The sequence below is a fragment of the Tasmannia lanceolata genome, unplaced genomic scaffold, assembly GCF_043159265.1.
Source record: "Tasmannia lanceolata isolate RefF3 unplaced genomic scaffold, GAP_Taslan_0.1 ptg000008l, whole genome shotgun sequence".
Lineage (NCBI taxonomy): Eukaryota > Viridiplantae > Streptophyta > Magnoliopsida > Canellales > Winteraceae > Tasmannia > Tasmannia lanceolata.
This window is the reverse complement of record NW_027518685.1, coordinates 50,299,354-50,371,442: the sequence shown is the minus strand read 5'-3', so window position 1 is coordinate 50,371,442 and position 72,089 is coordinate 50,299,354. Positions and strand designations below refer to the sequence as shown.

The window sequence follows — 72,089 nt, the reverse complement described above, 5'->3', positions numbered from 1 at the left end:
AGTACCGGATCTCCTTCCTTAAGAGCTCTTTCGTTCATCCGATGGTTATAGTACCGAGCGACCCTTTGCTGGTATGCGACGACTCTGATTCGAGCCTTGTCCCTGGTCTCTTCAACGAGGTCCAAGCTGCTTCGCATGAGTTCGTTGTTCATATGTTCAATATAGCATTCGACCCTTGAGGAAGGGATGGCAATCTCAATTGGAATAATTGCGCTTCGACACCGAATGCTAGGTTGAATGGGGATTCACCCGTTGCGGTGCATGGAGTAGTTCGGTAGGCCCATAGGACATTCGGTAACTCTGATGCCCAAGTGTTTTTGGCTTCTTCAACTCTCTTTTTAAAACTTTGAAGGAGAATTCGGTTGGTTACCTCGACTTGTCCATTTGCTTGTGGATGTCCGACCGAAGTAAATCTTTGTTCGATCATGAGTCTTTCACAAAAATCCTTGAATTGTTCACTAGCGAACTGTGGTCCATTGTCGGTGACCAACACCATTGGTATTCCATATCTGCATATGATGTCATTTTAGAAAAAGGTTTTATTCGCCTTAGAGGTGGCCTTTTTTACTACTTTGGCCTCTACCCATTTGGTGACATAGTCAATTGCGACATATAACATTGTATGTCCGCTGACCGATGGTGGAAAGGGACCTAATAGATCCATTCCCCACATCACAAAGGGAATTGGGCTGGAGATAGGGGAGTATTGGGTTGCTGGTTGATGAGATACCGATGGAAACTTTTGGCACTGTTCGCAAACATAGTTCTGGGCATCTTCCTGAATGGTTGGCCAAAAGAATCCTCGGCAAAGGATCTTATGAGCCAGCACCTTGCCCCCCAGTGATCTCCACATATGCCTTCATGTACCTCAGCCATTGCTCGATCGGTGTCTGTGGGTCGGAGACACTTTAGTAGTGGCCAAGAAAATGATCATTTATAGAGCACTTCACCTTTCAGGATGTAAAGGGTGGATTTGGTAGTAATTCTCCTTTCGGTCCTCTGCCAAGGTACCATCTTTGAGATACTATATTATGGGGTCCATCCAGCTAGGTTCATGATCAATATGAGTAACTTCTTCTCTCTCTATGCTGGGATGGGAGAAAACCTCAGTATACACGTTCCCCCAGCTAGTGGTTTGCGAAGAGGCCATTATGGATAGGGCATCGGCTCTTGCACTAAGGATTCTAGGAATTTGCACAATCTCAAATTCTTTGAAAAGGGAGATTTTCCCTCTCACCTTTTCTAGGTATTTAAACATCCTTCAATCGTTTTCCTCATAGAGTCCATTAATATGTCCAACCACGAGTTGTGAATCACTATGGGCTTTTAGTCGGTCGGCTTCCAATTCAAGGGCTAATGTCATTCCAGCCAGGAGTGCCTCATACTCGGCCTCGTTGTTGGAAGCATCGAAGTCGAGTTTCAGAGCATATTCCACTAGAAATTTATCGGGTCCGGACAAGACTAATCCTGCTCCTCTTCCACCTGCATTGGCTGATCCAATGACAAACATCCATGGATATTGTTTTTCTTGTTCATCTTTTATCTCTTCCTGCCCCCCAAGTCTTCGGTCGGAGCCGTGCATTTTACCACAAAGTTGGCAAGTACTTGCGACTTAAATGCGGGGCGAGGTCGCACTTGTATGTGTGGGACCCGATCCCGTGATAGGGGAGCACGACCCGCCTCCCTCTCTTGGTCTCTCGTACCCACGCGAATGGCGTGTGCTTTTGATGATTGATTTAATTCATCTTTTCCGTGAACTTGGGATCACTAAAGTAACCCGAATTTCACGCAAAAGAGAATGACAGAGTCGCCACCTAGATAAGAGATCTAGGATCCATAAGTGACTAGAAATCTAGATTCGTTACCTGATTACGAGAATGGAAAGTATGGAAAGTTACCACTACATGCACCATTCTTGTCCGATAATCCGGTCTTCAATTCCAGAAGTTAACTCTCTTGAATTTCTTTTAAATTGCTCATTTAACTCTATATTAATGTTCGAACTATGTGACATGCATCCTAAAATCTAATTTCAATTTAATCTCTAATGTGTATCTTGATTTTCTTAATTTGTTTGGATTCAATCTAAGTGAATGTTCTCCTAAAATTCTAATCTATGGAAAATCCTATATATTTTAATTAATTCAATTAAAAAAACTAACCTACAAAACCCCACCATTTGTGGTGGGCCGACTCGTGCTCGGTATGCCATTCAAAGCATCCAAAGCTACCTACGTATCCAAGCCTCACTGGAATCAGAGTCGATCGTAGTTCAATGCCTAAGACATCTAGGACACCAATCTAAATTAGACTGACTATTTCAACAGTTTAAGAGAATTCATTTAATTCAAGTTGAGTAGCTTTTATTATCCTAGGATTTCATCTAAGATGTTATATGGTCCTATCTAAGTGCAAGACGTTCCCTAAACTAATCAGGTGAACCTACATCCTAGGTTAACTAGGCTTGTCCTATAGAAAAATGGGTTAACTAATGTAACTAGATCTATGGCACGGTTGCTATCCATAGCAAACGGCTGTGATGAGGCTGGACTCTTAACTCTAGAACACCCTACAACTTAGAACACAACGTGACGTAAATGTTTCTAAGGGCCCTAAAGGTTCATACGATGGGAGACCGCAATCCAACGGTTCCAAAAGCATGGATCAAATGAACTTAATTTGTTAAGTTGATGATTTTTTAGTTTTAAAAGGGTTCTTAATATCTAAAATTTAAGGGAAACCTAAGGCTCTAAGGGCTGAGATATTCTTATGCATAGGTTGCTTTCATGGAAGGGAATCGTGCTTTCCATTCTAATACAATTTAGCATATAAATTATAACACCTTATTGCCTGGCATGTTCTCAGGATTTTCGTGGACAGAAGACCTCGGAGCCAACAACGTGCTATAGTTTAGATGCCTAAACTATACAAGATGGATGCAATTAATGAACGATTATGAACTCAACCTTTGCACTTAGAATAACCTAACACTCTAAATTCCTGAGGAAACTATTAACATCTATGGCTTCTGTTTAAATGGTTTGAGAATTACATTCTTACTAAAAAGTTTAGATGTTTTGAAAACTCTCATGGTTTTTGAATTAATTTCAATTTTCTTAAGGATTTTAAAGGTTTCAGTCCAGATTGTAGATTTTCAAAGAAACTTATAGCAATTCTGATCCAATTAAACTTAAATGTTTACAGTAGGTTTCTCTTGCCCAGATACGATTACTATAAAAGTTTCATGAATTTTAAAGGTGATTTACTATCAATTTTCTAATTTCGAAGATATTTGTCCAGATTATAGATTTACATACTAACTTATAGCAAATCTAATCTAAATGATCTCCAATTTTTATAGTAGTTTCATCTAGACCAATGAAGATTACTGTAAACTTTTCAAGAATTTTTGAGGTGATTTACTATCAATATTTGATCTCACAAAATCAGACTATTTCAAAAGAAAAATCACAAACACATGATTGCTAACATCCTAAAATGATGGAAAATCACATATAATATAAAATAAATTATAAGATTTTCTATCAAAATTTCAGAATCTAAAAATTAAAATTCCTTTATAAAATCGATTTTAAAAGGAAAACAAGATCAATATGCTTTCTTAGAATCAAAACCCGTTAATTATGAATAAATCAAAAACTATATCAAAACTTTGTAAAAACTTTTAAAACTTTTTCTCTAATGTTCTAATAACCTATGTTAATGGTTTGTGAAGGAAAATTTTGAAAATTATTTAATTTGATATAAAAAAGAATTATGGTAAGCAAAACAGAGCATCAATTAGAAAACAGTAATAGAATATTTTTTCAAAGTTCTCTTTTATGAAAAATTCAATTTATCATTAAACTTAAACTCTGAAAATTTTATTAATTTTCAAAATCATTTGATATTCATTAAAAATAGGCCAAATTTAAAATAATTTAAATTCGGACTAAATAAACTCGAAAAAATATGAAATTTTATGGGTGATCATTCATCGAGAAATAACTCTTTTCGGGGTTATTTTTCAAAAAATAGAACGAAGGATGAAACGATCAAACCGTAGCTGAAAATTAAGTTTCCAGTGGTTTTTTATTTATATTAAACTCAAAAATATCATTTTTTTAAAAAACCCATGTTTTCAAACACTTGCTTTGACAACCCGATTCAAATCCATATTGAATCAAGAATGAAAGAAAATCATTATTAAATGGAGGAAAATTAATTTTCCAATAAAATTCAGAATTTTGAAAACTTATTATTTATTTTATAACATATTAAAATTTCCTTGTAGAATTCACTGATTTAAACCATATACAAAAATAAAAACCCTAGCATGCTTTTCTACTTTTGATATTACAAAGATGAAGGAACCTACCGTTGATCGCGAATCCTTGCCTCTAGGGCTAGTATTCCGAGATATTCTCTTTGTCCTGCCCTTATAATCGCAAAAGAACCCCGAAGAATGATTGTATAACCTCCAATATGTTGAATCTATAAGAAGAACATGAAGAGATATTAGTGCTCTTTGGAGAAGATGAAGTTTAAAACACAAAAAACCAAGATGGAGGAATTATTGGACATTTTTTTCAGAGGGACAGCAGGTTGGATGAATTTCAAGAGGAGAAAAGCCTTGGGTGGGTTTGCTCTTATAGGTACAAGGCTAGGTTTGAGTGAATTTGGAAGTTTTCAATGTGAGCTCTCTCCTTTTGGCTTGTTTCCAATTTGTGCTTTGACTTTCTCATTCTTTGATTTTCATATTGAACTTTTTTCTAAACCTTGTTTCTTGCAAGCTAAGCAATGCTAAATTACACAATGGAGATCGTTCAAGATCAATCTAGAAGCCTCCTCACATAAGAAACTAGCTTTTATGAATGATTTTCGTCCAAAGAGGGCTACCCAATGTATGAGCTCGTTTTTTACCTATTTAGAGGCTGATTCAGGAAAAGTTGTAAACTAGAAAGTTATAAATCTTTTCGAGACATTCCAAACGAGTATAATTGTAAAATTTTTGGACAAGAAGGTAAAACATTATGGCCATTTGACTAACCTGACCATACTAGCCCTTTCTAATTATAACTCTTCCTTTCTTTATTATTTTTTTCAAAACAAATAAGATGTCACCAACCACCTCATCCCATGTTGAACGTTTTTGCATGTGGCCTCCCCATGTGGGGCACTCACTTATGTGGCCGACCCACATGGGTGGGTCCACATGGACCCCCACCTTGTGGGCTTTTGCCCATTGGGCCTTATGACATGTATTTTGGGTTTTTTCAATGAAAAATTTAATAAAATCCTTTAAACTCAAAATTTTAATTGATGAACCCAACCCATATGACATTTATGGTACACCTTTGACATATGGTCGAACCATCCCCTTTAGAAAATATATTTTTTCGAACCAAAATGCCCCTGTTTGATCATTACGTACCCAAAGGCGACTAAAATGACCTCAGATTGGATTGCCCTCAAAGGGAAAAGTTAAAAATAGAAAGTCTTCATGGTCAAACCTAAAAAATAAAAAGTTTTTAAGTTTGCTTCTTTTGGTGGGCGATATCAAACAGGATCACTTGGAATCCCCTGAAAATGCTCAAAACGCCCTCGACAAACGAAATTTCAAATCAAGTGAAACCCCTGAGAAATTCCAAATTTAGCAGATTTTTCAAAATTCACGAAATGACTCATGACTCCTTAGATTCACTCTGAAACACATTGGAAATGACAAAATTACTCCCGAGGTGCAAAAATTGATAAAAAAATATATAGGGAAAACCCTGAGAAATTTAAAAAATAGCAGGTTTCTTAAAATTCACGAAACGACTCGAGATTTCTCAAACACGGTCCAGGGATCAAATGAATCATACTGGAAAAGTCTGAAATACTCCTGAAGTGCAAAAAATAGGAGAAACACTGAGCAATCTAAATTTAGCAGGTCTCCCAAAGTTTATGAAATGACTTCTCAGCCATACTCTTGAGATGATCTTGGATTTATTGGAAATGACCAAATTATCCCTAAGATGATAAAAATGAGAAAAATCCTGAGAGATTCCAAAAATAGCAGGTTTTCTCAAATACTTGGAATCAACTAGGACTCCTCAGTCATACCTTCGAGATAATCTCAGACACATCAGAAATGACTAACATGCCCCCAAGATACACAAAATGGGAAAAACCCTAAGAGATTCTAAAAATAGCAGGTTTTTTCACTTGATTGGAAACTCAAATTCTTATTTTCCAAATATCAACGGAACCCCCTAGAAACCTTCAGGATTGCGAATCAACTTTAAAACACCTAAAATGCAAGAACGCTTGACCTAACGTGGAAGACCGACTTAAAACTGAATGAAACTACTAAATCATTTGCTTTTCAAAGTGCAGCAAAATGGGGGTGTCTACAGTATGTCAAATTCGCCAGTTCTACCGCCCAATTGATTAATCGTCTCGAAGTGTCGGATTTCTGAAGGATTTTGCGCAATGGTTGGCCGGTGAGGACAACTACGGTGTGGGCTTGAAAGTATGGACGCAATTTTCTAGCGGCAACAACTACCGCAAATGCAAACTTTTCGATGTTCTGATACCTTGTTTCAGCGTCGTGTAGTACTCGGGTGACATAATATATGGGGTGTTCCGTCCTTCGCTCTTTCTTGACAAGTACGGCACTAATAGCTAGAGAGCTTACTGCTAGATAGGGGTATAACTCGTCATTCGGTAGTGGTTTCATCAACACTGGAGGAGAGTTGGGGTAATGCTTGAGTTTGTCGAACGCTTCCTGGCATTCGTTCATCCATTGAAAATCTTTCATGTTTCTCAGTATCTTGAAGAATGGAAGGCACACCTCGACGGATTTGGACATGAATCGGCTCAAAGCCGCTATCCTTCCCACGAGTCGTTGTACTTCGTTCACAATTTTTTGTGGTGTCATATTGAGGATGGCTTGTATTTTCTCAGGATTAGCTTCTATGACTTGTTGACTAACCATGAATCCGAGGAACTTCCCAGAAGTTACGCCAAAGGCGCACTTTGAGGGGTTGAGCTTCATTTGATATTTTCGTAATAGCGCGAAAGCTTGCTGAAGGTAGATAACATGGTTCGTAGTTTTCAAGCTTTTAACAAGCATATCGTCAACATATACTTCCATGTTTCAACCGATTTGTGGGGCAAAATTTTATCCACCAACTGTTGATACGTGGCTCCTGCATTCTTAAAGCCAAAAGGCATGACCTTATAACAAAATAGTCCTTGTTTTGTGACAAAGGATATTTTGGGGATATCGGGGGAGTACAGACATATCTAGTTATATCAAGAGAAAGCATCCATAAAGCTGAGCATCTCGTGGCCAGATGTAGCGTCTATCAGCATATTGATTCGGGGGGATGGAGTAGTTGTCTTTTGGACAGGCTTTGTTTAGGTCAGTAAAATCCACGCATATCTGTCACTTCCCGCTCGCCTTTCTGACCGTTACTACATTGGCGAGCCAGTCTGGATAATGTATTTCCCGGATGAACCCGGCTTGTAGGAGTTATCGACCTCCTCTTTTATAGCTTTCTGTCGCTCAGGAGCGAAATTCTGTTTCTTTTGTTTAACGGGTCTATGAGAGGGGTCGACACTGAGCCGATGGACAGCAATGTTCGTCGAGATACCTAACATATCTAAAGCAGACCAATCAAAAACATTTGCATTAGTTTTCAAAAAATTGACCAGGTTAGTTCGGATCTTACCAGTGAGGAGTAAGCCGATCTGGATCGTTCTTTCATCATCTTCCCAGAACAACGGTATCTGGGTCAGCTCTTCTACCGGTTCTCCGCGTGTCTGGTAATAATCCGATCGTGGGTCGGTACTGACTATTTGAAGGGATTCCTTCGCCTTTTTCACTATTTTAGTATAATCAGCATAACAGTTCCTGGCTCTTTCTTGATCTCCTTTCACTTCTCCAACTCCTACTTTTGTCGGGAATTTGATTTTGAGATGAGGTGTGGAGACGACCGCTTCAAGCTTGTTCAGAGCCGGACGCCCTATGATGGCATTATAGGTGGAGGGGACTTTAACAACCAGGAAAGTCTGCATGATGGTTTTCTGGCAGAGTTCTGTACCGAACGTAACAGGGAGGTCTATCCTTCCCTCAATACGAATCGATCCGCCGGAGAATCCGTAGATCGACTATTCTACTGGTGTGAGTCTGTCCAATCCTACGTGCATCTCTTTAAAAGCGTTGTAATGTAAAATATTGACAGAGCTACCAGTGTTTATCATTACCTTACTTACATTAAAATTGGCGATAATGAGGTGGACTACGATCGCATCATCATGAGGGAGGTGGCCATCATCGTAGTCTTTTTTCGGAAAAGACTATTTGTTCCCCGTTATCAGTAGAATCTTATCGCATCTTCTTTGCTGGAGCCTCCACCGCATGAATTTGGGAGGCATAACCCTTCTATCCATAAATTGTTGGTCCTCTTGAGGCCAGTCCTCCAGCGATTACATCGATGTTCCCTGCAATCCTGAGTGGAGCGTCGGTCCTTATGTCCTGGAGTTGTCTAACTTCGGAAATCTATCTGGTTTGGTCAGTCCCGACGGTCGATTGGGTCTAATTAGAAGGACCAGGCGTCTTTGGAACCTCAGATTTATGGGAACGTCCATTATTCTTGGGGTTCAACAAGTATTTATCAACACGCCCTAGCCTCACCAACCTTTGGATTTCACTCTTCAGATTATAGCAATCATATGTTGTGTGACCATGGTCGTCGTGAAAATGGCAATCTTTGCTAGTATTGTGCTTTCAACTGGTACCTTTCATCTTTGGTGGCCATTAGAGATCTTCCTTTCCTCAGATTTCATAAAGGATGTTTGCTACAGATGTATTTAAAGGAGTGTAGTTGTATCTTTCGAACTGTTGCGAGGGAGCTCGGTTGCCAGATTGTGACTGTTGATTATCGGATCGAGGAGGTTTAGCTTGACCATTATTCCAATGAGCCTCCTCCTTCCGCTTCTCCGGAGCTTTGGCGAGTTCTAATTCTCTTTCCATGGCGAAAGATTCTTCGTTGTTGACGTATTTATCTGCTACTGCCATTAGTTCCTGGAGATCGCAAGGAGGGTCGATATTCAGGGCTACCTTGAGATCTCTGTCGTGGACAGCCGATTTCGTCGCTGCTCTAACCATCTCATGGTTGGGGTCTTTGATCTGTGATAATTCAGCCCTAAACCGACTTATAAAAGATCGTAAGGTTTCCTCCTTTCCTTGACGGAGAGTGAGAAGCACGTCGGCAGGTTTTTTCTGTGGCCGACTATTGGCGAAGTAGGTTACAAATTTCCTACCTAGCTCTCGAAAAGAGGATATGGAGTTAGGTTTAAGGCGGCCGTACCAACTATTTGCTCCCCTTTTTAAGTATGACGAAAAAGCGTGACACATGACTGTGTAGTTAGCGCCTTTGAATTCCATCGCCCTCCGATAGGCTTGCAGGTATTCCAATGGATCTGACGTACCATCGTAGAGTTCAAGCCTCGGTAAATCAAAATTTGGTATTAATTAGGCCTGTGCTATGGCTTCGACAAATGATGATTGTATTTCATTCTCCCATTTCAGTCAGGAGATCTGGTACATAAGGTTTATTAACATGGCACTGCATCTCTCTGACTTGTCGCTGAAGTTCGGCAAGGAGTCTCGAATCAGGCGCATTAATTCCGTCTCTCAAATTGTGATGCGGGTTGTCTTGCCCTTGGTTTGGGTTTCCTGCACGGTGCCCTTTGGGGGACGTTGTTGTTCTTGGTCGGAATAGGCCCAAAAGTCAATTCCAGTGCTCGTCGATCGTTCGCCTCCCCGTTCCCATGATTCGACCTCAGACTAATAATCGAAGCAGAAGATCGATGATTTACTGGCCTTCGACTGCGAGGGTTTTTGCCCTTAGGTGATTCGTCTTGTTCTTCCTCTAAAGGCAAATTTCTCACTTCCGCGATTAGTGGAGGAACATTGACGTTTTGAACTATCGGTGGGGGGCGGTAGACGTCTCAATATTTCCTGAAGGGCGACCGAAATGTTCCCAACTTGCGATGCAAGTTAGTTGAACATGGTCATAGTGACTGGAGTAGTGTCGTCATTATTAGGCGTTTCCTCCGGAACTTGATTCTCGGGGATTGTAGCCTGTGTTTGACTCCTGGTCATTACTCCTTCGCCTTGTGGGTTAGCTGCGACGGATTTCAAAGTTTTTGATCTCGAATTCGTCATGGTGGTCCCACGGATGACGCCAATCTGATGATGTCGAAATCCTCTCTACACGATCTAGTAGTGATAGAGTTATTCCTGTAAGCAACTTGTACTCACAGAAAGATGTTAGTAATACCAGAATTATGATACTTCAATATTTAAGCTAGAAATCGAAATCACAGGTGAATTGAAGGGAAGGAGATGGGCTTCAGAAGCATTACCAACGACGAAGATGGGGAGATGATTTGACTGAACCTGGTCTTCCTAAGCTGCCTATGTACCCCTTTATTGAGGATCAAGTCCAACGTAGTTCCATTATGAAGTAAGGGTCCCTTTCTATAGAGAAAGGAGTCCTCAATGATTAGAATCCTGCTGTTTTAGGAGTCTTGCCTAATTGGTCGACTTCCCTGGGAGATAAGTTTATATCTATTTTTAATAGATATCTCACTTCCCTTAAGAAGCAAGTTACCATTCAATGAACTTCCTATAGGTATAAAGTCACCGCCTTAGAATACATTGCCTCTATAGGATGGAATAAGGTCCGTGACAATTCTTGTTAAAGCCAATGAGTCGGTTTCACCAAATAGTCAGAAATGCCACGTGTCGTTCATCCATGGTAAGTGCCGATTTTACCCCCAACAGTGGCTACATATAATATTGTAAATTTTATGTACTTTTAATAACATTTTCTTAAGAAAATACTCTCTTATCTTATATCACTAGATTTTTCTACTAAGTATTAGAAATAAGAGATCATAAATTACCAACATAGGAACAATATTGATTCCTGGTCTGATCAATGGATGCAAGACATTATAAATTTATGTATAATTAATTATGAGAGCTATTGTAAGCCCAAGGGTACATCCCTCTCTTGTTTTGATGATCAACAAACCCAAATTGATGGTAGTTTGCTAATGGTTGTTCAAGTGTTGTGATTAAGACAAGGTTCATTCATGTCAACACTTGAAGCAAGAGAAACAAGGGCTAGTCTTGGAGAAAGTCAAGTCTTGGTCGTCTCCCTTCAAGCTGTATGGTGTATTAAAGAATCAAAGGATCCACAAGTGCAAGAACATGTTTGAAGACTATCTTAAGACAAGGAGAAGATCGTGCAAGCGCCAAACAAGATTGAAGATCAAGAAGACCCAAGGTTGTAGTTAGTAGAATGCAAGGGAGTCCTCTTGGCATTTTGTGTTTGCATGTTTTATTGTTTTCAAATCATCTTTAAAACCATTTTTCTAGGTGCATAAATGTATTTGAAAACACATGTTTAAAGCCCAAAAACCATGGCCCAAAAGCCCCTGGATTTTAAAGTTAAAAATAGATTTTCACCCAGGGCCGGTCAACCGGGGCATCCCGGGCGACCGCGAGATGCTTACTGGAATTCAAAGACATCTCGAAACTTATCGGGCCGGTCGGCCGGGACAATTCAGTCGACCGCGGATGTATTTCTGGAAATTCAGAAAACATCCAGATGGGTATCAGAGGTCGACCGTCAACCCCTCGGTCGACCGCGAAAAGTTTATTAGGCAAAATAAATTTTAGAAACAGTAAGCCCATGGCGGGCGACCGCGAAGGTCCGGTCAACCGAGTAACGCTTTTTCAAGCCAAAATATTTATAAACAGTAAGCTATCGGCGGGCGACTGCGACTACCTCAGTCGACCTCAGAGATAAAGATTTTTAAAATAAAAAAGATCGCCCGATAAGGGTGGATGACCACGGTGGCTCGGTCGACCGCAGCGGACTCGACAAAGAGACGTTGGGGTGTACAGTGGGTAGGTGCAACCACCCAATTTTATTACAGTTTTGCCCTTGTTCTCTCCCAAATGAACTAGGGCTATTTAAACCCCATCAAAGACTTTCTCTAAACACCTTTTGAATATTTGAATATCAAACCTAGAGCTTTCTCTTGAAAAATCAAAAGGATTCTTCTTCAAATCTCTTGAGCATTTAAACTTGCATTTACTTCATGTCAAGAGGTTCTCCCTAAGCTTTTAGTTTTAATCATTGGGCGTCTTGTGAGCTTTGAGAGTTGTATACGCCTATAAGAGGCTTGAGTGTTCTTCATTTTTCCTTTTTCTTCCCTTCATGTGTATGTGAGATTGCAAAGAGGAGTTTCTTGCTTCAAGGCCGAAGTGCAACGAAGAAGAACATCTTTGGAGGTGGATTTGTAATACAAGAGTATGTCCCCTTGTGGAGGTGGTGAATGTGTATACGCTGTGTGAGATGGCGTCAAGGAGTCTCACCATAGTGGAGAAAATCCCAAGGAAATGCGAAGTACTTTGGTAGTGGAGTAGGTCAAGTTGTGACCGAACCACTATAAATCATCTTGTGGTCTCCTTACTCTTCCTCCTCTCTCTTGTGGTGTTGGTAATCTCTTTCCCTTTTATTTTTAATATAACTTGAACAAGGGTTAGAACTAATTAGACCAAACTCATTTGCCCTAGCTTTTCAAATAGAAAAATTTGAAAATACCAATTCAACCCCCTCTTGGTTGTTTCCCTTCGGGATTTCACTTGGTATCAGAGCTAAAGGTTCTTAATAGAGATTTTATATCCTAAAATCTATAAGAGAAAGATCAATGGCAACTGATCCTCTTCCATCTACATCCAATCCCCTTCCTCCTCTGGTAGCTCCCTCGGGGTTTATTGAGGGTCATGCCTCAAATAGATCTCCGTATTTTACTGGACTAAACTACGGGTATTGAAAAATTAGAATGGCCTTTTATTTAAAATTCGTAGATTTTGAAATTTGGGAGTTAGTCCAAGATGGGTACATTGAACCCACAACGGATAAGAAGGAATGAAGTCCCGCCGACATGAGAAGGGTTACATTGGATGCCAAGGGAGTAACACTACTATTTTGTGCTCTTTCTCCTGAAGAATTCAATAGAGTCTCGACCTGTAAGACGACGAGGGAAATTTGGACCTCACTTGAGACAACCCGTGAAGGGACAACTCAAGTGAAGAAATCTAAAGTAAATATGTTTATTAGTGACTTTGAAACCTTTGAGATGCATGAAGGAGAATCTATCTCCTACATGTTCACAATGTTTACTAATATTGTAAATGAGTTGAATGCTTTAGGAAAAACCTATACAAATTATGAACGGGTCCAAAGGCTCTTGAGATGCTTTCCTGACTCATGGGATCCAATGATCACGGTAGTAGAGCAATCAAAAGACTTGGATACCCTTGAACTAAATGACCTCATGGGTAACCTCATCACTCATGAGATGAAGATGAATAAGAGGGAAAGTAAAAGAAAAGGAAAGAAGGGAGAATCTAGGAAGAAGGATGTGGCTTTCAAAGCCAGGGTGAAAAGCGAAGAAGATGACAGTTAGAGAGAGCTAAGTATGGAAAACCTAACTTGGAAAATGGCTCTCCTCTCCAAACGGATCTCGAGGTTTGGGAAGTTCAATCGAAAAAATAGGAGCTCAAGAAGAAGCACCTCCCCAAAGAGAGATAAGGATAGAAGAAGAAGAGATAATGATGATGATCATATTCGATGTTTCGATTGTGGTAAAGAAGGACACATTCGTACTCACTGTCCATTATTCAAGAAGGAAGATAGAAGAAAATTAAGAGATGACAAGAAGAAGAAAAGTTTTAGTGCTAATTGGGATGGGCTGAGCGATACATCAGATAGCAAATCAAGTGGAGACGAGAAATCCAACTTTGTGTGCTACATGGCAAGTGATTCCTCCAAACTCAATGGGTGCTTGAGCTCAAGAGCCACAACGGATAGATGGTACCTGGACAGTGGATGCTCAAGGCACATGATCGAATACCCCACCAAATTCTCAAGCATTGTCATGGGAAATCAAGGACATGTCACATTTGGAGACAATGGCAAAGGAAAAATCATTGGGGAATGTACTATTAAATTCAAAGATCATAATATAAAAAATATTTTTCTTATTGAAGGCCTACATCAAGATTTGTTAAGTATTAGCCAACTATGCGATGTTAATTGTGAAGTTTTGTTTAAAAATAACAAGTGCATAGTTAAGAAAGAAAATGAAAGTAAAATTAAATTTGCAGCGGCTAGAGACGGAAGCCTATATTCATTGGTCCTAGAAGAGCTAAATGACCAAGACATGAAATGTCTTTCCTCTGCGGAAGACAATTCATGGATTGGCATAAAAAGCTAGGACATGCGAATATGGATTTAATGTCGAGGCTTGCCTCAAAAGAAATTGTGAAAGGTTTACCCAAGTTGAAATATGAGAATGATATTGTATGTAGAGGTTGTCAACTTGGTAAACAACACAAGGATTCATTTAATCACAAGCATATCATATCTACTTCTAGACCATTACAATTATTACAGATGGATTTGTTTGGTCCTATGAAAATATGTAGTCTTAATGGTAGAAGATATGTATTTGTGATTATTGATAATTTCTCTCGATTTACGTGGGTTTGTTTTCTTGCATCCAAAGATGAAACGTTTGAAAAAATTTATACTTTATGTAATAGATTACAAGTTGAAAAAGGTTGCAAGATTTCAAAAATTAGGAGTGATCATGGAACCGAATTTGAAAACATTCACTTTAGTTCATATTGCAAAGAATATGGAATTGATCACAATTTTTCAACACCTAGAACCCCACAACAGAATGGTGTAGTGGAGAGAAAAAATAGGGTTCTTCAGGAGATGGCTAAGTCTATGCTTCATGACAAAAATGTGCCTAGAATTTTTTGGGCAGAAGCCGTTAACGTGGCTTGCTATGTCATTAATAGAGTCATGATTATGCCTCACACTCACAAAACACCTTATGAGCTTTGGAATGATAGAAAGCCTAATATTAAATATTTTAAGGTGTTTGGATGTAAGTGCTATATCTTGAATATAAAAGATAACCTTCATAAATTTGATGCCAAATCCGATGAAGGTATTTTTCTTGGATACTCTACTAGAAGCAAATCATATAAAGTATTCAATAGAAGAACACTATGTGTTGAAGAAGTCATTCATGTGAAATTTGATGAACTTAGTGAAGAAATAAAAAGATCACATGATGATAAAGATTATGAGGTTACTCCCCGAAACACAAACCTAAACGAAATTGAAAATGAAGTGCCTGTTGATAATATTAGCGAAACCCTAGAGACACTAGACCTAGAAAGTCCTCCTAAAGAGGTTGATGATCAAGGAAAGGGAAAACAGATTCTATCCAGTCACCCAAGTACCCAAATCATCGGTGATACCTCTCAAGGAGTCAAAACAAGGTCTCAGTATAGAAATGTGTGTGAGTTTGCTGCATTCTTGTCACATATAGAGCCTAAAAGTATAGATGAGGCGGAGAAAGATGAGTTTTGGATTATTGCCATGCAAGAGGAGCTAAATCAATTCGAAAGAAATAAAGTTTGGAAATTAGTTCCTAGACCTAGAGACCATTCTGTGATCGGCACTAGATGGGTCTATAGAAATAAGCTAGATGAACAAGAGGAGATTCAAAGGAACAAAGCTCGATTGGTAGCTCAAGGTTACAATCAAGAAAAAGGAATCGACTATGATGAAACATTTGCACCCGTAGCCCGGTTATGCTTTTTGCATTTGCTTGTCATAAAGGATTCATGCTATATCAAATAGATGTCAAGAGTGCATTCCTAAATGGATACATAATGGAGGAAGTTTATGTTGAACAACCTCCCGGATTTAAAGATTTCAAATTTCCTACCATGTCTATAAATTGGACAAAGCCTTGCATGGTTTAAAGCAAGCTCCTAAAGCCTAGGAGCCTAGTATGATAGGCTTAGTTCATTTCTACTAGACAAGGGTTTTGATATGGGTAAGGTGGATAACACCATTTTCATCAAACGTCAATAAAGTGACATACTCATTGTACAAGTATATGTTGATGATACTATCTTTGGATCAACAAATGAGAGTATGTGTAAAGAGTTTGCTCAATGTATGTAAGATGAATTTGAAATTAGCATGATCGGAGAACATAAATATTTCCTAGGTCTACAAATTCATCAATTAAGAAATGGCATATTCATTAATCAAGAAAAATATACAAGTGAATTGCTTAAAAAGTTTGAGATGGATAGCTCTCCAACAAAGCCTACTCCTATGAGTACATCCACCAAACTAAGCAAAGATGATCTTGGCCCATCTATTGATCAAAAGAAATATAGGGGTATGATAGGGAGTCTAATACATTTGACTGCCCGACCGGACATTATGTTTAGTGTTTGTCTATGTGCTAGATTTCAGTCAGACCCTAAGGAATCCCATTTGCAAGGTGTCAAGAGAATATTCAAATATCTCAAGGGGACTCTTAGCCTAGGTTTATGGTATGAAAATTCCAATGATTTAAACCTAGTAGGATATTCGGATGCTGACTTTGCTGGATGTAGAGTGGATCGAAAAAGTATAAGCGGCACTTGTCAGTTCCTAGGTAGATCCCTTGTTTCTTGGTTTAGTAAGAAGCAAAATTCGGTCGCCTTATCCACTACAGAGGCCGAATATATTGCTGTAGGAGCTTGTTGTGCACAAGTCCTTTGGATGAAGAACACCTTGGAAGACTATTATCTCATCTTTAAATGTGTTCCAATCTATTGTGATAACACTAGTGCTATCAATCTAACCAAGAACCCTATTCAACACTCTAGAACAAAGCATATAGAGATAAGACATCATTTTCTTAGAGATAATTCACAGAAAGGTGACATATCAATTGAATACATTCACACTGATGCTCAACTTGCTGACATATTCACTAAACCCCTAAGTGAAGAGAGATTTTGTAATCTTAGGAGTGGTTTGAATATGTGGTCACTTCAACAGGTAAAAGAATTTTGAACTGGCATGCATATACATATACTCTATATATTTGAATGATTGTGTATTATGGAAAGCATGGTCATGATGTCAACTTAACCTTAAAAGCTACTCAATTTGTACTCTTAGTTCTCTTACCCGAAAGATGGAGAGTGTACACTCACATTCTAATTAAGACATCTAATCATTAGGCCTCATGCCTCATCAAGACTATGATCATGTCTATTTGTTCTCTTAATACTATATGTATCTAGGCATGTATTCTAAAAAAAAGGGGAGGGGGGGAGAAACCGGCTTTTATAAACCAAAATAAATAAATATATATATATATACACACACACAAAAAAAGGGGGATTTTCTGTGTTTTTATCATTCCCCATTCTTTTTTATGTGACGAACGGGAGAGAAGAATGGCAAATTGCTTATGTATGCATGTGTGTTCTCACACTTTTATGTTCCATGCATATGCTTTCCTTAGCCACCATGTTAGCTCTACATATGCTTATCTTGTGCTCATTGTCATTTGTTCAAAATGGATTCATAAATCTTTTAATCTTCACATTTATGATAAGCATATATTGAGGAGGAGGCAAAATTTGTATAAATGTGTTATCAAGGGGGAGCCTCCAACCCCATAATCAATTTAGGCTTGTCATCATAAAAAAGGGGAAGAATGTAAGCCTAAGGGTACATCCCTATCTTGTTTTGATGATCAACAAACCCAAATTGATGGTAGTTTGTTAATGGTTGTTCAAGTGTTGTGATTAAGACAGGGTTCATTCATGTCAACACTTGAAGCAAGAAAAACAAGGCTATTCTTGGAGAAAGTCAAGTCTTAGTGGTTTCCCTTCAAGCCATATGGTATCTTGAAGAATCAAGGGATCCACAAGTGCAAGAACATGTTTGAAGACTATCTCAAGACAAGGAGAAGATCGTGCAAGCGCAAAACAAGATTGAAGATCAAGAAGACCCAAGGTTGTAGTTAGTAGAATGCATGAGAGTCCTCTTGGCAATTTGTGTTTGCATGTTTTAATGCTTTCAAATCATCTTTAAAACCATTTTTCTAGGTGCATAAATGTATTTGAAAACACATGTTTAAAGCCCAAAGACCATGGCCCAAAAGCTCCTGGGTTTTGAAGTTAAAAATAGATTTTCACTCAGGGCCGGTCGACCGGGGCATCCCAGGCGACCGCGAGATGCTTACTGGAATTCAAAGACATCTCAAAACTTATCGGGCCGGTTGACCGAATTGATGCATTTCTGGAAATTCAAAAAACATCCAGATGGGTATCAGAGGTCGACCGTCAACCCCTCGGTCGACCGCAAAAAGTTTATTAGGCAAAATAAATTTTAGAAACAGTAAGCCCATGGCGGGCGACCGCGAAGGTCCGGTTGACCGCGTAACCCTTTTTCAAGCCAAAATATTTCTAAGCAGTACGCTATCGGCTGGCGACTGCGACTACCTCGGTCGACCGCAGAGAAAAAGATTTTTAAAATAAAAAAGGCCGCCCGATAAGGGCTCGGTAAACCGCAGCGGACTTGCAAAATAGACGTTGGGGTGTACAGTGGGTAGGTGCAACCACCCAGTTTTATTACAGTTTTGCCCTTGTTCTCTCCCAAATGAACTAGGGCTATTTAAACCCCATCAAATACTTTCTCTAAACACCTTTTGAATATTTGAATATCAAACCCAAAAGGATTCTTCTTCAAATCTCTTGAGCATTTAAACTTGCATTTACTTCTTGTCAAGAGGTTCTCCTTAAGCATTTAGTTTTAATCATTGGGAGTCTTGTGAGCTTTGAGAGTTGTATACGCCTATAAAAGGCTTGAGTGTTCTTCATTTTCCCTTATTCTTCCCTTCATATGTATGTGAGATTGTAAAGAGGAGTTTCTTGCTTCAAGACCGAGTGCAACGAAGAAGAACATCTTTGGAGGTGGATTTGTAATACAATGATGTGTTCCCTTGTGTAGGTGGTGAATGTGTATACGCTTTGTGAGACGGCGTCAAGGAGTCTCACCATAGTGGAGAAAATCCCAAGGAAATGCGAAGTACTTGGGTAGTGGAGTAGGTCAAGTTATGACCGAACCACTATAAATCATCGTGTGGTCTCCTTACTCTTCCTCCTCTCTCTTGTGGTGTTGGTAATCTCTTTCCCTTTTATTTTTAATATAATTTGAACAAGGGTTAGAACTAATTAGGCCAAACTCACTTGCCCTAGCTTTTCAAATAGAAAATTTTGAAAACACCAATTCACCCCCCTCTTGGTTGTTGCCCTTCGGGATTTCAGCTATATATCTGTAGGATCGTGGAGCTTCCAACTATCTCAAAACCAATTGGTGATGGGAAAGGCACAACCATTATCTTTATTGAGTAGAACCATCGCGGTGTTGGGGACACATAGGCCTAGGACCATGCGGCCAACCTCCAATATGGGTCCTACCGCCCAAGCCCAAGCCTAGGACCACGTAGCCAAACTCCAATCTAGGTCCCGATGGGCATTGTTGGCACACAAGCCTAGAGCACGCAGCCAACCTCCAATCTGGGTCTAGCGCCCAAGCAAACAACCCCCCTCTCCTCATCAATGACCCTGGGGATACTCAAACTCGCGACCTGCTATTATACTAGATCTTAGCACTATCAACAATCCCAAAACCAATTGGCGATGGGGAAAGGCACAACATTATCTTTATTGAGTAGCACCATCACGGTGTTGGGGGGCACAAAGGCCTAGGACCACGTGGCCAACCTCCGGTCTGGATCCTAGCGCCCAAGCCCAAGCATAGGATCACGCGGCCAAACTCTGATCTGGGATCCCAAGGGGCATTGTTGGCACACATGTCTAGACCATGTGGCGAACCTCTGATCCTCCAAGGCCCTGTTTGGATTGCAAGAATTTTCTGGAAAAATTTAGAAAGGAAAAACTTTTCCAAAGCTTCCTGTTTTTCAATTAATTGGTTTCACAAGAAAAAAGATAACTTGAACCAACCCTGTTATAACTTTTATATAGATGGGCCTTTAATTTATGAAGACATCCCTCTAAGCATAGTATAGCCATATTGTTTCCCTCTAAATACTGAAAGTGAATTTTTTTTTTCACAATACAAACAAATGAAAGATTTTAGATCATCAGCCAAATTCTCCACAAGTGCTCTTTTTCCCGTAGTTGTGATTGATAGTAACTAAAACGAGGGAGGTGCAATCGGGAGCTTCTAGAGGTCACTTACTCACTTGTATATGGGGCATTCGCCGCATTCCCCATCCGGGAAGTGCATCTGTGATCTTCTCTGATTTAATTTTTAATGAATTAAAAAAACACAAGGGGGTGTAAATATCAACTGCCATCAATTTAGATGGAATACTTTTTCTTCTACTCCAGCATTATTGAACTTATAAAACAGAGTAGTTCGGAAAATGGAATGTGGACAAACATACCATGTGAGCAGTTGACAGGAAATTAAACCCCCTCCAGAGCAAGCCACATAAATCCAAGACTACTATTCACCTCTGTCTACGATATAAAAACTACACTACATTTTTGTGTCTAACACAGACAAACCAGAAAAAGAAGAGGATGTCGACATCACCTCTTCCATATCCGAAAACCACCTCCTCCCCTTCCTCAATAATCATTCAACTTCCCACCTCAAAGCAACCTCTCTGTTTTTTCTCAACAAATCCCTCCAATTCTCAACCTTCCTCTCATCTCCTTTCCCGTTCCTCTTTTCCCTTGAAAATATGACCCAAGTTTTCCGTTCCAAGTCCTGTGGATTCGATTATCCCCCAAGTAATGATGAAGAAAAAAATGATTATGATGATGAGCATTTTGCCAGTTCAATTTCTTCTCCTTTCCTCGTTTCTTCGAGTTTTGAGGATGAAAGGAGAGAGGGGAGTGGTAGAGAGAATCAGCAGTACCCAATCTTGGAGAATGTGGTGGCCGCGTTGAGGAAATCTTTGATTACTTGCAGTGTTGAGAGGGAGGATATTTGCTCAATGGATATCAGTTGGCCGACCGACGTTCGACATATCGCTCATGTTACATTCGATCGATTCCATGGATTTCTTGGTTTGCCTGTGGAATTCGAGCCCGAAGTTCCTAGGAAGGCCCCCAGTGCTAGGTTAGTATCTTGCTATTCTTCTTCTTCTTTTTTTTGTTTGAATTTTCAATTCTGCCTCTATTGGAAAGGAAAAATAATTCTAAAATCTCCTACATTTTTTAGAAATTGAAAATGTAAGTTGAATCAACCATATTCCATATTTACTCAGACAGCCCTGTTTGGATTGCAAGAAAAACGTTTCTAATGGAGAGTTTTTTCTTTGGAAATTTTCTTTCTTTCTATAAATTAGAGGAAAAATAAGAAATGATATGATTAAGGTTAAGTTGAGGGATATGGTCATAAATTGAAGGTCCCTCTATACAAAAATTGAAAGAATTGGTTCAAGTTATCTTTTATCACGTGTGAAAAAAATTAAGTAATTTTTGAAATATTTTTCCTTTCCAAACTTTTCCGGAAAATTCCTGCAATTCAAACAGGGGAGCATCAATTTATGATAATATCCCTCTAAATTAACCATAATCGTATTATTTCCCTCTAAATCTCGAAAAGAAAAAAAAATCCGAAGAAAACTTTTTCCATCATAAATGTTTTTTTTGTAATCCAAACAGTTAGTATTTACAATTTCTTGGTCCTCTTATCACTGTAAAAATTAGCTGTGTAGTAGAGAATTTTGCAGATTTTTTAGATCCTTTAGCTCTCGATATTGGCAGAGGACAGAAAGGGAAGGAACTATTGTTTTTCTTGAGTAATCTAAGCTGATAATCAAGTTTTTTCTTCAAATGACTATTACTTAAGTTGATATGTGAAGCAAATCCAGATACACCCACCCCTAAGACTTTCAGTAAAATGATGATTCAAAAGACAAAAAAAAAGACTTTAAGTGAAATTCTAGATTCCATACAGATCTTTCTGATATCTGAGAGTTTCATCATCATGTCACTTAGCTATGTAGGATGCAAAACCCTCATTAACATACTTGATGAAGGCTCTGGAATTGAGTGAAACACCCTTCTGTTAGAGTAAGCTAGTTGAAGTCGTTTAGGGATTCCTCATGAATCACCTTGCGCTCTCTCTACATTAATCAAACTTCCCATTTCTTAGCACCTTGAACCTCCGTAGACATAAACCTGGACAACTAGATGCATTAATATTTATATACTTTACATCTGATCCCTCATAAGATATATTTTTATATTTCTATATACATACATTAATGTAGCAATTTCCATAAGCGTCTTTCACTCAACACCATCGGTTAAAGATGTATTATATTGTTGTGGACAAGTTGCAACTTTAAGGCATCTACATGAGCATGATTTGAACTTCAGATCAAATCACAGTCAGACCTTGTATTCTGCCATTAAGTCCAGCACTTTAGAATGCACCACCCCCAGAATCATAGCATTTAGTCTCCAGTCCCACTATACAAACTCATATCCCCCTTACATGCACTGTGCGAAAAAATGTCATGAGGAGGCATGCCTTAAGATACTTGAATTTTCAAAGGCATCACACCAAGAAGTGATGAAGGAAACAATTTATTTTCAACCAGAGAAGATGAAAAGAACTTTTAAATCAGTAATGAGACAGCAATCCAGTACCCAAGTATGCCTCCAAATGTCACTTGACTATGTCAAGTTGTGCGCCAAAGCTTCCATGTCAAAAAATGGCAGTCCTCCAGTCCGAATATGTATGTGATTCCTTACTCTGGGGGCTGTTTCGAAGTTGAATGTAGTCATTGCAACAAGGCTCTTCTTGCTGAGTTAACACATGTTTATAATCCCTTGAGAGTTGTTAAGGGCATGAAATTGAATTTCTTGAAGATTTGGGCACATCGTGAAATCCATCTAATCATACTTTTAAATTTCGGCCGAAATCTGAAATTTCAGCCGAAATATTTCGGTTTTGGTTTGGAACAAAACCGAAAGTACATTGAATTGGATTTTTACATCATCTCCAGGGAATTTCCGAAATTTCGCTAGAACCGAAATTTCATTTTTCATGCTTATTTACAAAATCCTACCGAAATGTTAAAGGTTTCCACCAAAATTTAAGGATTTCCACCGAAATGGTCGAAATTTCCACCGAAATTTTATACATTTTGGAGGAAATTAAAAAAAATAAAAAAACAGAAATTTTTGTCATAGTTTTACATTATTTCGGCCGAAATTTCCACCGAAACCAAAATATTTCGATTTCGGTGATGGCCGAAACTAGCACCAAAACCGACACTAAAAACCTTGCATCTAATTTGATCTTAACTTGCATTACAGCTCTTTGATGATGCACTTGATCAGTGTTAATGAAAGTGATATGGTTCCCTTGGAGGATTAGGGACCGTGTGTAAAGGAATTGAACAGATATTTTTAGCTTTGACTACGATGAGTATCAAACTTCTTCCATTCTTAAAATCCAAAAGCTCCTTCATATCTTCCATAGGTGTGCAAAAAGTTTAGGAACAAATGTAACTTTATCAAGATATTGAAGAATATAGGATCTATCAGGAGAAATAGAAGTGAGACTGAATTAGTAGTTGTGACAAGCGATTTCCCACCATTACAAGCAAGAAATTGTTGGACTCCATTATATGCATGAAGATAATGAAGAGTTCGATGCAGTCTACTTATATGGTTGGTGGCACCATACTTGGTATACCATAATTGAGTTAATGAAATGGGCAGGTCTTGCCTAAAGGCTAGTTGCTGAAAGTGCAATGAAGATAGCGCTAGGTAGACCAAAAGACATCGTATCTTGAATCAGCTGGGTTTGGTTGATATGTCTTTTGTCCTACTTATGCAGGAGGTGTAACTCTGCATGACTAAGATGGAGAGAGGGTTAGGTTTCCCAATTAGTCTAGGTCTAGGAGTAGGCTAGGTGTCTGTTTCCTAGTTAGACAAAGGGGGGGGGGAGAGAGAGAGAGAGAGAGATCTACCTTTATAATCTGAAACGAAAAAGGCATAAGGTATTGAATACCTTATGAAAAGTGTGTGGTGAGAAGAACAACAAAACTATAGAAGGGGGTAGAGAGAAAGATTCATCTTGAGTTTTCTCATGTGGTGAGAAATTGGGAGAGGTTCTTTTGGTTTTCTCTTTTATGTCTATATTCTCGGTTGAGATGAAAGGAAAGGGTTGCGGTTTCCTGGTTTGGGCTAATCCCTTGTAATCCTAGCATTATTTTTTCTCATGGTGGAATATTGTGTTGTCCCATGTTAACGTAGGCATCTTGGCTGAATCTTGAATATCTTGTGCTTTTGTGTGTCTCTGCACTTTCTATTTCTTTGGCACGATCGGATTTAATTTTTCCCATCAGATTTCTCAACAAGTGGTATCATAGTCACGGTTGGAGTGATCGTCGGTCGTCGGTTGAGCCAAGGTTGGAGCCATCATGGGTGTCGTGGTTGGATCACGCTTACAGTGACCATCGAAGGCAGAAAGTTTGTTTGATAGATTCTTGTTCGAGATGGAGCTCCATAACTAGGTATTTATTATCTTGACATTTTCTAATTTTGGGAGGTTATTGTATGAGTCTATGATTGATTAGATTGATCGGTGTGTGGAAAAAGGTGTCCCTACTTGTCTTTTCCAGTTTTTCTATCTTGTGTGGAACGACAGAATTTAAACAGTGTGGTTTAGAGTTAAGGGTTGATTTAAAATGGCTGTAAAATCGAGTTCTACCCTGTTCAACATTGATAGGTTTGATGGAAAGGGTAGTTTCACTCTATGGTAGATGAGAAGCCGGAGAAGATGACGAATGCAGAATGGGAAGACATTGATTCAAAGGAAGTCATCACAATTCGATTGTTGTCTAGCTGAAACATCATGTTTAAGGTCATGGAAGGAGAATCAGCGTCTAAATTATAAGTGTAGTTAGATAAGCTTTACATGGTGAAAAGTTTGGCCAACAGTTTGTATTTGAAGTGGCAGTTGTATGGGCTGAAGATGCAAGAAGGCGAAAATCTTTTCGAGGATACAACTGTGTTCAATAGACCTATGGATAAGCTCTACAAGGTTGATAAAAAATTGAAGGAAGAAGACAAGGCCCCATATGCTTTTACCTTGCTTTCGAATTCGTTCGACAACCTGGTTATGACTCTATTGTATGGCAAAGTTACATTGAAGTTAGAGGTCACAACGTCGTTCTTATCTAATGAGATGCAATAGAAACCTGCTTTTGATGGGAATCAAGAGCATGGACTGGTTTTTCGTGGTGAAAATCAGAAAGGAATGTCGTTTGACAGGGGATCTATAAAAGGTAGGTTAAGATCCAGTGTCAGCGGAAAGGGTACTGAGTCCTGTAGCTCTTTTTCTGAAAATTAGTGGAACAGATCGTTGTGAAATCTTTCTAGAACTTGAAGATCTATGTGTGGTGAAGTCTCAGATGAGTATTAGAGAGGAGATTCGATGGAAGTTATCCAAGCAACTGAGCCTAAACAGCTGGCTGATGTGCCTTGACAGCAAGTTCAGAATAGTGAATTTTTGCTATCATGTGCTCCCAGATTTGCAATAGAAGTTTTAGACCTGATTGAATTGATTAGATCTGATCTTAATTCAATCTCTCCATGATATTATTGGTTTAGACCTCAGCAGAAATGAATGTGTTTGATGATGAAAAAACAAACAGACACAGGAAATTCAAGAACTTGAAATAAAACTAAAACAGAATTTCAGCTTAGGGGTGATTACATCCAAAAGAAGATACAAGAAGGAAATGGAAAGAGACTTACTCCAAGCTCTTCCAAATTCTCTTCTATTGAAGGAGTAAAATCTTCTCCCTTGAGCCAAAGGCTCTACAAGAACTCCAAACTCACTCTCAAAAGAATTCTACGCAAAAATGGAAAATTACAGCACTACATTGTCGATTTATAGGCACGAGAAGAAGTCGCTAGAAAGGGTGAGCTGTTGCTGGATGTGGGCCAGTTGTAAGTGGCTGAGGTGGCAAGGGAATTAGTGAGGAGACAGTTGTCTTCTTTGGCCATTTGGCCACCCACTTGCATGCCTGTGTGGCAGTCCATCTGCAACCCCTTCTCTTGTAGTTTCTTTCCTCTCTCTTACCCAACTGCCACTCAAATTCAAATACATCCATACAATACACATGTACAAACCTCAACACACAAATGAAAGAAAGAAAACTATATCCACCCTATGTTAAATGATGCCCATACTCCTTGGTCAGGACCGGCCCCACATCACCAAGGGCCTCATAGTTGATCATCATCATTACTTGATTCATAAGCTGAATTGAGTAAAATAGTCAAATTATAAGACTAGGTTTCTTTTGGCCATTTGACCATATGCTGTATAATTATATATCATTATGAACAGTAATTTTGAATCAATGAAGCATTGAATTGAGTTTAGACATCCTTCTCTTCTTGTCTTCACTACACATCTTTATTGGTGATCATCTTTGTGAGGTTTCTTTTACAGTATATTATTTTATTCATTGAAAGTTCTACATTACACTAATGGTTTTATGGGGTTGGACTCGGTTTGAGTTTCTCACATTGGATCAGGTTTTGCTTGATCATTTGTGAATTGGGCGTGGACAGATGTTAGACTAGGTTTGGGTTTCTTGCATTGGTTGAGGTTTTGTTTTGTTGAAGGAGAAGAGAAGAGTAGAGAGTAAAGAGAAAGAGTGAGTTGGGGTATTCTGCCCCTCACTTATGTATTTATCTAAAAGAGAAGAGTACATGTGATGTAGGACCGGGAAGAGAAATAGAAGAACGGGGATAAAATGAGAAGAAGAATAGAATAGGAGGAGAAGAATAGAAGAAGAGTAGGGCAAGAAGAAGACGAAATTAGGGGAGAAGAGAAGAAGAGTAGGGCAAGAAGAAGACGAAATTAGGGGAGAAGAGAAGAAGAGGGAAAGAATAGAAGGAGAATAGGGGAAGATGAGAAGAGAAGAAGAATAGAAGAGAAGACGAATAGGGGAAAAAGAGAATAAAAGAAGAAATCTGGGAGAGAAGAAGACAGGAAATTAGAGGAAGGAGAAGAAACCTGTAGAGGGGAGAAGCCAATCAATCTTTATTCAATAATCATCAAAGTTAACAATGAAGCTGCAAAGAAGCCCATAAATAGGCAGTTAACAACCTAAAAGATAGAAACCTACTAAAATAAGAATTCCTAAAATTAACATGGAAAATACAATCCTAGAAACTAATAACATGGAAATAAAAATACTAGAACCTAAATAATGCGGAAATAAATCCTAATATCTGCATCATTCTCCCCCGCTTGAAAAGAACTCACCCTCGAGTTCTAATCTGCATGGATCAAATAAGTAGACGACCCACTTAAGTAACATGAGTCGCAATCCTCCGAACTCTGGAATGCTGGACAACGCTCGTAATGACTGGGAAAGTGGTATGGAATACGGGCGTAGTAATACAGAAGAAATCATCCATGCAGAATCATAAAGACGCGAACCTCTCTTGACAATCAAATAAGCTGGGAAGATGGCAACGTACTCCTCATCGATCGGTGGGATCGGCATAACATCTATGGGCAATACGAATTCATGACCAGCCTCAATAAGGTGGTCATCCACTGGTATCACTTCTAGCGCAATGGAATCAACAACAAAGTCATCTGCTAGAATCGTATTTGGCATAGTGATATTTGGCTGAATCTTGAATATCTTGAAAGCTCTCAAGCCTCTAAGAGAATCACGGTTAGATAGACTAAGAATGAGAGACTCGCCAAATGAACAATATGACCCCTCAGGTCAAAGGACATGTAAAGGGTCCTGTCTGGTAGAATAGCTCAACTATCTCCTGTTGTAAGCCCAAGGGTTCCCATGGGTTCAATCATTCACCTTACCTTCTTGTTTTGATACTAGCAAATACAAATTGATTAGCATTGTCAGACTAATGGGTTGCTTTGGGATGTTGTGCTCTACACAGGAATTTGATATGTTATATCGCCATTACACAACTCAACACAACACATAGCTTGTGGATCCACACTCACATTGATCAAGAGCTTGCACCTACAATTGAGACATCCTCATTTGAAGATATTCAAGTCATGAAGCTCATCATGAAGATCCTACAAGTGTCAAGAAGAAGCTTGGAGATGAACATGCCTTGATGACTCCTCATGCACCTCTCAACATGATTTGAAGATTGGAGTAAGTCACAAGAGCCAAGACAAAGTTCAAGATGTTCACTCTCAAGATGAAGAAGTCTGAGGAAGTGTAAAAGAGCCAAAACATTCCAAGAAGACTCAATGGTATACACTATTAGAATGTATTTGGAGTCCTCTTGATTTTATGTTTAAATGCACTCTCAAAAGGTTTTCAAAATGGTTTTTATATTTAACATTTTTACATTTTTGAAAACTATCAACACACCTAGAAATGTGTTTGAAAACCTTGGACTTAAGCCCAAAGACCATAGCCCAAAAGCCCATAGTTTTTAAACTTAAAAATGAAATTTTACTCAGGGCCGGTCGACCGGGCTATGCCGGGCGACTGCGGGGATGCTAACTTGAATTCCAGGGCATCTCGAAATTTATCGGGCAGGTCGACCGGGGTAAGCCGGGCGACCGCGGATATGTTTCTGTTTTAGACAGAAACAATCCAGTATGGTGCGGGCGGTCGACCTCCATGGGTCCTGTCGACCTCGATAGTGTTTTTGAGCTGAATTTTTATTCAAACAGATTGCCCTCGCCATAGAGCCGGTCGACCGCGTCGGTATGAATTTTGAATTTCAAAAGAAGAGCCCAATAAGGGCGGGCGACCGCCGTGCCTCGGTCGACCGCTGCGGCTTGGAAATAGATCCGTTGGGGTTTTCGCAGGTTGGCTTTTTTTACCCTGTAATTTACAGTTTTACCACAAAACGGTCATATTTCCTTGTGGGCTATATACACACTATCTAAACCTTTCTAAACAACCTTTTTGGAAAAATCAAATCCTATCTTCCTGAATCTAAACTTTTATATGAAAGGTTAAACCTCTTTGAACTTGTATTTTTACATTATGTTAAGAGGATCTCCATAGGCTTTACATTTGTATCTATTCCTTGGAGTGTTTTTGAGCTTTGATTGTTTGTATTTGCCTTTAAGAGGCTTGAGAGCTTTCATTTCTTTCTTTCTTCCAATTTTTGTAAAGATGGTTTCTACGCTTCAATCCTATAGAAGAAGAAGCTTGTTTGAGGAGAGGGTTTCACGCTTCTGCCCTTGAGAAAGAAGAAGCTTGTGAGAGGGGTTTTACGCTTTGGCCCTTGAGAAAAGAAAAGCTTGGTTGTAAAGGGTTCTACGCTTCGGCCCACGAAAGGAGAAGCTTGATCATTGTAATTGGCTCATTGATCCGGCCATTTGAAGGAGGGTCGAGATAGTGGAACTCGTGCGTGGACGTGAAGTAGGTCTTGTGATAGACCGAACCACTATAAATCTCGTGTACATTGTCTCATTCTCTCTTCTCTCCTTTGTGCAAGATTGTGGTAATATCTTTTACTTGTCCATTCATTAATCAACAAGGGCTAGTCGTACTTTAAATTTCTAGGGCTTAAATAAATTGCAAATTGTAGAGATTTTTAATTAGACCCAATTCACCCCCCTCTTGGTTTGCCTGTTGGGATTTCATTTGGTATCAGAGCGAAGGCTCTTATATAGATTTTTTATCCAAAAATCTACAAGAGAAAGATTCGTGGCAACCATCTCTTTGTCGTTAAGTCCGTCCGGGTACGCCGAAGGTCAATCTTCAAATAGACCCCCATACTTTAATGGACTAAACTATGGATATTGGAAAATTAGAATATCTTTTTATCTTAAATCCATAGATTTTGATATGTGGGAACTAATTGTAGAAGGATATGTTGAACCTACCACGGAGAGGAAGAATTGGAGTGCTGCAGACAAGAAGAGGGCTTCATTGGATGCCAAGGGAGTGACACTATTGTTTTGTGCACTATCTCCCGAGGAATTCAATAGAGTCTCTAATTGTAAGACGGCAAGAGAAATTTGGACCACACTTAAGACAACCGATGAAGGGACAACTCAAGTTAAGAAATCAAAAGTTAATATGTTAATTAGTGACTTTGAATTTTTTGTAATGTATGAAAATGAGTCTATTTCCGATATGTCTACTCGTTTCACTAACATTTTTAATGAGTTGAGTGGATTAGGAAAGACTTATACAAATTACGAGTTGGTCCAAAGGCTTCTTCGATGCTTCCCGGACAATTGGGATCCAATCATTACGGTTATCGAGCAATCTAAAGATTTGGATACCCTTAGACTTGATGACCTCATGGGAAACCTCATTACCCATGAGATGAAGATGAAGATGAAGAAGAGAGAAGGAAAAAGACAAGGCAAAATGGAAGAAACAAGGAAGAGAGAGTAGCCTTCAAGGCAAAGGTTGATAGTGAGGAAGACGAGAGTGACAAAGAGTCAAATCTTGAGGATTTGGCTAAAGCACTGGATCTCCTCACCAAGAAGATGAACAAGCTTGGGAGATTGAACTGAAAGAATAGATATGGTAGAAGAAGCAACTCCCCAAGAAGACAAGAAGATGATGATTCCGTCCAATGCTATGAATGTGGGAAAGCCGGACACTTTCGCCCGGAGTGCCCGTATCTTAAAAAGGACGAGACTAGAAGAAAAAGGAAAGAGGACAAGAAAAAGAAGAGCTTTAGCGCAAATTGGGATGGCTTGAGTGACTCATCCAAAAGCAACTCAAGTGAGGATGAGAAGTCCAACTTTGTATGCTACATGGCAATCGATCCGTCCCGACTCAATGTAAGTCAAATTTTAGATTCCTTCCTTGAAAGTGATAGTGATAATGGTAGTGAAAATGATAGTGATATAGGAAAACCTACCATAGAAGAATTAATTGAAGTTTGTGAAGAAGCTAAAGAAGCTTTACTTCTTGTAGTTTCCAAAAGCCAAAAATTCAAAAAGTCTCTTGAAAAGGTAACAAAGGATTTTGGGAACTTGAAAAATGAACTTGATTCGAAAATCTCCTAAAATGATAAATTAATTATGGAAAACCATTTATTGAGTGGAAAATGTGAATCTTATTTGCAAATTTAATCATTTGAAGGAAGAAAATGAAAAGCTTTGCAATGATATTGACAAGTTGTGTTTGGAGAATAAGAACCTAAAATGTGATTATGGTAATCTTACTCTCAAACATTCTTGTGGCAAGAACAAAATTAATGATATCTTAGAAAGTAAAATTTCTTTTGGAAAGAGTGGTCTCGGTTACCAAAATTCCCAAAAGAAAGTTGCTTACAAAAATAAGTTTGTCGAGTCCAAAGCTTCATATGCTAGCTATTCTCATGTTTATACTCATGTTAGTACAAGCATCTTCATCCCTACATGTCACTATTGTGGTGTACGTGGACATTTCAACTATGCATGTAGATTTAGAAGATTATCTCACCACGTTTGGGTGAGAAAAGACAAGTCTTGTGAAACTAACATAGATGGACCCAAAAATGTTTGGGTACCTAAAACTAAGACTTGATCATTTATCTTGTAGGGTGTGCTTAAATGAAATATCTTTTTGAAAATAATTCTTAAATGCATGTGTATGCTAAATTATTTCATAATCTCAATTTTTAGAAATCATGCAATTTTGTAGCCCAAGGGTTCTTCTTTACCTATTCTCATTGCTATCCCTTGAGGACTATGTTTGGACATCTCTTAGACGCATCCATTGTATGAGTCATTAACTAAGGAGGAGTTTTAAAGGTATATATGTCCCATTTTGGTTTTATCATGTGGCACCTCATGTGTTCAACATCTACCCTTGATAAGTTTCAAATGTTGAGCCTTAACTTGCAATTTCATTGAAACTCATTCATAGGAACCTAATTCAGTTGATTAATTCTTTATCCTATATATCTTTATGCTTATCATGTATTTTTGAAGATATACACATCTATTTCCATGATGAGTTTGTCCAAGATAAGCTATAATTGTCATATCTCTAGCTATCTTGTTTGTCATGCCATACAACATAGGTTTCACCTAGGGTCAATGACAAATTCATAAGGGGAGAGCTAAATGGTTATATATTTACACTTATATGGACCAATGTGCTATGCTCATATGGTTTATTACCCCAATTCTTATGCTTAACTTGCGAATCATTCGATAAAAAAAAAAAAAAAAAAACTGCTTATCATGCATTATCTTTTTTTTTATTATTTCTTTTTTATACGCATTCTAAGAGCTTAAATGTATTATCATGTACAAGGCACATAGCTTAGCAAAGCTATTATTCATCTTGACACCCCACTTGCACTTTCACTTATTTATCCCTACCATTTTGCTGTTGCCAAAAAGGGGGGAGAATTTTCGGAATTGATTAGGTAGTCCAATTGTATATGCACCATATGTTTTACAGTCATTAATTATATTTGTGTATATAGTAAGGGGGAGCTATGCTCTATTGTGTATATCATATCATGCTTATACATCTATTGGTTGATATCTCCTTCCTCCCTAATAAATTTGTTTGCCATCATAAAAAAAGGGGAGAATGTAAGCCTAAGGGTTCCCATGGGTTCAATCATTCACCTTACCTTCTTGTTTTGATGCTAGCAAACACAAATTGATTAGTATTGTCAGATTAATGTGTTGTTTCGAGATGTTGTGCTCTACACAGGAATTTGATATGTTATATCGCCATTACACAACTCAACACAACACATGGCTTGTGGATCCACACTCACATTGATCAAGAGCTTGCACCTACAATTGAGACATCCTCATTTGAAGATGTTCAAGTCATGAAGCTCATCATGAAGATCCTACAAGTTCCCAACAAGTGTCAAGAAGAAGCTTGGAGATGAACATGCCTTGATGACTCATTCACCTCTCAACATGATTTGAAGATTGGAGGAAGTCACAAGAGCCAAGACAAAGTTCAAGATGTTCACTCTCAAGATGAAGAAGTCTGAGGAAGTGCAAAGGAGCCAAGACATTCCAAGAAGACTCAATGGTATACACTATTATAATGTATTTGGAGTCCTCTTGATTTTATGTTTAAATGCACTCTCCAAAGGTTTTCAAAATGGTTTTCATGCTTAACATTTTACATCCTTGAAAACCATCAACACACACCTAGAAATGTGTTTGAAAACCTTGGACTTAAGCCCAAAAGCCCCTGGTTTTTAAAGTTGAAAATGGAATTTTACTCAGAGCCGGTCGACCGAGCTATGCCAGGCGAGCGCGGGATGCTAACTGAAATTCCTAGGCATTTCGAAATTTATCAGGACGGTCGACCGGGGTAATCGGGGCGACCGCGGATACGTTTCTGTTTTTGACAGAAACAATCCAGTATGGTGTGGGCAGTCGACCATCATGGGTCCGGTCGACCTCGATAGTGTTTTTGAGCCGAATTTTTATTCAAACAGATTGCCCTTGCCGGGCGCCCGACATAGGGCCGGTCTACCGCGCCGGTATGAATTTTAAATTCCAAAAGAAGAGCCCGATAAGGGTGCCTCGGTCGACCGCTATGGCTTGGAAGTAGATCTGTTGGGGCTTTCGCAGGTTGACTTTTTCAACCCTATAATTTACAGTTTTACCCCCAAACGGTCATATTTCCTTGTGGGCTATATATATACTATCTAAACCTTTCTAAACAACCTTTTTGGAAAGATCAAATCCTATCTTCTTTAACCTAAACTTTTATATGAAAGGTTAAACTTCTTTGAACTTGTATTTTTACATTATATCAAGAGGATCTCCATAGGCTTTACATTCTTATCTATTCCTTGGAGTGTTTGTGACCTTTGATTGTTTGTACTTGCCTTTAAGAGGCTTGAGAGCTTTCATTTCTTTCTTTTTTCCAATTTTTGTAAATAAGGTTTCTATGATTCAACCCTATAGAAGAAGAAGCTTGTTTGAGGAGAGGGTTTCATGCTTCGGCCCTTGAGAAAGGAGAAGCTTATGAGAGGGGTTTTACGCTTTTGCCCTTGAGAAAAGAAAAAGTTTAGTGGTAAAGGGTTCTACGCTTCGGCCCACGAAAGGAGAAGCTTGATCATTGTAATTGGCTCATTGATCCGGCCATTTGAAGGAGGATCGAGATAGTGGAACTCGTGCATGGACGTGAAGAGTGGAGTAGGTGTTGTGATAGACCGAACCACTATAAATCTCGTGACATTGTCTCATTCTCTTCTCTCCATTGTGTAAGATTGCGGTAATATCTTTTACTTGTTCATTCATTAATCAACAAGGGCTAGTCGCACTTTAAATTTCTCGGGCTTAAACAAATTGCAAATTGTAGAGATTTTTAATTGGACCCAATTCACCCCCCCTCTTGGTTTGCCTATTGGGATTTCACTTGTCCACAAGCTATTCTAATGTTATCCCATTCACTACGTAATCTCATTGTCATACCCATTCTATCTTGCTTAGGGTCCACTACCCGAGTGATTGAGATAAGTCACTCCACATCTCGTGCATGTTAGCAAGATTGATGCTAGTTGTATACAGAAAGAAATGTCCAACCTCAACCCCAACTAGGAACTATTATGCTACGTTTGGTTGTTGGAATTCTTTTAATTCTTGAGACTTTTGTGGAATTTCCACAAGAAACCCACGTTTGGTTGGTGTGCCCAAAATAATCCAAGGAACCAAAATAACGCCGCACGAAACCCCAGGAAGGAAAAAAAAACTCCCAGGGACCAAAAATAAGCTTGTGGAAGATTTTTTTTCTTCCCAACAGTTGAAACAACCAAACAAAGCATTTTTTTCCCACCATAGTCCGGTCAACCAAACATGAGATTTTTATTTTACCGGGATACTTCCAGGGAGGTTTTTTTTCCCACAATCTCCCATAAAGTTTTTTGTTCCACAAAAATCCCAAGAACCAAAAAAATTCTGACAACCAAACGGAGGTCTACAAAGAACCAGAATCCCATATCTCCTTGCTCCCTAGGATCTGTGAATCCATGAGCATGGGTTTCCTACTTTGCTACCTAAGGACAAATACGTGCCAATAACAAGTAGCATGTCCCACATATTTAATTTATAGTTACCCATTAATAGTCATGAAAAGAAACTTCTATTGATTAACATGTGAAATATATTGAGTTTTAGGGCACCTACTCTAACACCAGGACCACGGCTGCCACCAAAATCGGGGGCACCACCGCGAGTGCTACGCCCTCGACCACGGCAAAAGCTACCACCACCGCAGATAGAACGATCACCAGGCTCATAAGCAGCAAGGGCAGATCCATCACTAGAGACGGTTTAAGTAGAATCACCGGCAAGGCACTGCTGGGCGCGAAGTTTACCTCCATGAGAGTGGGTCATAGAGCTGGAGCCGAAGATCTTCTGACGGAGATGTAGAAATCCAAGGTCCAAGCCCTCGAGAACGTGAGCAACTCGAAGTTGGTTGAGCTGTCGGGCAGCCGCAGCCAAATCAGTCGTAAGGGACATAAACATGTCGAGCTGTTGATAGAGGGAGACAAACTGACTGTAATATGCAGAGAGATCTGTCACCACATCGGAGGTGCATCCACTCTGAATTGGTGGCACAAATGCGGGCGAGGTTGTCAACCCCAGAATAGAGGATAGCTGTGTGGTCCCAGATATGTCACCATCTTACAGTTGAGATAATTGGACCCGTCTAACTTAACTGTAGTCATTGGGGGAAATGAAGTCTCCACAAATGGAGCATAAGAAGACAAAGAGGGGACCGAAGGTGGAGGAGTAGGAGGGGCCTCATGAGAGGAACCGAGAGAGGGATCCTCAATAAAGGGAGGATCCATGAAGACAAATGGAGAAGGCTACACTCTACCACAACAATGGCAAGGTAAGGGATAAAAAAAGGAGAAGAACACTACACAAGTCCAAGGAGAAGGCCGCGGCCCCGATGGAGATGAAGAGAGCAAGTAGACATGATAGGGCTTGCCGGATGTGGTGGGAGAGGGGCGTCAGGGAGATTGGGGTTGGGGCAAGAGTAGAGGAGGGGGTTTTTGGTGGAAATAGGGTGAGGGTGGTATGAAGGGGAGAGAAGCAAGGAGGATCTTCAATTGTGGTCCCTAGGGAATTACAACCGCAGGGCTCTAATACCATGTTGAAGGAGAAGAGAAGAGGAGAGTAAAGAGAGAGTGCGTTGAGGTATTCTCCTCCTCACTTATGTATTTATATAAAAGAGAAGAGTACATGGACTGAAGTGCTCTTAGGCACATATACACCTTCTAACATGTTTCATCAATTGTGAATTGGGTGTTGGTGGATGCAACTTCAACGTAACTCGGGTTTGTTAGGTTGGGGTCTTTAGCACTTAGTTTGGATTTGTTTAGACCCCAACTGGACCCATTCCTACCCTTACAAAATCTGCATGCATTGACCTCAAACTATTGCAATGACCTTCCACTGCGGTTCGTCATTGACAAACTTATCAGCATACAATGGTGCACATCTATAATGAGCTCCTAGATGTGCTAGTTTCGTTCAAAACTTCTTGGATAGACGTTCATCCACATCTGAATTTATATGTGATATTTGGACCTTCATTTCACTCTGTTTGGTTACAAAGATGTTATGTAAATCCAAGGGTGGTCCCAAATTGGCAACTAATGAGGAGGTGAAATTTAGGTTGCTAACAAGTTTTAACCTTTTTAAAACTCAAACCCAAATTTAGAAGATTAAGAGATCAAGATGAAATTCAAGCACACAAGTTAAATCTAAAGGTGCAATGCAAAATAAAGAGCTAGAGTTCAAGAGAGAGTGCACCCGAGATTTAAAGTGGTTCGGTCCTCAAACGCGAGGCCTACTCCACTCCACCAACCAAACCCGTTGATGGCTTCACTATGTGATCTTCTTAACTTCGGCGAAGATCAATGCCGATTACAAAATTCCAACCGCCTTTAACCTTGGTGGCGATCTTCACCACGGAGAGTGGGCTACTCTTCTCCGAACACTCGCCCAATACAAAGTTCTTGATAAGAAAGAAAGAATAAAAAAATCCCTCACAAGGGTTTACAAGAAGTAGAAGATGTACAAATTTAGCCTATGATCCAAATCCTAATCTCAGAAGATGAGAGGCACAAATAAGCTTTGATTCACTCTTTGAATGTTCAAGTAAAGTTTAAGAGTGTTAGGATTGATATTTGGTATGTTAGGAATACCCATATTTATAAGAAAACCAAAATATGACCGTTCAGTGGCATTGTTGTAATTCCTGAAAAATTCCCAACGGCTAAAAATCCGACCGTTATAGTGTTCTTGGAGTTCCGAGAATACAAACAGAAGTTGGAAAATGTCTACTGGACCATTTCTCGGAACTCCGAGGAATCTCTCGGAGTTCCGAGCTCGGAGCTCCGAGAATTCTCTCGGAGTTCCGAGAAGCCTATATTGAGCAGATTTTCACTTCTTGTTTTTAGGCTTCCAACTTTACACCAACTTGGGATTGTTATGAGGGTTCCAAAGTGTTGAAACACCACAAGTACAATCACTTATACATTTAGGGTGTGTGAGATTAACTTAATTATGCCTCTTAAGATCTAAAAACTAAGATTAGATCTTATACATTCTAATATGACTTTGATCTTCGATGGATTCTTCAAGTCTTCAATTGTCTTGGATCTCCGATGTCTTTGGCCTTCATAAGCGGTTCAATACGAGCTTCTTTGGCCTCAATCCAAGCAATCTTGTCTTAGCACCAATGTGATCTAAAACTTAGACAATCAAACACATTAGTGATCATAAATCACTTGTGTATTGGAATCATTAAAATAAGATGGGAATGCCAAGGTGGAAACCATTGGGCTTACATGTTACGTATTGGCCACCTAGAAATTTCAAAGCAGATTCCATATTGTTTATCATATATCATAGCCAGATACGGATATGTGGCTCAAATATGTGGGGCGGAGGCATTTTTTTAAAATCTAGAACAAGATGTTTGTACGGGTATCATATCTATGTGATACAACATAAGACATTCTGTATGTAAAAAAAATAAAATTCAATTAGTATATTCATTGTTGCATCTCCAAGACTCACATTGTCAAAGTTTAAAATTGCAATATTCTATACTAACAATCAATATTCATGCTATCTAAAAAAAAAAACAATCAATGTACATGAAAGTCAATTTGACAAGTCATATTTTTGAAGCATGTTGATTGATTTGGTAAATATAAGTATCCATCATAGTTCATCACCTGTATGAAAATGTATGACTGATTATTTCATGATTTTGGAAGAATAACATGATTTCCCATTAGCCATTCAAAAAAAAAAAAAACATTATTTCCTGTTTCCGCTACCCTCTTCTGCTCTAATTGGTACTTGTTTTTCAGGTTAGTTGACTGTTCTTTTAGGGGCCGTTTGGATACGCGGATTTTAGAATCTTGGATTTCCTCAAAATCGTAGGTGGGATACGAGAGAAGGAGACCAGCCAACGTTTTCTGATTTCTCGCCCTTCTTTCCGTTAGCAAGTGAGTAGGAGATCATCCCATGTTTTCAGGTTTTAGAAATCTCAGGATGGGGGAGAGATTTCTAAAACCTAGATTTATTACTTAAAATCCAAGATCCTAAAGAGAAGCGAAACGGACCGTCTCCTCCTCTTTTCTCCCATCTACGAATTTGAGGAAATCCAAGATTCTAAAATTCGCGTATCCAAACGGCCCCTTATTGTTATCTGACTGCTCAGTTGAATCCTCTCCTGTTATTTATTATTCAATTTTATGGTTTCATTGTTTTCTTCTATATTTCCTTGGTTGCATTGCATTTTTTGACTTGACATAGTAGTATTCCATTTGGATTTTCATCCTTTTGTCTTGCATGCTTGGAAAAAAAGATGTGATGACCCTGATTCCAGCTCTTTTGTGACAATTTTGAAGAGTTTAACAATGTCAGTTAACATTTTATGCAGTGCTAGTGTATTTGGGGTCTCTGCAAAGTCTATGCAATGTTCGTATGATCATAGGGGGAACAGTGTGCCAACAATTCTGCTCTTGATGCAAAGGCGCTTGTATTCACAAGGAGGCCTTCAAGTATGTTTCTGTTTGTTCTGCGCCGATAATAACTATCTTCCTCATCTTTAAAAAGGAATAACAAAAGAAGTTTACTGTCATAAGTATTCTGCAGATCTTTATGTTGTTTTTATAATCATACATGTTGTGTTTGAAGGCAGAAGGGATCTTTAGAATTAATGCAGAAAATGGCCAAGAGGAGTATGTCAGAGACCAGCTTAATAAGGGAATCTTACCACATGGAATTGATTTGCATTGTCTGGCCGGTTTGATTAAGGTAGCAATTCAAATCTTATATTCTAGTCACTGTGCTGATCTAGGTTTTCAACTTGTCTACTTTTCATCATAGTTGCTCTAATGTCTTCTTTAATTCTGCGTATATTCTTTATGAACACTTGTTATTAATTCTTTAGAATGATAAGAGAAGTTTCCTCTAATATCAATTGATGTTATGTAATGCATTTTCCCAATGACAAGAAAATGCACTATGCACACTGTTATCACTCAATTAAATTCACTTTTCTGGTCAGAATAAACTTCCATTCTTTATATGCAAAACGTGTCATAATAAACCTGCACTTTTCTGGTCAGAATAAACTTTCATTCTTTACGTGCAAAATGTGTTATAAATTATAATAAACCTCATAAACTGCATATTTATTGAAATAATCTATGCTGTATAGACAATCCTTCAAATGTTTGGCTTTATACAATTGTTAATGGCTTGGTATTATGGTGTTGCCAAACAGCTGACATGTTTATAATTAATGCTTATATCAGTAGAAGCTTTAATGCATCTGTTCAGGTGGTAGTATTAGGTTCAGGTTTTCCTTATGCTGGCTTTTAAGGCATAAATTGTCGTGGCAAAGATTTTGGTGACTAAAGTCTCAATGCTGGCTGTTGCAACATATAGAATCCTGCATAGATCAATGATCGTAGGTTATGCTGATTGGTTTACCATATTGCCAAAAGTCTTGGAACACAAAAGGAAGCTTACCTTAATGAACTTCCCAATCGTCACAAATTGCTGATTTGTTAGAAAATTGGGAAAAGGATTTAGTAGCTGACTATTATGTTGGATATGCAAGCGAGCTATGGAGCTGGGCTCCTTTCCTCTGAATATGGCACATATTACCTTAGTTTGGGAAGGATATATCTTGTTGATCCATTCCATGAACTATCCAGGTTTCTTGTCATGTCAGCCACTGTACGTTGGACCTCTAGAAGTGTCCAAGTATCATACGTGTGTTCACATCAGTTAACTAACCATGACAGCTGCAGAGCTTTAACTTCCCCGATTGGTAAAAATCTGGTTCTGTATCATTCAAAAACAAAACAATCTGGTTCTCCAATCCTAAAACCCTTTTCCAGGGATTGGATTTTGTTCCCAAAATGCCTTTTATCATTAGGGTTTATGGCCTGTTCATCTATGCAATTGTTTATTGCTGCATTCGCTCTCACCAGGGGTACGAACAATCCATTGCTACTGCTTAACTGCCAAAACATATATATTAACTAGCTTTAATGCATAAAACTTTTGTTGGAGGATAGCTGATAATTTTAGAAAAAAAATACAGTCAACAAATAGAAGAATAAGAATTGAGAAGGGTTTGGTCCTTCAAAGAATATCTTAAGAAGGAAAGACTGAAATATTTTGAAAAATTTAGTTTCTTTCTATAAAACCCCTCGCCCTGAATGTTGAGGTATAAATGATTAAATAACGCCAACAGCTAAAACTTTTGGAGTAATTGGTTGTTTTAACATGGTATCGGAGCTATTGCCTCATGGCAGGTCCTATTTTCAAAACACAACTCATTGATATTAAAAATCCACGTGTAAGGCCAACCCAAAAGAGGGGCCACAGGTGAGGGGGAGTCTTCATAGTATTAATGAATAAATAACGCCACCTCTTGCAGCTTAAGATTTTGAAGTAATTTGGTTGTTTCACACTGAATGTATCTTTTAATTTTGTCACATTCCCATCCACTAGTACTGTGGACCTGGTAAAAGTTCCTCTCCAAAATTAATAAACTATATTCCTTTCTGCATTAATTATTATTAAGAGGCATTAATAAAATCTATTACTTTCTACAAAAAATATATATTTTCTTTCTACACAACCTCCTTACCATGAATATATCATACAACCGTGCTTGACGGGCCACCAACACTGACCTGCTAAATATCCCACTTTTATCCGTAGGGGCGTGCTCTTTGGCTTAAACTCATGGGTGTGCTCCCCATTGACGCGAGTTCGAAGTCCCCCTCGCTTACACGATGCGCGTGGTTGACGAGTGATTGTGCGCATCCGTAGGGAATAATCCTGCCCCAAAAATTGGGGTGGGGACACCCAATGGCATCAAAACAAATATCCCACTTTTAAACTTCTCTATTCAGTTGCTTTCCTTGATTGTTACAATTCCATTATGCTGTTGTAGGCTTGGTTCAGAGAACTTCCAACAGGGGTACTGGACTCCCTAACACCAGATCAGATAATGCACTGCAACACAGAAGAAGAGTGTTCTCAACTTGTGAAGACTTTACCTCCGGAAGCAGCCGCATTGCTTGACTGGGCCGTCAATCTCATGGCAGATGTTGTGCAACACGAACATCATAACAAGATGAACGCACGTAACATTGCCATGGTCTTCGCACCCAACATGACTCAGGTTACTGAATGTTTATTGGCCAAATCGCATTGGATATTTTCTTAGGGTAAAGACTCCAAATAATTACTTGTATTTTTTTACCGTTTTACAGATGGTAGATCCTTTAACGGCACTGATCTATGCGGTGCATGTGATGAATTTTCTCAAGACATTGATCGTAAACACACTGAGAGAAAGGGAAGAGTCAGCTGCGGAGGCAATGTTGTGCTCTTCCTGCTCAGAATCTCCAAGTGACAAGGGTAATCTCTCAGCAAAGACGATGGAGCAAACCAGTAGTGGGTTAAATGAAGAAATAACAGATGCTTGTGTCGGTGAAGAGGCAGCCTTAAGCAAGTTCATACTGGGAACGAAAAACAGATCAAAAAGTGATGGCGAGGAAAGTTTTTCAAGCTTCCAAACAAGGTGCGAGGGTAAAGAGGAATGCAAACTTATTTCTGGGGACAGTCCACTGACCAGGCGTGATACGGACGGTTGAAAATGGGCGTAGAGGTGCGCATGGCGGCATGGATGTTGAAAATTTATTGGATAGGCAGAGTTTGAGAGGAGTGAGGAAGCTTTGCAACCACCCTGTGTTTCAGTGGATGTTGAAAGTTTGTTGGATAGGTTGAGTTTGAGAAAAGGAGTGATGAAGATTTGAAGCCACCCCTGTGTTTCAGCTGAGTAATCCAGTTAAGAAATCTTGAGATATTGGAATTGCTAATTCTATGGGAGGAGGAGAAGCTTGGGCATGAGATGTCAGGTAGAACACAGGTTTGTCTTACTCTGGTTGTTGAGGTCTTTGTTGGTAGGAGAAGATCGTTGTTGTGTCATTTAGATATCTGTGTTTGGCTACTTGATTTTAGAAATGTGGTAGGAATTATTGGCATAAATTTATAAAAAAGCGCTAACCCAAAGCTGAAGTGGACAAAAGTCAGCTTGACTTTTGTATGATTTTTTTTTTTTTTTGCTTGTAAGGATTAGTCTAATACGCCACTTACAAGGTGGATATACTCGTAAACAAGAGAAGAATAAGGGAATTAGGAGACGATTTTTAATTGCTGTTTTTTCAATAGAAAGTTATAATAGATTTTGTATTCTCCTAGATCCCTCACGTTACTTTTCCAATTGGAAAGAGTCCGGGCCAATCACTTTCTAAATAAAGAGATTTTATATGGTGGCCGATCTTTACATGTAAAGGTCGGAGAGAGAAAACCCCTCCCTTGATTTTTATCCATCCAAAGCCCCATTTTTTTACTTTTCCATGGGTCACAAATCAAGGTGGCAGGTTCTCTCTCTCTCTCTCTGCCCTTTTTGCTAACACTGTCGGCCACCATATAATTTCTCCTAAATAAAGTAACTAAAAGATAAATATAGATAACTACTAACATAAAATAAGATGTCTACTAAGATATGTTCGTATCATTTTCCTCGAGGTCTAAGATCTGGAAATCGTTGTTCCATGTCACGCCAATATTCCCATGTGGCGTCTTTCGAATAAGTGTTCGACCATTGAACAAGGACTTGAGTCACTGCACGATTTCCTTGCTTGACTATCTTCGGATCTAAGATTGCCATTGGCTCCAACCGGACTTACCCTCAATGTCCACTTGTGGAAGTTAAACTTGATTCACAGTCGAATGCCTCAACATCCTTTCCAAGAGCGAGACAAGAAAGACTGAATGAATTCGCAACGTATCCTTTCGACATCTCCATGTACACACCCGCATTTTGCCAAGCCTAGGGTATCACCTCATTCTGAAAGTATTTTCCCCATTGCCTGAGCCTATTTTCACCCTACGGTGTCCCAGGGCGTTCCAGAAATCTTTGAAAGAAGTCATAGAAGTTCGTGAATATTTTTCGAAAGTTGTTATTGTGGGAAGCTTCTAGGATTTCCCTCATTTCTAGGACTCTTGGTATCACAAGGGTAGTTTTGTCATTTCCATAAAAATACTTCTGAAATATTTTTTCGAGATTTTCTTTTTTGAATCTTCTTAAAATAATTAAATTTAAAGGTTAGATTCAAAGAAATTAAATTTCTAGTTGTTTTTACACTTTTTGTTGAATTTACGCATTATGTATCATTTTCGGATAAATAATTCATAAAAGTTCGAAAATTACTGCAAATTAAGTGATGGCATTCTTTATGGCTTTTATACATTATGTTGTTACTGGAAACAAATTTTTTATAAATTTTTTATTTGGTTTGATATTTTTTTCTCATTTTACCTTAAAAAGGGTTTCTTTTGGATTTTCAACATTTTATTATGAAAATTCCGAAATTCCAATTTTATTTTCATAACATGGTCATTATAGAGAACACTCAGAAAATGCTTTCACAAAAAAATCCCTCACATTTATTAGAGTTGCTTTATGAATTTGAGTTAAAAATCGCATTTTTAACTCATTTTCTCCAAACTTTATGAAAGAACCCTGGTTTCTTTAGATCTGTCCACAAATCTAATCATGGATCTTGATTACACATATCAGATCTAGAATATTGCCAAAATTTGAGATCTGATCTCCAAGAAATAATCATAAAAGACGATACAATCTAACATGTGCGGAATGATTTTACGCTAAAAACCTAATAAAAATCCATCTACCTCTGATTTTTGCTCCTCGGATCTACTGTAATCTTTAGAAAACTGGATGATGGTTGAGGCCAATTCCGGTAGAACTGCTCTATCCAAGTGCCGCAGAGAAGTTTTGATGGAAGCTATGTGAAGATCCAACTTGCAAGGCACAAATGAGGTTTTTTTTTCTTGATTTTTCTCCAAAAATGGAAGAGAAAAGTGGACGAATTTTCTAGGGTGGAAGGGCTGGAGAAAAGTTTTTCTCTCCTCCCCCTCTTGTTCAATGCTTATAAGTTTTGTAGCTAGTTTCGAAAGATCACAACAACTTTTCTCTCATCCAATTATAAACTTCCTTTTTTTTTCTTTTTTCTTCTCTCATTCCTATCTTCTTTTAATTGTTGCCATCCTTCCTCTCCTTTGCCAATTACAAAGCAAAGCTAACCACCACCAAATCTCTCATTTTCACCGTTTCTCTATTTTTTTATTTAATTTGAAAAAGAAACCATTTTTCTCTCTCACCTCCCAATGAAGTGGGCGCCCAACATAGTGGGGCCATATGAGTGGTCGGCCACTTCATGGCCAAGCCACACATGTGACTCCCACATGCGTGGTTTGCATGCATTGGTTTAATTTTTCTTCAAAAAAAAAAAAAGCGCTTCTGGGAATGGTTCTTTTGGATTTTTTTAATGTAATACCATTCGTAACCAATTTTAACCATTTTTAGCACCATTTTTGTGGAGCAACATGGAGTATGGTCATAACAAGTGGGTCCTCTTTTCCTTGCCGAATTTGCAATGACCCCACTTTGGAAATCGATTTCCAGTGGGTGGGTCCGTTTGTGACCAAAAAGTCCAATTGTTATCAAAATGCCCTTCTGTTATGATTAAAATACTCTCCTTTTCACTTCAAACCATAACTCGAGCCCACTTTGTTTGTCTTGAAGTTCTCTTCAGCATAATGTAGACCCGCCAGATTGACACGACTTCATCTTACTTGTTGATATTCTCCACTTTTCTCGATTTGGTCAAAATCATTGGAGATGATGTGAAATGACCAAATTACCTGTTAGCCCAAGGGTTCAACAAGTACTCCCATTGATATGTTTTGATGATTAACAAACTCAATTTAATATAAAAGGTTTTATGTACTAATGATTTTCATTAGCTAAGTTATAATGCTTGTAGTTTTAGCACCCTCAAGATTGCACAACAAATGGCAAATCATTCAAGCTCAAAGTGATATCAAAGACATGAAGAAGGCATCACCATCACAAAGGCAATTCAAAGACAAGAGAAGATCAACATAAAGGCAAGTCAAAGGTATTCAAAGACAAGGTTAAATTCAAGCCCAACAAGAATAGAAATCAACTCAAAAGCTCAAGCTTGGGTCAAGCATCAATGGAGTTGAGTGAAGACATGTCAAAGCATTTACAAGGTGCCAACAAGATTGAAGACCAAGCAGAATTAGAGCTTGGAGTTGAACATGCCATGGTGACACCACATGTTCACCCAAGCTGAAGAAGTCCAAGAAAGTGCAAATGAGCTAAGACATTCCAAGAAGACTCAAGGTTCTTATTTTTAGAATGTATTTGGAGTCCTCTTGATTTTATGTTTAAATGCACTTTCGAAAGATTTTCAAATAATTTTTATACTTTACTTTTTACATCTTTGAAAACCATACACACCCAAAAATGTGTTTGAAAACCTTGGACTGAAAGCCCAAAGACCATAGCCCAAAAGCCCCTGATCTTTAAAGTTAACATAAAATTTTTACCAGGACCGGTCGACCGGGCTAGGCCGGGCTACCGCGGGATGGAACCTGGAAATCCAGGCCATCTCGAATTTTAACGGGCCGGTCGACTGGGTTAAGCCGGGCGACCGCTGATGTGTGTCTGTTTCAAAACAGAACAATCCTACATGGTTTGGGCGGGCGACCGCCATGGGTCGGTCGACCCAGATTGGTTTTATGAGCTAAATTTTTGAGCAAACAGTTAGCCCTCGTCGAGCGACCGCCATTTGGGCAGTCGACCGCGACGGTAAGAAATTTGAAAATAAAATAGGGCGCCCGATTGGGGCGGACGACCACCGTAGCCCGGTTGACCGCCGCAGCCGAGCAAACTAGCCGTTGGGGCGTTTTCTGCTTGACTTCTTCAAGCCATTTATTTACAGTTTTACCCCAAATGGTCATATTTTCAAATACTCTATATATACATGATTAAAACCTATCTCCACAAGCTTTTGAACATTAGAGAAAGATCAAATCCCATTTCTCTTTGAGCTTCAACTTTTTATTTCAAAAGCTAAAAACCTCCTTGATCTTTTATTTCTACATGTTATCAAGAAGCACTCCATAGGGCTTTTATTTGTTTATTTCTTGGAGTGAATGTAAGCTTACAAAGTTGTAACTACCTATTAAGAGGCAAGAGAGTTTTTATATAGATTGACACGACTTCATCTTACTTGTTGATATTCTCCACTTTTCTCGATTTGGTCAAAATCATTGGAGATGATGTGAAATGACCAAATTACCTGTTAGCCCAAGGGTTCAACAAGTACTCCCATTGATATGTTTTGATGATTAACAAACTCAATTTAATATAAAAAGGTTTTATGTACTAATGATTTTCATTAGCTAAGTTATAATGCTTGTAGTTTTAGCACCCTCAAGATTGCACAACAAATGGCAAATCATTCAAGCTCAAAGTGATATCAAAGACATGAAGAAGGCATCACCATCACAAAGGCAATTCAAAGACAAGAGAAGATCAACATAAATGCAAGTCAAAGGTATTCAAAGACAAGGTTAAATTCAAGCCCAACAAGAATAGAAATCAACTCAAAAGCTCAAGCTTGGGTCAAGCATCAATGGAGTTGAGTGAAGACATGTCAAAGCATTTACAAGGTACCAACAAGATTGAAGACCAAGCAGAATTAGAGCTTGGAGTTGAACATGCCATGGTGACACCACATGTACCTCAACATGCATTGAAGAATGGAGGACAAGTCACAAGAGCCAAGACAAGGATAAGATGTTCACCCAAGCTGAAGAAGTCCAAGAAAGTGCAAATGAGCTAAGACATTCCAAGAAGACTCAAGGTTCTTATTTTTAGAATGTATTTGGAGTCCTCTTGATTTTATGTTTAAATGCACTTTCGAAAGATTTTCAAATAATTTTTATACTTTACTTTTTACATCTTTGAAAACCATACACACCCAAAAATGTGTTTGAAAACCTTGGACTGAAAGCTCAAAGACCATAGCCCAAAAGCCCCTGATCTTTAAACTTAACATAAAATTTTTACCAGGACCGGTCGACCGGGCTAGGCCGGGCTACCGCGGGATGGAACCTGGAAATCCAGGCCATCTCGAATTTTAACGGGCCGGTCGACTGGGTTAAGCCGGGCGACCGCTGATGTGTGTCTGTTTCAAAACAGAACAATCCTACATGGTTTGGGCGGGCGACCGCCGTGGGTCGGTCGACCCAGATTGGTTTTATGAGCTAAATTTTTGAGCAAACAGTTAGCCCTCGTCGAGCGACCGCCATTTGGGCAGTCGACCGCGACGGTAAGAAATTTGAAAATAAAATAGGGCGCCCGATTGGGGCGGACGACCACCGTAGCCCGGTTGACCGCCGCAGCCGAGCAAACTAGCCGTTGGGGCGTTTTCTGCTTGACTTCTTCAAGCCATTTATTTACAGTTTTACCCCAAATGGTCATATTTTCAAATACTCTATATATACATGATTAAAACCTATCTCCACAAGCTTTTGAACATTAGAGAAAGATCAAATCCCATTTCTCTTTGAGCTTCAACTTTTTATTTCAAAAGCTAAAAACCTCCTTGATCTTTTATTTCTACATGTTATCAAGAAGCACTCCATAGGGCTTTTATTTGTTTATTTCTTGGAGTGAATGTAAGCTTACAAAGTTGTAACTACCTATTAAGAGGCAAGAGAGTTTTTATATAGATTGACACGACTTCATCTTACTTGTTGATATTCTCCACTTTTCTCGATTTGGTCAAAATCATTGGAGATGATGTGAAATGACCAAATTACCTGTTAGCCCAAGGGTTCAACAAGTACTCCCATTGATATGTTTTGATGATTAACAAACTCAATTTAATATAAAAAGGTTTTATGTACTAATGATTTTCATTAGCTAAGTTATAATGCTTGTAGTTTTAGCACCCTCAAGATTGCACAACAAATGGCAAATCATTCAAGCTCAAAGTGATATCAAAGACATGAAGAAGGCATCACCATCACAAAGGCAATTCAAAGACAAGAGAAGATCAACATAAAGGCAAGTCAAAGGTATTCAAAGACAAGGTTAAATTCAAGCCCAACAAGAATAGAAATCAACTCAAAAGCTCAAGCTTGGGTCAAGCATCAATGGAGTTGAGTGAAGACATGTCAAAGCATTTACAAGGTGCCAACAAGATTGAAGACCAAGCAGAATTAGAGCTTGGAGTTGAACATGCCATGGTGACACCACATGTTCACCCAAGCTGAAGAAGTCCAAGAAAGTGCAAATGAGCTAAGACATTCCAAGAAGACTCAAGGTTCTTATTTTTAGAATGTATTTGGAGTCCTCTTGATTTTATGTTTAAATGCACTTTCGAAAGATTTTCAAATAATTTTTATACTTTACTTTTTACATCTTTGAAAACCATACACACCCAAAAATGTGTTTGAAAACCTTGGACTGAAAGCCCAAAGACCATAGCCCAAAAGCCCATGATCTTTAAAGTTAACATAAAATTTTTACCAGGACCGGTCGACCGGGCTAGGCCGGGCTACCGCGGGATGGAACTTGGAAATCCAGGCCATCTCGAATTTTAACGGGCCGGTCGACTGGGTTAAGCCGGGCGACCGCTGATGTGTGTCTGTTTCAAAACAGAACAATCCTACATGGTTTGGGCGGGCGACCGCCATGGGTCGGTCGACCCAGATTGGTTTTATGAGCTAAATTTTTGAGCAAACAGTTAGCCCTCGTCGAGCGACCGCCATTTGGGCAGTCGACCGCGACGGTAAGAAATTTGAAAATAAAATAGGGCGCCCGATTGGGGCGGACGACCACCGTAGCCCGGTTGACCGCCGCAGCCGAGCAAACTAGCCGTTGGGGCGTTTTCTGCTTGACTTCTTCAAGCCATTTATTTACAGTTTTACCCCAAATGGTCATATTTTCAAATACTCTATATATACATGATTAAAACCTATCTCCACAAGCTTTTGAACATTAGAGAAAGATCAAATCCCATTTCTCTTTGAGCTTCAACTTTTTATTTCAAAAGCTAAAAACCTCCTTGATCTTTTATTTCTACATGTTATCAAGAAGCACTCCATAGGGCTTTTATTTGTTTATTTCTTGGAGTGAATGTAAGCTTACAAAGTTGTAACTACCTATTAAGAGGCAAGAGAGTTTTTATATAGATTGACACGACTTCATCTTACTTGTTGATATTCTCCACTTTTCTCGATTTGGTCAAAATCATTGGAGATGATGTGAAATGACCAAATTACCTGTTAGCCCAAGGGTTCAACAAGTACTCCCATTGATATGTTTTGATGATTAACAAACTCAATTTAATATAAAAAGGTTTTATGTACTAATGATTTTCATTAGCTAAGTTATAATGCTTGTAGTTTTAGCACCCTCAAGATTGCACAACAAATGGCAAATCATTCAAGCTCAAAGTGATATCAAAGACATGAAGAAGGCATCACCATCACAAAGGCAATTCAAAGACAAGAGAAGATCAACATAAATGCAAGTCAAAGGTATTCAAAGACAAGGTTAAATTCAAGCCCAACAAGAATAGAAATCAACTCAAAAGCTCAAGCTTGGGTCAAGCATCAATGGAGTTGAGTGAAGACATGTCAAAGCATTTACAAGGTGCCAACAAGATTGAAGACCAAGCAGAATTAGAGCTTGGAGTTGAACATGCCATGGTGACACCACATGTACCTCAACATGCATTGAAGAATGGAGGACAAGTCACAAGAGCCAAGACAAGGATAAGATGTTCACCCAAGCTGAAGAAGTCCAAGAAAGTGCAAATGAGCTAAGACATTCCAAGAAGACTCAAGGTTCTTATTTTTAGAATGTATTTGGAGTCCTCTTGATTTTATGTTTAAATGCACTTTCGAAAGATTTTCAAATAATTTTTATACTTTACTTTTTACATCTTTGAAAACCATACACACCCAAAAATGTGTTTGAAAACCTTGGACTGAAAGCTCAAAGACCATAGCCCAAAAGCCCCTGATCTTTAAAGTTAACATAAAATTTTTACCAGGACCGGTCGACCGGGCTAGGCCGGGCTACCGCGGGATGGAACCTGGAAATCCAGGCCATCTCGAATTTTAACGGGCCGGTCGACTGGGTTAAGCCGGGCGACCGCTGATGTGTGTCTGTTTCAAAACAGAACAATCCTACATGGTTTGGGCGGGCGACCGCCGTGGGTCGGTCGACCCAGATTGGTTTTATGAGCTAAATTTTTGAGCAAACAGTTAGCCCTCGTCGAGCGACCGCCATTTGGGCAGTCGACCGCGACGGTAAGAAATTTGAAAATAAAATAGGGCGCCCGATTGGGGCGGACGACCACCGTAGCCCGGTTGACCGCCGCAGCCGAGCAAACTAGCCGTTGGGGCGTTTTCTGCTTGACTTCTTCAAGCCATTTATTTACAGTTTTACCCCAAATGGTCATATTTTCAAATACTCTATATATACATGATTAAAACCTATCTCCACAAGCTTTTGAACATTAGAGAAAGATCAAATCCCATTTCTCTTTGAGCTTCAACTTTTTATTTCAAAAGCTAAAAACCTCCTTGATCTTTTATTTCTACATGTTATCAAGAAGCACTCCATAGGGCTTTTATTTGTTTATTTCTTGGAGTGAATGTAAGCTTACAAAGTTGTAACTACCTATTAAGAGGCAAGAGAGTTTTTATATTGAAGACAAGGGTCTCCGATTCGGCCCGTGAGAAAAGGTGAATCATGTGCGATGGTGTGTCACCTCGCCAAGGCTTCGTGCGAAGGGCTTCGCTTTGGCCCTTGAGAATGGAAAAGCAAGGGTTTGTTCCCTTTAGAGATGAAGGAGTTGGGTGTACCGCTTCATCATTTTAGTGGAGATCCCAAGGAGGTAAACTTGGAAGAGTGGAGTAGGTCAAGTTATGACCGAACCACTATAAATCTTGTGCCTTGTGGATGCTTGCTCTTTTCTCTTTTTCTCTCGCACGTGTGGTGATTGGTAATCTCTAACCTTATTTATGTTATGCTTTAATTGAACAAGGGTTAGTGAATGCACTTAAATTAAATGTCTAAACCCTAAATTGCATAATAATATCTATTTGAACAAGGGTTAGCTAAATGTGTATTATTAGAAAGTCTAAACCCTAGATTGTATTGATATACCTATTTGAACAAGGGTTAGACTAATTAGTTCTTAATTAAATGGATTAATTTTTAATCTCTCTTAATTAAGCCTAAAATTTTTAATTGACCAATTCACCCCCGCTCTTGGATTGTCACACTTGTATTTCATTTGGTATCAGAGCTTAGGCTCTTAAAGAGATTTTTAATTTTAAAAATCTACAAGAGAAAAGATCTGTGACAATCCCTATGGATTTTGAGAAAGGCCGATCCACCCTAATTCCTCCATTCTTTGATGGAACAAATTATGGAGCTTGGAAAGCACAAATGTAAGCCTATCTTAAATCTGTAGATAATGACATTTTTGATGTCATTAAAGATAGAATTTCTTTTTCAAGGAAATGCACTGAAGGTGATATAAAATTGTTTTCCTTGAACTCAAAGGCTATGATTTTATTGTGTTGCGGTTTAACTCCAAATATTTTTATTAATATTTCAAATTGCATCAATGCAAAAGATATTTGGACTTCATTAGAAAACACTTTTGAGAAAAATATTTTTCTTTTCAAATGACATAATTTCTAGACAAAAAGAGATTTCAGAAAAATCTTTTGCAAATGAAGTTTCTTTTAAACATTTAATTTCTGATTTGGAAATTCAAATTAAAAATTTGAAATTGAAAAATAAATGAATGTTTGAAAAAAATAAAAAATTAAGTCAAGCATATTTTTTATAAATAAAAATGTTGAATTATTTCAAAGATGCAATGCCTTTGAGAAAGAAATTTAAAGACTTGAAATCACAAACATAGAACTTGTTGAAAAATATAAACATGTTTGTGAAAATGAAGAACAAATGAATGAAGAACTCTCTATTAAGAATCAAAGACTTCATGAAGAAAAAGATAAACATACTTCATAGTCGTATGATTCTAATTGCTCCTCATCTACCAATCATAATTACTGTGGTAGAGTTGAGCATCACAATTTTGACTGTAAGTTTGGAATTGTGAAATCTAACAAGTTTGTTTGGATAAGAAAATGTACACTCCCACAAACAAACTTGGATGGAACCAAAGTGATTTGGGTTCCAAAAGAACCCCTTCAAACTAATTAGTGAATGAGTTAGTTTAGGGCTTGTGCTAAAATATTTATATCATTCATTCATGCTAGATATTTTAAATTAATTGAATACATTTTGTATCTAGTTTCTTGTGCTTAAATGATCACATCTTTTTTATTTTTGTGCTTTATTGAATATCTTTTAGAAAAGCCTATCTAAGTGCAAATCATATCACTTGTGCACTTAGCATCCACATAGCAAATCCACAATAGAAAATTTAATGTGAAAACCATATATGTGCTTTCATGAAAATTGACCACCTTTTTGCCCTCGAGTTCAAATTGATCTTTTAAGTTCATTCATTTCATTGTTGAACTCTATTTAGGAAAATGTTGGCAGTTGCTAGATCTTTGTATATTCAACTTTGGAAGAATATCATTTCTAGCAAAATTAAATGTTAAAAGCCATGTCTAAGGAATTTCACTCAAATCCTTTCTTAGACATCTCTTTTGCCGTAGGTGAGTAAGTATGCTTATTACTATCCACCTAGTTATTCTTCTAACCCATTCTTATGTGCTTAATGATTATCATTAAATGCATAAGAAATCTTGATGGGTTAAATTGATGTATTTCAAAAATGCCTAAAATGAATATCTTCTCATGATTAAGATAAAATTATCTAGTCATAGTAGTTCTTTTTGGAATGCATGTCTCCAACGTGTTCACTTGACATTCTCTAGAAGTCCTTGGATTGTTCTCTACAGTCCAGCATGAATATCTTTATTTGTGTGGAGAATTGAAAATGAGTCTAAATTCAATGTATGAAACTCAATTGGGTAAAATTGAAAATGTCATAGGAATCTACTACCATTGATTGGGCTGTTTCTCAGTATAGTGATTATCATGTAACACATTGTGATGGGAACACTTGTTTCCCACACATCTTGGTTTTCCATGGGCATTTTCCACTTTGTGCTTAAATGCCCTATTTTTATATGGTGGTTTGTGGATATAGGCATAGATGTTTGGACCATGATTCGTGTGTCCAAACATGGTAGACTATCCATGAATGCTCTCATTGAATGAGCCATGGATGTCTATCTTAGACAGGAGATTCTATTTATCCCTCTTATAATGTCTAAGTCCTATAGAATTGTGCTTAATTAATATTATATATATATATATATATATATATTTAGTTTTCCCCTTGTATGCTATTGGGTACATGGTAAAGATGGTAAACTTAAATTTAAAAACCACTCAATTGGTACTCTTAGTCTTCTTCCCTAGTAAGTTGGAGAGTGTACACTCATCTTTAATTAAAACATCTAATTACTTTAGCTTTTAGCCAGCATCTTAACCATAATAAGCCATTTGTGCCTTGTGTTATATATATATATATATATATATTATTTATACATATTTAAGGGGAGCATGGTCTGCTAGGTTGTCACCTCTTTTGGTATCATATGACTACCTATAGCAATCATGCTTTATTGGCCCAAGGGTGGTTCGAAAATCATTCACCTTTAAATCCCTTGGTGTCTATGTGGTTGGACAGCCCTTTGGATTCATACATTGTATGAGTCACTTACAAAGGGAGAGCTATATATGCTCAATGTCTGTCTATCCACCTTATCATATGATGTGTGATGTGCATCACATATGATAAGTACACTCATGTGGAGCCACATTGCTCCATGTGTGTTGTAGTTGGGTCTTGTCCGATTCTTTAAATTTGAGATCATCTCTTATCTTTTGACAAGATCTGTTTGCCTGTGCCTCAGTGCCATATCTTCTCTGGCCCTATACTTATCTTGGATAGACTTATATGTTTCTATCTCTGCCAATGATAAGTATCTTGTTCTAGAGTTTGAAAAATCGCTAGAACCCTTCTTCATTGGACATTGCTTGAGATGATTATCTCATTGTCTATGAAGTAATCTCTTATCATGTGCTCTTAAAGATAAAAACATCTTTAATCATGATAAGATCCAATGGCTGTGCTTTTACATTCTTATCTATAGCTATTGTGTATTGTCAGGCCTTGCATTATAAGAAATATCAAAGGTCAATGACAATCTCTTGGAAGATGGATGATTTAAAAATATTTTTGAGTTTGTCATGTCCCATCATCTCTTCTAAGATTTTAGCTTCAGAGGACCCCACTCAGATCATGTCCTTTGTAGCTTATTTATGGTACTTGTCTCCTTCCATTATGCCAGATGTAATAAGATGGTAGATGCACTCAATTTTCCTCTGTCCATCTCTACATTCTTCCACAGTGAATGATGAACAGAAACTAAGAAAATTGAAGATTCATGTCTAAAGGCTGGCATGTACACTTCATGCTATTCTCTCAAGGATGACCCTTTGTTGAAGGAGAAGATTTAAAACAAGTACCCAATCTCTCGATCAGGAAAGATTTGTCAAATGATGCTCCCTTACATGGAAGAAAGGGTCAAGCATTGATCTAACCTCTTCTAAACATTCATCAGTTGAAGAGTGCTGATAGAAGAAAAGAAGTTAAATTTTACTTCTTTCGAGAGATTTTCAAATACCACTTTTATCATTTCTTGAAGTGATAAAAGAAATGTGGTATTAATCTTCCATTTTCATCATGTATAGAGAGTCTAATTATGTCTTATCTCTATTTGTACATGATCTTTTGGTTGCCATGGATATGTACCTGATTGATTTCATTCTCCTATCCATGTGTTTATTAAACCATCTGCCTTAAATTCATATTCTATGTCTAATAATTGTAGACACCCACATTTTACTCTGCTTTAATCAATGAAGAGGTTAATGTTTTTCTATCGGTTTTCTAGTATTTTTCATTTTCGTGTCCTTCTCTTATGTTTCTTCAATCTTTTCGGTCGTTTCCGTCATGATATGCATTTTTCCGCTAAGTGTTGAGAAGGGTTATTCACAAGAATCTAAACAAGAGAGAATTTAAACTTATTTGGTGGGCTCGCTTCTAACGTTTTGATTAGATTTGGATCAAGTCGGTGTGCCTCGCATTGTTTTTAAATGAAAAAAAAATGAGTTTTTGAACTTATTCCGATCCAATAAAAGTGATTCAAGGGGTGCGGTCAACTAGTTCATATTGCAGCCATTTATTTGAATGGTCAAGATCATCAAGTGGCCCCATTAAATGGACGATTCGGACCACTCTATGGAGCTGATTTCTTTCAGGTTTGATCTAAACAAGTTTGTCGCCCATCAAATGAACGGTTTGGATTGGATTTTCCCTTCACCACAGAATAAGTACAATAGGATTTTTATAACAAGTTTCCATCCAACTCAAACAACTGTTAGGATATAGAATTATAATAAAAAGTGAAATCTTTTGCAGCCTTTGATATTTGATCCATTAAAACAAAATCGAATTCTTGACTTTTTAAAATAAGAGAGAGATAGTCCTTCTTCCCTTAAACCTCTTTAGAGTGGGCCCCACCTTATTAATGAATTTGGATCATTAGGACCCCACTTCTTTTTATGGAGAGGAGTTGATCACAACCTTCACCACCATTCAATGACCAAGCACCTCTTTCTCAAATCCTTGTACTAGGAGTCCCATTAGAAAACCAACTCTGTCAGAATTCTTTTTAGAAAAAGAAACCCAACAAACACAAATTCGTTTGTTTCTTGCTAGGGATACGCCCAAGTGGGTCCCACGAATCCTCTTTGGATTCATCCACCTCAACTAAAATCAACCGAACATCCTTTCTCCTTTATATAGTATATGCATAGTATATGCAGGTTGTGTATAAAACCAATAGTGACATGGGTGGGGCCCTCATATGTTGTACACAAGTGGATCCCACCACTGGCCGAAACTCATGGGCAATTAATTTCTAAACCTGGTGGACCCCCATTCATTGTACCCGAAATTCCAACTTATCCAAATCATCCAATTGTCTGGCCGTAGTGTAATTGAGTTGAATCTCAAAAAATTAATCCCCACTAGATGATCTCAACCATCAATTTGATAACCCAAAGAGCAAGTAGATGGCGCCCGAGAATCATTTTCATTGGATGATCCAAACCGTTCATTTGATGGCGACAACTTGTTTAGATCAAACCTGAAAGAAATCAGCTCCATAGAGTGGTCCAAACCATCTATTTAATGGGGCCACTTGATGATCTTGACCATTCAAATAACGGGCCGCAATATGAACTAGTTGATCGCACCCCTTGAACCACTTTTATTGGATCAGAATGAATTCAAAAACTCATTTTTTTTCATTTAAAAATAATGCGGGGCACACCGACTTGATCCAAATCTAATCAAAACGTTCGATGCGGGCCCACCAAATAAGTTCAAATTCTCTCTTGTTTAGGCTCTTGTGAATAAACCCTTCTCAACACTTAGCGGAAAAATGCATATCATGACGAAAACGATCGAAAAGATTGAAGAAACATAAGAGAATGACACGAAAATGAAAAATACTAGAAAACCGATAGAAAAACACCAACCTCTTCATTGATTAAAGCAGAGCAAAATGTGGGTGTCTACAGATGCCCCTCTTTGGTAGAGATGACACAGTCATCGAATATTAAAGCAAAAGTGACAACACCATTTTGCATAACTTTAATCAATAAAGGACTCTCTACACAAAATGCAGTATTTTTAAATGGACTCAGATAGAATGAAATACAGTATTTTTACGGATTTCAAGGAAATGAGATGTCATATTTGTATGATGTTCAAAGAGAATTAAGAGACCATTTTTTAATGGACTTAGATAAAATGAAATACTGTACTTTTATGGATTCTAACAAAATGAGACATCATATTTGTATGATGTTCAAAGAGAAGTAAGAGACCAGTTTTGAATGGTCTCAGAGAGAATGAAATACCGTATTTTTACGGATTCCAACAAAATGAGACATCATATTTGTATGATATTTGAAGAGAATTAAAAGACTATTTTTGAATGGACTCAGAGAGAATGAAATATCGTATTTATACAAAGTTCATGGAAATGAGACATCACATTTGTATAATGCTCAAAGAGAATTAAGAGACTATTTTCGAATGGACTCAGAGAGAATGAAATACCATATTTATACAGATTCAAAGAAAATGAGACATCATATTTGTATGATGTTCGAAGAGAAGTAAGAGACCATTTTTTAATGGACTTAGAGAGAATGAAACACCATATTTATACGGATTCAGAGAGATTTAACTTGTTTACGAGCGAGACAGGAGATCGAATTCAGATTGCTTGATTGATCAATTGTTGATTAATTAATGACTTTGACGATGGAGAATTTGGAGATTTTTCATGAACTTGAATTCGATGTGAAGTTGAATTTGATGAACTTTAGTTTCTTGAAATCAATGAATGATGAAATCGGAGACAATAGAGATCGTGCCCGATGAAGATATTGGAAACTAAGACTTTGACGAATGACGATATGACAAACCTTAGGAATGAAGAAGCATGACTAACGAGAATGGTTTAGGAACGCTTTCAGGAAGCTTCAACAAGATTTTTCGTAAAGAGACTTTTGGTCTTTTCTTCTGGGGATTTTGATAACTGAAACCTTGATCTAATACCTGGGATTGGTAATCTAGAATAACAGCTCTCTTGGATACTGAAAATTGGGAAGTGTGATTTTTTCTTTGACAGGTATTTAGATAAACATTTCTTGACCAGGATAGTATTCAACTACCAGGAAGGAAATTAAATTTTTTAAGGATTCATCTTTCTGAGAAACTGGTCCAATCATCATCACATATGAAATCCTCCAACCTCAAGTGCCTTTCTGGGGCATGGTCCTCTTATGGAAACTGCACTTTCCGATGTTTCTACTTCGGAATGCTTCTGAGCTGATCTTCTTTAGAATGAAACTCCTTGACTAGATTCTCGAAGTATGTCCTTCAGGATTAACTTGGCTCAGGCACCATCGCAGGGAACTGACGATGCCGAACCTCTTTGACCGAGACTGTTGCATCATTTGGACACAAGGACGACGATTGACTCTTCCTAAAGAGGAAATTTGGATAAAAAACACTACTCAAAAGATTAAGGAGCTCTAAAAGAGTGAACTTAGAATAATAAAGATTGACTGACTACACTGACAAACACAGTGATGCTTCTGACTTAGTTTCTCAATTGATAAACACTTGACTTCTTCCTTAAAACATTAGTGCTTCAAGGATTTGGTTACCATTCCTAGGATTGCTTGGTTTCAATGCCCCTAATTTCTAGGATGACACTTGAACTCGCTTGAACTTCTTTTTGATCTTTAGTCTTGATACCGGCTGTAGCCTTCTTATAATGATTCTCTTACCGTGACCAAGTCACCTCTTCAGGATTTTTAACTTGGCGGACCGTGTTAGCCTTAGCTTTTGCCTGAACCACCTTTCTAGGTTTTTGATCCAGCAGGCTATCCCCTTGACTTTTGCCTAAGCCGCTCTTTCGGGTTTTCAACTTAGCGGGAGAATTACCTTAAATTTTGCCTAGGCGGTCTTTTCAGGTTTTCAGTTTAGCAGATCTTCAAACTCCATCCTTTTTTCTTTTTCATTTTTTTAAGGCCTAGATCTTTGATTCTGAACATCTAAAAGACTTTATAGGTAGGATAGAGCTTTTCAAAGAATGGCTTAAGGTTCAACAAAAATTTTGACCGAACCTGTGAACAGGTTGCCTACGTATCCCAGGGTAGGAATCAGGTTGTGCGTAGTTCAGGACGGATGCCCCTAGTTTGAAGGTATTTTAATTTTTCTTCTCTTTTCTTTTCACTCAATTTTTTTCTTTTCTTCTTCTTTTTTTTCTTTTCAACTTCATTTTGGAAAGATTGAATTTCTTCTTTTGAAACAACCGAACTCAGTTTGACCGAGCTGCCTACATACCCCAGTGTAGGGATCAGGTCATGGGTAGTTAAGGGTGGATGCCCCTAGTATAATGAGTTTTCGAAGGAATTTCATTCAGGCTCGAAGGGTTTGCAAACGGATATTCTTTTTGACATTGGGTTATGGTTCAGGTTTGGAATTGATCTAAGTTGATGAGTTCTCATATTATTTTCTTTTTTTTTCGGAGTTTTTCGGCATTTTCAGGTAAGAGATAATGGATCTTCTTCTTTCAAGATTCTGATATGTGCTTTCGACTTTGATGGAGCGAAACTTGTTCTTCGACATCCTCCATCTATGGATCTGTAACTCTTGATATTTGATGATCTATTTTCAATGCTTGCTCTTGAACTTATTATTTTGAATTTGTTGGCTTCATATTATGAATTGGGAACCAAAGTCATTGACTGGAGATATGAAAGTTATTTCCAATCCATGCCTCTTGTATAAAATATGTCTCTCACTTTCTTCATTCTCTTGGGCTTTCTATCTATGTCTTGCCCCTGGTATCGGTTGTAGTGCTTCTAGACAATCTTCTTATCCTCGAAATGGGTTTATCAATTCCTCACACTCTTCTTTCCACTTCTTCCTCGAAGAGGGCAAGTTCGCCGCAATCTTCACTTGGAGACGCTGGGTCAGGTACAACCAGCCATCCTCCCCCTTCACCAATGGGCTAAGGGCTACGCAACTCCGGAGCAGAGGAAGGGCAGGTTGAACCTTGTGAAGACCCGCCTTGGCCACAAAGGCCAAGAGAGTACGCCAACTATTGGGCGCCAGTTGGGAGGGGGCCACTCGGTAAAACTCGAGAGCCTCTACTGTAATACCCAAGAGCGGAAACCTAATCCCCGCCCGAAAAGCCTCCACGTAGAAAGCTACCTCCTCCTCCGTAGCACCCTCGTACACCCCAACCCTAAAAGAAGGAACCCTAATCCCATAGTCCTCGGGAATGTGAAACTCCCTCCTAATCCTCTACGCTGCCCCTTCTTCCAAAGTACTCCTACAACACGCCACCCGGCCAGGGCGGATAACGGCACCAGACTGAATGTCCGTAATCTCCGCCTCGCGAGCAGAAGAGACTCGAGCGGGAGATTCAAAGGGAGCGGCCCCCAACGATGATCCAGAAGCCCTGGAGCTATCTTCCAACTGCCTGGGCAGCTGTACATCTCGAGAGTCGCTGCCCCCGCCCTTTACCAACCGCCTCCTTTTCCTTGGTGGAGCCCTCTCCACTACTTCTACCGACTCGGAAGACGGACTCTAAGAACCGGTGGCGACAGACATCGTAAAATAATCAAATGACAGACGAAGTAAAAAGCATACAACTCACCGAGGCAGATAAACGGGGAAGGGCAAAAAACCAGAGGGAAGTTGGTGAAGAACGGCACCTAGAGAAATCAACGCAGAAGGGAGCCCACTCCACCCGAGAGAGACAAAGAGATAAAGCGAGAATGAAATCCTGAGAAAGGCCTTAAAAAGAGCTAGGGTTTCAACACGTGTCGATTAATCTCCCTTCCTGTCTAATCCGATGGGACGCGGACACGTGGCGTCAATTGGAAAATTCGAGGAAACCACCAAAAATCGAAGCGCCATTTTCCCCCGACGGAAAAGATTTTACTACCCCTACCGCTAAATGACTTCCCTAGCAAGCCATCGCCACCTAATCAAAAGAGGGGACCGGTTTACAACTCCACCGAATAAAAATACCAAATACAGTGGGAAAAGGCTCGGGACCCACCACAAGGGTCCGACTTACAATTCCACTACTTGGAAAATACCGAGCATAGTGGGAAGGGCTCGGGTCGCATGACAAAGGCCCGGTCTTATTCCTACTGCTTCGCTCGAAATAATTCGGCTACTGCGCAAAGGGAAAGGAAGCATAAGATACGAGTCGTAAAATACAAAAAAAAGAGCCATTCGTAACTATTTCCTTCTGGCCCACGGGCCTACAAAAAGGGGGAGGAGAGTAAAGACAAAAAGATAGGGCACGCAGGCCCGGGCCCTCGAGACCCCCAATAAAAACAATGGAGAGGAAAAAGGGAAAGAGTCCCTCCAAAATCTCACTCATCCCACTGCCTCCAGCCTAAAGCGACTAGCTGTTGAAGGAGTTTTCCGCGTCAGAAAGCTCCTTATCGCTATGCTCCTCCTCTGAAGAGTTCCCCCAACCTGGATCCTCGACAAATCGGGTCTGGTCATTTAACCACCTCACCCGGTTCCTCGTCCTTCTCCGCACGCAAGGCTGCTATCTCTCGATCCATGTCGATCATCCGGCTACAGACCTCCATTTCCCTACGATGAACATAAGAGAAGAACGAGTGGTTGCGATGAACAAATGCTTCATGGGACTCCCTCTCGTAAAGGGGAGGAGGATGAGAGCGTGGGGGAAGCCCTTGAGGCAAACTCCTCTCAGGAATTCGTTGCTGAAACCCCAACCCGCCAGGATTTGTTTCAGGGCTGCTGGGAGGACTCCCCTCGGTGGCGGCATTCCCCTCATCACTTACAGAGAGACCCTTGAGGGACAACGACATCTCTGGCGAGCCCGAAAAGAGGCAGAAAGGAAGCAAAGATTGAGAAAGGAGAGAAAAAGCGATCTATGTAAAAAACGGAAAAGGCCATCCCTTATAAACCCTATGAGAAACCCCTGGGCAAGAAAACGAAGCAACTTGCCCTACGCGTGTCCGCTTCCTATTGGATGATCGGCCAGCACTACATGGTGGCACTACAATTCCTCGGGAAGGAACCGCCGGACGAAACAGCTCGTCCTCTCGTATCCCAAGGCTCCCATAAATGCTTTCGTCACGATATTCTTTAACCAGATAAACAAGCTTACTCCCTTGGTCCGTTCGAGGGACCAAAGGTAGTATTGTGATGAGACATAAATACGGCGCCACTCCCAAATCTCAACACGTGTCGTCCATGCACCAATAGTGCCTAACCATCATGAAGAAAGACGTTGGGAAACGGCAAGATCGTACGATTACGACACGTGTCACTTTCTCGCCGCCCAAACCTCATCATCACAAATCACTTTCAACTCCTCCCAACCTAATGGAAGGGAAGGGTTCGGAGGTGGGAAACCAAGCAAAGAGATCCGACCTCAATTCCACTAGAGGAAAAACGCGCGCCCAGGCCCAGAGCCCCGGCACGAGACCTCGACGCACAAACACAACAGGCGGAGAAAACTAAACGCGCTAGGTAAAAGCTCGGAACCCCACACAGGTTCAGGCAAAACGTCACAATTCCTCGCAACAAAGAAAATATATACCAAACGGATGAGAAAAGCAGCATCGAAAACACGGCACAAACTCATAAAGATCATCCATTCACATCCTCTTGGCCCACAGGCCTACAAAAAAGGAGGGGAGATAAGAAACAAAGCATAGGGCACGCAGGCCCCAAAATCCCCGACAGGAAAGGGGAAGAAAAAAAACAGAAAAACATGAAAAGCCAGAAACTAATCGGAAGAAGACTCCTTTGCCGAAGGGTTCCCCTCCTCTTCCAAGGAGCTCTCCAGCAATGGGTCCACCTCATATTCAAGAAGTTGCTCGTTGAGGGAGTGAACCTTTCTCTGCAATGCCTCGTTTTCCCGCTTCAAGTCCTCAATCTCCTTACCCATCTTTGAAACACGGCCACGCAGTTCCATCCCCTGGTGATAGGCATGGAAGAAAAAATACCACTCCCTGGCGACACGGGATCGAGACGACTTGTCCTTCCTAGGCAAGGAGGAAAGACGAAGAGGGGGAAAACCCGAGGAAGGGCTCGAGTCTCTCCTAGCCCTTTTCCAACGAGCCGCAAGGTCCTCCTCCGGGTCGGGGGACAAGTCGGGGTCACTCAACGATTCCTGGGAAAGAAGGGCCTTGCCCCTAACTCGCGAAGGGGAACCAGACATGTTGTTGAAAAAAGGCGCGGAGAAACACCTACCTCAGAAAAAAAAATAAAAAAGAGAGAAGCAATAACAGAGCGTTGGGGTAGTCCTCCTTTTCAAGCTCAAGGAAGAAAACCTTGTATCTTGAAACAAGGCTACCCACATGATGACGCTACCACTTCCCGTGGATGATCACCGGATAAAACGGCACGTCTCCTCGTACTCCGGAGCCCCCATAAATGCCCTCACCATTACGTCGCTTGACCAAAACATTACTCCCTTGGCCCATTCAATTGACCAAAGGAGTAAGGGGGTGTAATGATGGGACATAAATACAGCACTGCTCTCAAATCTCGCCACGTGTCGTCCATGCACCAATAAAGCCTAACCATCATGAAGAAAGGCGTTGGGAAACGACAGGACCATACGATCACGAAACGTGTCACTCTCGCCGTCCAGACCTCATCATCACAAGTTATGGAAGGAATTATCCGGCAAAGCCACGCGAGCCGGCGGAGCAGGAGAACTGTCCAATCCTGCAAATGAAGGTTTTCTCTCCATAATGATGAAAAGGTCCGCGCGCCACCCTTTAAAAGGGGGGAAAGGAAGAAGAGAGGGATCCGCCACTTTTGGAGACTTCCTTTTTTCAGCTCCCACAAAACAACCGGAAAAGAAAGAGGCGAGGCAACAACAGAGGAGGCCGGGAACTTCATCCCACTCTCTCTGTTAGTTCCCTCCGACCCATCCACCCACACACCAAGAAAAGAACCTGCGCCCTGGCCTTGGTAAACCTGATCAAACCCTCTTCTCTTCTCACTGTCCTTTATATTGACTGGTCGAAGAATCTGACTTGGGTGTCGAAGTGGTCGTCTGGGACCCACCCCGGACCCCCCTGACCTCTTTTGTTTGTGATTGCAGACCCCGCGGAGGCTCTCTACCGACCGCGCGATCGTAGACCCGGATTCAGACGCCATCAAGAATGATTGACGCACAAGTGATGAAGGAAAGAGGAAAATTTTCCACACAAGTTCAGATGGAGAAGGGATAGTCTGCTGCAAATCTCCTCCTTTTTCTTTTTTAAAGCCCCCCTTTTCTACAACCCTGCACTCCTATCGCTTTTTCTTTTTAAAAAAGGGCAGTGATGGAAAGTTGCCAAAATTATTCAACTCCAAAAGAAAAGTTCCCCAACGTTAGCGGCTTTCTAAGTATCAGAGAGAGTATCCCAAAATGGGCAACTTTCTCAAAGATTTGCCGTTTTCACGGGATCGCAAAGTAAGGAGTGTTGCCGTTTTTGTAAGGAGACCAAAGAGTCAATCGGATTTCCCCTTCCCCACAGAATAAATAAATTGGATTTTTATAACAAGTTTCCATCCAACTCAAACAACTGTTAGGATACAGAATTATAATAAAAAGTGAAATCTTTTGCAGCCTTTGATATTTGATCCATTAAAACAAAATCGAATTCTTGACTTTTTAAAGAGAGAGAGAGAGAGAGAGTCCTTCTTTCCTTAAATCTCTTTAAAGTGGGCCCCACCTTATTAATGAATTTGTATCATTAGGACCCCACGTCTTTTTATGGAGAGAAGGAGTTGATCACAACCTTCACCACCATTCAATGACCGAGCACCTCTTTTTCAAATCCTTGTACTAGGAGTCCCATTAGAAAACCAACTCTGTCAAACTTCTTTTTAGAAAAAGAAACCCAACAAACACAAATTCGTTTGTTTCTTGCTAGGGATAACCCCCAAGTGGATCCCACGAATCCTCTTTGGATTCATCCACCTCAACTAAAATCAACATAACATCCTTTCTCCTTTGTATAGTAGATGCAGGTTGTGTATAAAACCAATAGTGAAATGGGTGGGGCCCTCATATGTTGCACACAAGTGGATCCCACCACTGGCCGAAACTCATGGGCAATTAATTTCTACACCTGGTGGGCCCCCATTCATTGTAGCCGAAATTCCAACTTATCCAAATCATCCAATTGTCTAGCCATAGTGTATTTGAGTTGAATCTCAAAAAATTAATCCCCACTAGATGATCAAAATAACTCCCATTAGATGTGAGTTATTAATTAATTAAATTGTTAATTAATTATTTAATTATTAGACATTATTATGTATTATTAATTTGATTAATAATAAGCATAATAATGTGTAATCCATATGAGGATAGTTATTCCCAAACCGGTTTTGAAAAGTTGTGGAATTGGAACGGAATTGGGAAGTGGGATAGGACTACACATTTGGATAAGGTTTGTGGGGCCCACCACACTCCCAAATCAGTTGGAGAGCTTTGGAAAAGAGTTCTAATTACTCAAGGACTTTGAGTTGCACTCAACTCCTTGTTGGATAAGAATTGCTAAGATGTAGGACCTACAAAACAAGCAATTTGTTTCCAACACCAATTCTTATGAGATAAGGCAACAAGGGCTAGAGAGAGACTTCATACATGTTCTCCCATGTATCTTAGGTGTCCCAACATGGCCTTGGATGTTTGGGAGAGTCCCAATGGCTCGAGGAGTCTCAATTCAAGTTGGTTTCTGCCTTGCTTCCCCACTTTTAAAATTATTTTTCATATCTCTCTCTCTATCTCTCTTCCAATTGAAAGAGTTCAAAGAGAAAGGCTTCCAATCAATTTTTCTGTTCTCTACAAGAAAGGTATTGATTAGATCAGACCTTAAAGAGTTGAATAAGAGTTAATCACATCCACAATAGTCCGGACAAAGAAAAAAAATCCATCGGTTCAACTTGCGGGGTTCGCGGCATTTAGAACGATCAGAACCGTTCGAGGAGTAGATCAAGCAGCGTGGTTCCTTGATTTCTTCTTCAAAGAGATATTTATTTATGCTTGATTAACATAATTAACTAATCTAGACTCTAGGATCTTGGGCAATTGCAAGATTGAAAAGAAAAATTTAAAGTTCTATGCGATTTTTGTTCCGCTGCGCATATCTTGCCGGAAGGGGATAACCTTCCTTCACAATCTGTGGACCCCGATCCCGAGGACGGCGGCCGAGGGACACGAGATCCCACGTCGATCCTCTAAGATCTCCACAATGTGAAGGAGAGCTCTACCAAGGAACTCTCGAAATGGTGCCACTCTCGAAATGGTGCCCCTGGATTCTAACGGAAAAGGTTCCCATTTAAAATGATTTTAGTCCAAATTTCTTCAAAATTAGTAAAAATGGCATTTTTACAGAGTTAGGCAATGTTCCAAGAATTCCCCAGCAGAGTCGCCAGCCTGTGGACCCCGATCCCGAGGACGGCGGGCGAGGGACACGAGATCCCACGTCGATCCTCTAAGATCTCCACAATGTGAAGGAGAGCTCTACCAAGGAACTCTCGAAATGGTGCCACTCAACGGACACAACACACTTAGACTTGACATTGACACAATTATTTAGACATACCCACTTTGACAAGAGAGTTGGTATGCAGCCGACAAAGAACGAATTTCAAAGATGTGAGACTTGGTTTTTTTTTTCTTTTGAGGCAATAGACTAGCGCCGGAAGTTCATGGACATCGCCTTCCTCCATAATGGTGATGACTATGGAGTTCGACCCTGGAATAGGAATCTCGGAAGGGGAGGCCTCTTTGGTTTCTGTAGACCTGGCTCAAACTTATTTTCAACGTCTGATAATGGCGAGGCTTTCTCTGGCATGATGTTTTCAAGGGGCTCAAGCTCTGACATTTTTTATTTATTTTCCCTTTGCAGTCAATCTACTTCCCAGCCCCAGGGTGGTATAGGTAAAGGTGGTAAGATCTATGAAGGGTTGAATGAGTTGAATGGTTCCCATGGTGGGTCGAAGAGGTGCAACATGGTTAGGTGCAGGGTTCTCGGAAGCATTTGAGTTCGAGAAGAATGAGGGGATCCCCGTCTTTACGTCCTGGATTTCATTGTCATTTCCCTCATTTCGGCCAGAACAAGACTCTCAGTAGACTCAACCATCTGGGCAAGGTGAGAGGAAATAGGTACAGCAGACTGGCTAGACCAAGAAAGTTTAGAGATGGAGATGTTCTTTTGGGAAATATGATAGGCAACTAGGCAAGTCTCTTGTCATGGACAACACAAATATTAGGCTTAGTGAGAAGTATTCACATGGCAATGTAATGTGCAAATTGAAATAAAAGGTAACACAAGCACATCTTTCTCTTGGCTAAAATCCGGCAACATAACAGCAGTACATGGAGATGTGGTAAGGTAAGCACATGGTTTATCAATAACCCTAAAGGATAATGGTTACGCAGGTTTTTGGAGAAAATCTGGCAACATAACGACTGTACAAGGAGGGTCTCGGCAACCAAGCATAAAGAATACGCCAACAAGGTCAAGATGAAATAGGGCTCTCAGCAAGAACACACACTCTGGTAGTGATAATGGCAAAGTAGACTCATAATTGGCGTGAAGGGCGATTTGATCAAGATCGATCAAAGGATCAAGCTCAGGGAAGATAGATCATGGCTATAAAGATAATGATGTGAAACCAATGATCTGATCATAATCCAAAAGACGGATGGATGGGGAAAATGGATTAGATTAGGAAAGAAAACCTAGCTATGAAGCAAACCCTAATCTACTAATAAATATATGTACATATATATACACCCTAACCAGGGGCACCAACCCTAGTCTAATCTAGCGGAGTCAAGGAAGTCTCGACTCATGACAGACAAGTGAGTGTACTAGGACCGCATTTGTAGCCACACGAGGTGAACTACCCTAGTCTATAAATGGGTCAAGGTTCCTAACTCTAGGCTCCACATGTGTAAGCAACACATGTTCATCCACATATGGATGCAATATATATATATATATATATATATATATATATATATATATATAAACACGGGCACTTCCTAGTTAGGTTTCACTAAGTCAGTAAGTATATACATAATATATAAAACAAAGTACGGCTCCGGACTCAATCTATCGGGCACTATGTGTATGAACCATACTTAATATGTATAACAAAAGTACGCCCAATGTTATACATAGTATGCTTCATTGCTCATCGGCTGCTGTAAACACAAGTACGCCTAGTGTTTACGGCTGCAGCACTGGCACATAGCTTGGAAATAGATTCAACGGCCCATAAGGTAATGACATCCCATCTGGTACGCGCCAAATCTATCCCGTGGAGCCAACAATAAAAAACAATGAAAGAAATAAAGAATAAGATAATGCATGTTGTGCATTGTGTGAATCCCTTGTTTTATTTACACAGTTATTTGGTGCCCCTGGATTCTAACAGAAAAGGTTCCCATTTAAAATGATTTTAGTCCAAATTTCTTCAAAATTAGTAAAAATGGCATTTTTACAGAGTTAGGCAATGTTCCAAGAATTCCCCAGCAGAGTCGCCAGCCTGTGGACCCCGATCCCGAGGACGGCGGGCGAGGGACACGAGATCCCACGTCGATCCTCTAAGATCTCCACAATGTGAAGGAGAGCTCTACTAAGGAACTCTCGAAATGGTGCCACTCACAGCATGGGTGGCGATATAAATGAGATACCTCTCGATTTAAGGACTAGCCCGGAACCAAGATGTACCTATAACAAAGAAGAGTCGTCATCCAAGGAAGTAGGCCCTGGATCCCATGAAATACACTGTTGCAACGGATAACCAGAGATACAAAAGTCCGTGCCTGATGACGAATGGGGAAGGTGTTAAGCGCCCCCAATTCGCCCAAGTGCAAGCACCTGATCTCTTATGCCATTTTTAATTAATTTTGAAGAGTTTTGGGCTAAAATCATGTAAAATGGGAACGAGTACCCCCGAAGAAACGTCTATATAAGCATGCATGACCCGGGGATGGGCAAAAGAAAATAAACATCTAAATCCTGACTCACCGCATCTACTCCTAACCCATCACATCTAGGAAAGCAATAACATCCGCATGCACAATTACAGCTAAGCAAGTAATATAGTAGATATGATAAGAAGGAAAGCAGTAAATATCTACAGCTAAGCATACGATCACGATAAGTAAGCAGATAAATGGTACAGCTAAGCATGCGATCACGATAAGCATAGCAGTAAACAGCCAAAGCAATATAAATAACACACTAGCATGCGAGCCTATGTAAGAGATAATGCTAAGTAAATAATAAGCAATCTCATGCTAGAAAGGTAAGCAAGCTAACAGTAGCACATAAGAAGTCAAAGATAAACACACAATGAGCCAAAAGATACAGGGAAAGAAACGAATCTGAAAATCAACGGTACATGAGGACCAAGAATGCCAGGGAAAAGAAAAGGGAGCGTATGATAGGCTCAGGGAGCGATTCTAATGAATCAAGCTCAGCGATCCTGATCCGCTAAAGATCAGATAAGTCTCACGATCGTCATAGCCTATCGTTGGGCTCAGCGAGGGCAATCCTTGTAAAGGGGCCACGTTACGTCGTCGCTCCGAGCCACTCATTTAATGAACCTTAATATAAATTCGCTGTGCTCCTTGCATAGTTCTCAGGGGTTATCTAGATGGCTTAATTTAATGGTCGCAGGAAAATTGGTTGTTAAAATGACTTCTCTGAGATCTTGACCGTTCCCTTGATGGTCATCTTTAGGCATTAGATCGAAGTAGGCTCAATACTCATTTTTCATTAAAACAATATGCGTGCCTCCTGTTGATCCAAATTTAAACCAATGCTCAATGTGGGCCCACCAAACGGTTCCTAATTTCAATAAATGTTCAATGCGGGCCCACCGAATGGTTCCAAATTCTCCCCTGGCTTGGATTCTTCTGCATAACCATTCTCACCACTTAGCGAAAAGAAAAATACGGAACATTGCGGAAATGATCGGAAAGATTGAGAAAGCATAAGGGACGGACACGGGAATGGGGAAACACTGAAAAAGACTGATAACACGAACACTAACTTCTTTGTTGATTACAGCAGAGCAAAATGGGGTGTCTACATATATATGGGTTCCCTAAGCATGTGAACTAATCTCTATCATTCTTAAACTTGTTGTAAACATATTAGAGAGTGAAAAACACCCTTGTGCCTCAATTTGGGAATATCTAAAGGGATTAGACTTAGGCTTATCTTTGTAATTATCTTTGAGAGACTCTTGTGAGCTTTACATTGTATCAAGCCTTCAAGAGGCTAAAGAGTATGCTTCAATCTTCTTCTTCATTGTAAACTTGGCAACAAAGGGCGCCGTATTTAAGACCCTTGGAGCTTGGACGCTCGGATTGTACAAGGCGAAAGGAACGCCGTATTTAAGTTCCTTGGAAGATAGTAGATTCCTCAAGGACACAAAACTTGAGAAGAGTGGAGTAGGTCATGGGGTTAAGACCGAACCACTATAAATCTTCGCGTCTCTTATGTGGTATTTATCTCTCTCACCCTCACTCTTATTTGTGCTTGCATTTATACACTTAGAATTGAGTGAGTAGTTAGCAATGATAATTAACTTGCTTATCTAGTACCTTGCTAATTAGCCCATTTAATCTTGTTAATTAAGTTTGCATGAGCCTTCCACCAAGTGTTTGATAAAAGGCCTAAAAAAACTATTCATTGAATTCCTTTACGTTGTTGTGGGATTTACAATCTTTAATCAACCACCAAGTATTTTCATAGAAAGATTAAAAATGGAATAATCAACTAGGGTTTTCAAAAGCCATCTAACAAGTGTTTGACAAAAGGTCTAAGAGAGGATATTCATTTAAGATTTTAAAACTAATCTTACAAAAGTTTTTAAACAGGATAATTTTTTTTAAAGACACCCAATTCACCCCCCTCTTGTGTTGCCTAGTGAGATTTCACTTTGTATCAGAGCTAAAGGCTCTGATATAGATTTTTGAACTTTCAAATTTCTTCAAGAGAAAAGATCTATATTGGTAACCTAATAGCTTCTAGACTTTCCACTTTTGATGGAACCAACTATGGATCTTGGTCGATCCATATGAGGTCTTATCTCAAGAGTCTAGATAGTGAATTATTGAAAGTGATTGAAAATGGTTTTGTCTTAAACTCCAAATCTAAGAGAATTAGTGAACATGATAAAAGATTATATTGCTTGAACTCAAAAGCTATGAATGCGATATGTTTTGCCTTATCTTCTCATATGTTTGAGAAAATAGCTAATTGTAAAAATGCCAAAGAAATATGGACTTCACTTGAAAATATTTTTAATGTTAAATGTTTTATGGCATTAGAAAACAACAATGAAGAAAATAATGATTTTGATATGGATGAGCCTCTTACAATTGAAGAACTTCTTAATGGATGTGAGAAACTAAATAACGCCTTAAATCTTGAAGTCTCCAAGAATCAAAAACTTAAAAACTCTCTCAACTCAATTTCTAAGGAATTTGAAAACCTTGAAAATGACTATCAAAATTGGCTAAATGAAGAAAAGAAGTTGATTAAAGATAACAATATTCTTGAAAAGAGAAATTTTGAATTAATGGAGGAACTCAAAATCTTGATGGAAAAAGAAGATGAAATAAAAACATCCCCATCTCATGAAATAAATTACTTGAAAATAGAAATTGAAGAATTGAGATTGAAAAATAAAAATCTTGAGTTAGAAAACAAATTCCTACAAGAAATGAATGCTAAACATGTTTGTGTGCCTATGCATTCTTGTAATTGTTCATCTAGATCCTCATCTACATATTCTTATGATTCATGTGATTATTGTGGTAGATTATGTCATCACAAATCTATGTGTAGACTTAGATTTGTGA

The 72,089-nt window shown here is 39.2% G+C and overlaps 1 pseudogene across 1 annotated transcript; it reads left to right on the top strand.

Annotated features, from left to right (window-relative positions):
* The first annotated feature begins 20,432 nt into the window (after positions 1 to 20,432).
* LOC143885352 (rho GTPase-activating protein 5-like) lies at positions 20,433 to 42,704 on the top strand (annotated as a pseudogene). Its single transcript, XR_013253226.1, has 5 exons — positions 20,433 to 21,113; positions 38,902 to 39,022; positions 39,159 to 39,278; positions 41,440 to 41,670; positions 41,762 to 42,704. The product of XR_013253226.1 is annotated as a rho GTPase-activating protein 5-like (transcript).
* Positions 42,705 to 72,089: the final 29,385 nt, after the last annotated feature.